The sequence below is a fragment of the Vipera ursinii genome (assembly GCF_947247035.1).
Source record: "Vipera ursinii genome assembly, chromosome: 4".
In the NCBI taxonomy this organism is placed as follows: domain Eukaryota; kingdom Metazoa; phylum Chordata; class Lepidosauria; order Squamata; family Viperidae; genus Vipera; species Vipera ursinii.
In genome coordinates this window covers 49,586,533-49,638,590 of record NC_139514.1, presented here as the reverse complement: position 1 = coordinate 49,638,590, position 52,058 = coordinate 49,586,533, and the positions used below count along the sequence as shown (strand labels likewise).

Here is a 52,058-nt window from a genome sequence, read left to right as displayed (position 1 = left end):
AAATATATACTCATGTATATGGAATTTTTATTTTACTGTATATTGGACAATCTGGGATGCAATGGCTCTGTTCTGTCCCAGCCTACATGAGTCCTTGTTAACTCACAAGGACAAACCCCTCTTCCAACAAGTAGGCTGGAAACGCAGGAAAAACAAACCCCTTTTAATATTATTTACAGATCTGCAAAATGTCCCAGAAACAAAGGCAAACAAAACACGATTCAAATGGAGAATTGTTCACAGGCAAGGCAATCAGAACATGATCCCATGAAACTTTAGTGCTTTGCAAATGGTTGCCTTCAGCAACCAGCACTGCCCACACCTTCCCTTTTTATTATGCAGCCCCAAGACATGGCTTCTCAATGCTTTCTCCTTTGCCCTTGGAGTCACCCCATTGCCTCTCTCTGTCCTGCTCTTGTTGCCTGTCGTGTTTGCGAGCCTCTCTATGATGTCTTCCAGGTGTGAATCCTCAGAGTGTGACTCAGCTTCCCAGCACAGCTGGGTCTCAGCCTGAGCACAAGTGGAAGGGCTAGGCTCTTCATCAGATTGTAAGTCCTGGAGCTCATCAGAGCCTTCCTCCGACTCTGATGGCTCTCCAGGCCCCTCCTCCTCCTCTGATTCCCCAGACTCAACTGCCGGGTCCACTGGCTGGCACGGAATCACAAAAGGCTCAGTGGTTAGAGATGCTGAGCTTGTCAACTGAAAAGCTGACAGTTTGGATTCAAGACCTGAGTGCTGCTTGATGGAATGAGCTCTAATTACTTGCCCCAGTTCCTGCCAACCTAGCAGTCTGAAGGTATGCAAATGTACTATTTTAGTGGGAAGGCAACAGTGTTTCATGATCCTTGGCATAATAGTCATGCTGGTCACATGATCATAGAAGTGTCTTCCAATAACACTGCCTCCCATGGCTGAAAAATGGAGATGAGCACTGCCCCCTAGAGGTGGATACTAGTGGACAGGGAAAGTGTCCCAAGTACTGTACAAGGTTAATAGCAAAAAGGGGGAGTAGCAAAATAGAATTTTCTCATTCAATGGACCATTAGTCAAACATGTGAGAACTCATCTTGTGGTTAGTTAAGGCTATTGTACTGTAATTAGGCTGCTAAAATCCTGACTAGAAATGGTAGCATAGCTTTTTTTAAAAAAAATCCAATAGTGGTCATCAGGATGTACATAAGACAGCCTTGTTTGTGATTCAGGGTCTGGTGAGGTCCAGATAAATTCAGTAACCTGTGGTTAAGTTATCCTGACAACTTGTTGAATTTAGCTTTATGGCAAAATATATAAATATGTTTGGTGTATTAAATAAACTTGGATTTTGAATTTGTAATTCATAAAATTAATAAGATATTATATACGTGCCTTACTGTACATCTAAAGTAAAGGTTAATGGAATGTTTTCAGTCCACTTTCACCCTTGCTTTTTATCATCTGTGTGGAACCCTTGGGTTATGGAATTGAACAACATAAGGAGATCTACAGAGTAGATTCTTTATTTCTAAACCTCAGATTACTACTATCCCAGTGGTGATGTAAAACAGATTACTTTATTAAAATAGCAGGATACTATATTAACTGGTCCAAATTGGAATTGATGCCTATTGATGAAAATTTGGTTTCCCAGCTATTTAAGGATCATCAATTCCATATTTGTTTGATACTGTTAAATATCTGGGTATGTGTTTACCAAAAAATATAATTCACTTTGTAGCAGGTAATATAAATGAAATATAGAGAGAGGTTTCTTCAGATATTGACTTCCCTTTTGGGGAAAGGTGAACACTCTCAAAATGCATATTATTCCCCAATTCATTTATATTTTGAGAGGAATTCCTGTTTTTATATCTGGAAAATACTTTCAAAAATTAAATTCTTTGTTTATAGCAAATTTGGTTCGATTGACAGTATTGGGATACAAATGCATCAAAATTCTGTGGAACCAGTTACATCAGTTGAAAATTTACCTTTTAATGTCTAATAAAGATTGAAACCTTTGGATCAGGAGTCCCTGCCCTCAGTCGTTCAATACACTGGTCATCTCATAACTGACTACTGCAAGGTGCTCTATATGGGGCTACCCTTGAAGAGCATCTAGAAGCTACAACTGTTGCAGAATGTGGCAGCATGGGCAGCCTTTGGGCCCCTAGAATGGCCCATGTTACACCGTAGTTTGTGAGCTGCACTTTCTGGTAGTTTGCCTGTATATTACCCATAAAGCCCTGCATGGCATGGGCCCAGGTTATTTGAAGAACCCTCTCATCCCAATGGGACAGGCTCATCCCATCTGTGCCAGCAGAGCAGGAATGCTGTAGATCCCATCATTTAAGGAATTTCAGCTGGTGTCCAAGAGAAGAGCCTCCTCTGCCATGGCTCCTGTCCTTTGGGACATCTTGCCCATCTGGGGTGAGACCTCTCTCACATTCCTGATCTTCCATAAAGGCCTGAAAAACCTGGCTCTGCCAGTTGAGTTGGGAGCCCAACGGGAGCTGTCATGCTGGAGGTGGTTGATGGACTAATAGCAGATCCCATCTTACCCCATCCAGTCCTTGTTCCCTCCCTCCCCATCTTTTTACTATAATTTACAATTATCTGTCTCTGTCTGTCTGTCTGTCTGTCTGTCTGTCTGTCTGTCTGTCTGTCTATCTATCTATCTATCTATCTATCTATCTATCTATCTATCTATCTATCTATCTATCTAATAAGTAATGGCAATATTTACAGTTACTACATTTGTTAACATTGTTTGGACAGCAGCATTCTCAATTTCTGAGACATCTGAGATGCCAGACTGTTAAATTCTTTGATAAAGTCTTTGTAACTAAAAAAACTGCCTTTAATTTCTATAGATATTTATCAATAAATCAGTTTGATATGGAGATGCTGAGAAATGAATAAATTATAGATTTCTATATTGCCTAGACAATATAGGAGAGTGCTATAACAAGTGTCAATGGAACTCCAAGTACAACTTATAAAAAAATTATTAGAATTTATTCGACACTGTTACATTTACATAAAAAGGCTTATCAAAACCAATTACACTGGAGATATAGTAAGAATGTTTCCCTATACAATGTTTTACCCTTAATAAATTTTGGGAGAAAGTATTGGATTATATAATTGTGCAACAAAATCCAGTATTTTCACATAATATTCTTTTATACTACATACCTAGTACTTGGAATTTGACAACCTGATAATGTAAGTTCTCCTTGACCTTATGGCCAAAAAACCCTGAGAGTGAAGACCTGATGGCAGTTGCCATTTTTTTTTTTAAAAAAAAATAATCCTCTTTGACAATGTATTTTTATCCCTGTGGGGTTTTTTTGAGGGGGGGAAGAGTTGTTGCTTCTGTCATAGTTAAAAATATTAAATGAATAAAAAGTTATCTTAAATAAACCTAGGCAAATACCAATGTTTCGGCTGCAGCTTTTTTTTAATCTGTAGAGAATCATGGATTTACCCACTTGAAGAACGCCTTTTGAGCTTTCTTATAAAAAGAGCACAAATTCTGTTGTTAACACAACATACTGTGTGACCACCAAATACAGGAACAGCCACCCTCAGTGTAAAACGTAATTGGTACCGATTGGTGGTGCATAAGCGCAATCACTCAGAAACGGGGGGGGGGGGGGAGAAGGGAGGAGAAGCAAAACAAGAGCTGGCACAAAATCATCATCATCATCTTAAAAGTGGCAATTTATTAATTAATAACTTTTGTGAATCTTCTGCATAATTGACTTGGGAGCCCGGTGTGTGGTGTAGTTGGTTCACATGGCGTAGTAAGATGGAGGGTTTGTTGTCACTGTGTGTTGGGAGGGGGGTGGGAGCACAAAGGGAGGCTCAGCTAATCTCAATGTACATATAGTTGTACTTTGACAATAAAGGTTCACTTTATTTCGAATAATTAAGAAAGCATCTTGCAAGTATAAACGTAAAAACGTTTCGCTTGGACATCTTTCAGTAAATTCAGTGACTAGTTGGCTGGCTCAGGAATTCTGGGAGTTGAAGTCCACGCGTCATAAAAGAGCCAAGGTTGCCTACCCCTGGTTCATCAACAACTACAACAGGGGTCTTCAAACTTGGTCCTTTTATGACTTATGGACTTCAACTCCCAGAATTCCTCAGTCAGCGTGCCTGGCTGAGGAATTCTGAGAGTTGAAGTCCACAAGACATAAAAGGGCCAAGTTTGAAGACCCCTGGACTACAATAACCCTCGCGCGAGTTCGCCCCGCCCCGAACCACGCGCCATGTACTCTTTGCATCCTTCCCTAGGCTGAGGGAGGCGTACTAAAGGGGAGGAGCCTACGGCCTTTGGCGTCCCTTCCGCCATTACCTTTACTTCCTTTTAACCCGGAAACAGCCTTTCTGCCCCCCCCCCTTTCCTGTACGTTGGAGCAACTCTATTCCCTGTCCTCTGTTTTCCCTTCCCTTTTTTCCCTCGGTTTCAGACGGCGTTGCAGGCGCTAACATGGGAGGCAAGAACAAGCAGCGAACTAAGGGCAACGTACGGGTAAGCGAGTTGATGCCGCTGGGAGGGAATTCAGTATTTCTGGAGAGAGGCCAGGTCCGGTTGTCTTCTCATCGCTTTCGAACTTTAAAGGAGAGGCATGGAGGACAGCTTTGCCTACCTTTTGGCTAAATAAATAAACAGCTTATTCCGCACCAGTATCTAGATACTAGTTTTAAAAATGTTGCTTTAATTGCCACTGGCAAGGAGGTAGTGTTAGTGACTTCTCTAACGAGACTTCGCGGGACCCTCGTTACAACCTGCTTCCTGTAAGGAATACGAATGTGTGCCTAAACTTTCAAGAGGGGAAAAGAACCGGTATGCCTCGGAACTGTTTGAAATGTCAAAAAATGAGTTCAGTTACAAATGATTCCCATATGGTGTTGGCTTTCTTGGTTGTGGACAGTGTCATGTGCACATTTTTAATGCTGTAATCATTACCCCTTTGTGTTAGTTTCAAATATTTAGGGTTACATCCTTGTAGTTTGTGAATCTTGCTGTCTCTGGGGAATGTCTTAATATCATGTCTGAAAATTGTGAAGATAACCTTGTCATTTTTCCCCCCTATGAGCACACTGGCCCATATTAAAAATGAAATTCTGTTGCCTGCTCTCAAAAAAGTATATATCTACCCATACACATATGTACCACACATATACACATGCCATATATATACATAATACACACACACATGTACATTTAGTAGTTATCTTCTCAAAACCTGAGGCACTCTTACTGATTACATGTTTTCAGTGGCAGATACTGTGAATATACCGGGTCTTCTGCTTGTTTGTTTTCTGTAAAATTACATCCTAAATATTTAAGAATGAAAACCCCATAGTATTGTGAAGGCCATCAAGAGATTAGCAGTTCCCATCCTTTTCTATACCCCACACCTCTAGAATGCTTCTGATATTTATTTATTTATTTATTTATTTATTTTATTACATTTATATACCGCCCTTTCCCTGAGGACTCAGGGCGGTTTACAGGGAAAAAACCAGCAATATATTCTCACACCCCTTACAAAAAATATGCTATATACACTATCATTTTGAAACTTTCTAAACCCAGGTTCTCGCACCCCCAGTGGGTGCAAGCACCTCTGATTGGGAACTCCTGCTGTACAGTAACATTTGTTCAAATATGTTTTTTGGAATTCATTCTAAGTGCAGAACTCAAGTTAAATAAAAGTGATGAAAATAGGGAAAAAGTGGTATGTGAAGATAGGAAGAAGAAATGATGGTTAGGAATTAGAATATCAATTTATAGTGTATTTAACTAATGAGAAGTTCATTTGGAAAACCAGCCAATTCTGATATGTAGTTAACTTTTTAAATATAGCACTTTCTTTGGGAATCACATATGTACAATTGCCTTCAGAAGTATGGGAGTTGACAGCATGGGAAAATTTGGTGACAGCGTATTAGTAATAGTTCAGATGTGAAATTCTCACCAGATGTTAAGTTGTCTTATATTTTGTCAGTGAGTAATGAGCTTTCTTAATAAACAAATAATCTGCTGTAACTTAATTTACAAATTGTCCAATTACTTACTATTTTTAACTTTATTGTAAATTAATATTTTTTTAATATTTTGTAAGGTTTAGGTTTTTTTTCTTGGAAATGTAAAACAGTATTATTTGCATATATATATATATATATATATATATATATATATATATATATATATATATATATATATATCGCCTTGAGTTTATAAAAATAATAAAGGTGGTATATAAAAAACTAAAACAAAAATTGCAGCTTCAGACTATGACAATGATTCCCAAGGAAGTTTGTTTAGGATTTTACAATAATTCTCAAACAGCAGTTCTTTCTTCTTTTTCTCTCTTTCAAATATAGCCTTCTAGCAGTGGAAGAACAGCTGAACTTCTAGCTAAAGAACAAGGAACTGTTCCTGGATTTGTTGGCTTTGGCACCACTTCAAGTGACCTGGGATACATTCCTGCAATTCAGGGAGCTGAAGAAATAGATACCCTTATAGATGCTGATTTTCGTATGGTGCTAAGAAAACTTTCCAAAAGAGATGTCACAACCAAGTTAAAAGTAGGCTTGTGATATTATATTTAGAGGGTCATTATGTATTTATTTAAAGGATTAGTTGTTGCTGTAACATAATTTTGGTGGGGTTTTTTTTTTGTTTTTTCCTAACATTTTCCTGCAAGTGCAGAGTCTCTTTTTTCACATCAATTGAGTGTTGATCCATTGGTTGCATCAGGAATTGACCAACTGGCTTACCACCTGAGCCTGACGTGGACTGAGTGAGAGTTACTGGCTCAAAGGCATCCAGCCAATTTTTAAGGCTAAGGTGGGGCTAGAATTCACAGTGTCCTGGTCTCCTGGTGTTTAACCACTAGACCAGGGGTGTCAAACTTGATTTCATTGAAGGCTGCATCAGCATTATGGTTGTCCTTGGTGGGGCTGGGGGGCGTGCCCATCTGTGTGGTTGTAAGCCGACTGGTGAGCATGGCTGGGATGGGTGTGGCCACCTCAATGTCTCTCACAACGGGGGGCTGGGCAGGGTTGGGGGAATCCAGGAGTCTCTGGCGGGTAGGGTGGTGGGTGGGAGGCTCGTCCGGTGAGGTGAGGTGGGGGTGCTGGTGAGGCGAGGCAGGTTGGCTGCTGCCAGACATCATCGCCCCCCATGCACAGAGGGGGTGCGAGCGTGCAGGGACTAATGGTGTCTGTCAGCAGCCATAGCTGGCACACTCTGGAGCTCTGCAGCCCGCTGCCACTACTGGGCTGGCTCTCCAAGGAGCAAGCACTATAGCAGCACCATCAGCAGCAGGCAGAGTGGGGGGATGGGGAGGCATGTTTTGTGGACCTCCAGACGCGCCTACTCTGTCCCATCTGTTTTTGCTTGTGGTTGGAGAGCAGTTTGCCCCTGGTCACTTCCTTCACCCCCTCGTAGGTCTTGCCCTTGGCCCATGCATGGAGCATGTTCCTCTCACGCATCCGATGCACCTCGGTTCCACTGCAGGCTGCTGCCACCGAGGCCGCCCACAGCTCGCGCAGGTCCATTAAGTTGCAGCCGCCTGGAGCTGCAGGCCCACACAGCATGAAGGACGTGAAGCAGCTGGCTACAAAGCCTGAGTAGAGGTGGTAGAGCACGCCCAGGCCCAGCAGGCAAAAGTCGGATCCCCATTGGTGCCATGGCTAGGCCCACCAGGATCATGGGCCTCCCCTCCATCTCTAGCTAAATATGGTCCAATCGTGGGCCTTGTGTTTGACAAGTCTGCACTATACCAAACTGGCTCTCAACTATAACATTTTTTATTTTATAATTTATTTGTAATTTGTTTTTTTTAAAATAATTTTATAATTTATATAAAGTGTAACAATAAAATATCAAAAAACAAAAGCAGAAAATTAACAAAAACATACATTGCATATAAAAATAATTTACCCAACGTTTTAAACACACTTGATTGTTCTACTCTTCCATTACATCAATAGAAAGCAGTTGACAAACAAAGTGAATATTTAGCAATATTTCATGTTTTTAAACCTGGATTAAGTAACCTTTTTTGCTCTCTCCCATGTGAATTTATAACTCCTCATTTATCACTTATAGTGAAAAGTCCCAAATTTTAGATATAAAATTCAATACTGCGTTATATTTTTACAACATTTTTGTCATTCCATTTTAATAAACTTATGGATATTAAATCATGACAATGGGGCAAGGAGCTTCCTATTAGAATTTAAATGATTAATTTAAAAAGTTATAAAATTATTGTATAAACTCAAGTAAAAGTTGACATAGAAAATGCACAGTGTGTTATGTTTATTAAGTCAACATACATTGACAGACATCAATATATATTGAAAAATTCTTTATACTATTTATATAGCTGCTCATTTCACATAGTGACATTCTGCAGAGTAAGAAATCGTGTTTGGGGAGGGTCAGTTGGAGCCTGGAGATGGTTGTATTGGATGCCTTAGAAGAAAGTGGCTGAGGTACCAGGTTTTTCTTTCTTTAATTTTAAAGCCGCTGAGAGTTTTGTTTCTTAAAATTCATGGCCATAGAAGTCTAGTAAACAAATAGATTTTTTTTTAAAAAATCAATACTGTCTTGTACACACAGTATCCATTGGTAAACATTAGCTTTTTTAAGATCACCACCACAATAGAAAACGTAATACTGGATAATCATCAGCTTTGTTTTTTTTTTAAAAAAAAACCAACTTATTTTTAATTTTAGGCTATGCAAGAATTTGGGATAATGTGCAAAGAAAGAGAGACAGAGATTGTCAAAGGAGTTCTACCTTACTGGCCTAGAATCTATTGCAAAATTTCTCTTGTAAGTACTGAAATTTATATTTATGCTTTTAATTAGCTGCAGTAGTGGTCGGAGATAAAGTCAAAGTTCTGTTGTACCTCTTGGAAGGTCGATTTGTTCTGCAGAAAGCTTAGACTGAGATACACCAGTGGTAGTGCTGTAGTGTGGGGTGGAAAGCCATATAGAAAATCAGGGATTAATGTATGTATATTTTTAGCTGTAAGATATGACTCAGTAAAATTTGCTTTAGAGAAATAGGTAATCTGAAATTGTTCATATGTATAGTGAAATTATATCATTATTTTTGTACTTGTCAATGTTTATGATAGGACCATGATCGCAGAGTCCGGGAAGCAACACAGCAAGCTTTTGAACAGCTTATTCTGAAAGTCAGAAAACATTTGGCTCCTCATTTAAAAAACATTATGGGATATTGGCTTATAGCTCAGTGTGATATTTGCTCTCCAGCAGCATCAGCAGCAAAAGAGGCATTCGAAAAGGCCTTTCCACCAAGCAAACAATCTGAAGCCTTAGTGTTTTGTAAAGATGAAATTTTAAATGTAAGTTTTCAAGTTTGTATGCTTTTTAATTTTTGTTAACTATATAATTAAAAATTAACAGAAAAGGATATACTGGGGCTTCTTAAAGAAGCCCAATGGAAACAGTCTTTTGCTTTTACACTACAGTCACTGCCACTTTTTAAAATGATGATGTTTTGCAATTTCAAGTCGGCCATGTGGCCTGGGACTTCCTGGATGAGTTTGTCGGTTTTTTGGCACAGTTCTGCCATTATCTTCTTTCTACCTGGGTACCTGGCTCAAAGGTACCCAGTTGGTTTCACGCTTGAGGGAAAACTGCCACTCAGTCTCCCAGTTTGTAGCCTGAGCCGTAAACTACTACTCTAAATACTAATTAAATCACAATAAATAAATAAAATGATAAATGTATCCACCTAATTAACTTTATCTGAGATCACAATAACTTATTGAACATAATGTCGGTAATTCTTATTACAATTCACATATACAATTAAAGAAAACTGTTCTTTCTAAATTATTTTGAATTTATATTATGTGAAACTAAAATTTAGAAATAATGTTTTCTTCATATATATTCATATATATTACATATGTGTGTGTGTGTGTGTGTGTGTGTGTGTGTGTGTGTGTGTGAGAGAGAGAGAGAGAGAGAGAGAGAGAGAGAGAGAGATATTTCCCACTGTTCATTTATTTGGCTTTTTTGTCTAGGTGGAATGCTTTAGACATAATCATTAGATAACCTTTTTAAACAGAATAAATATGCAAAGTTACACTTCAATTCATACCATAATAATTTTAAATTAAATGAAATGTACATTTAACATTGTAATATTGCATTATTGTACTTTTAAAAAACATCTATAAATTGAGTATTTTTCCATTTAAGGATACCTGACTGTTTTTTGTCCAGGTACTACAAGATCATCTTTTGAAAGAAACTCCTGATACACTAAGTGATCCACAGTATGTATAGTGTATTTTTATTTCTTTGGAAAAATAAATTTAGTTTTAAAAGTATTGAAAAAGATGTTTCTTGAAATAAAGGAAATAAAAGATGTTCAGCCTCTACCGTGTCAGGTGACGTGAAATATATTCTCCCAGTTAGGTTTTCTCTTTGGAGACCTCCTCTAGTCATTTCCATATCTGCATAGTTTCTGTGCAGAGAAACCTCTGGCCATTGGTACTGCTGGTCAGAGCTTCAGTTGTGTTAAGTAAGATGAAGGTTGTTGCCTTTTCGCATTAATGAGAACTGTTGTTTCTGCATAGCAAAAAAACCCTTGTTAACAAAGAAGTCAGGTGACTCACCTATTTTGTTTTCTCCGAATGTGCAGATTTTCTAAATGTGTTAATAAGAAATGATATACATTAGGGAACTCTAGTTGCCATTGACGTGCACTCAGTTCTATGACTTTTAAGGAATTAAACCTGACAAAACAGGGAAATTTTGTGAGTGACTTGCTTCCTATTATTTGCAGTAATAGTAGATCTATGCAGTTGCTGCATTCATGCAGTTAAAATTCTGGTTTTCTGGATATGGGTGTGTTGTCTTTAATGGGATTTAAAATCAGATATGAAAAAATATAGTAAATTTTGTATTTGTAAACCATGCTCTTGTGTTTTTTTATGCAGAACAGTTCCAGAAGAAGAAAGAGAAGCCAAATTTCATCGAATTATAACTTCTTCTTTGTTATCTTTAAAGAAATTGCTTTGTATGATGCCCAATAATGAGATTAAATCTTTGGAAGAGAGGCTTAAGACACTGCTCTCTCAAAACAAATTTTGGAAATATGGGAAACATAACATAGCACAGGTATCTTTATTGTTATTCTGAAACACAACAAAGATAAAATAAGAATTTTATAAATCGTAGGCATTAAGATTGCTTTTTGTTTTCATCACAAGGCATATTTTTTCATATTTACTGGATTTATCTGAAAAAAATTCTTGGAAAAATCCCATTAAAATAACATCTAGCATTATTACTATTTTTGAGCTGGCAATATTGTTTAAAATCCTTTAAAAATGATGGTGAAGATTGTGTTCCAATTTCCTTATGACTGAGTAGTACCTTATATTCCAACTTCTTAAATGTTAGTCCTGGATAAGAACTATTTCTGTGAAGAAGTTTTAAAGCATTAGTTCAAAAGTAATTACAGCTATTTGAATTATTAAAATAGTTCCATATTTTTCTGCTAGATGCTCTCTTGTGTTTTAAAATGTAAGCTTCATTTATTTTAAATCATGAAATTTGGGGAGGTGGGGGGGTAGTCCTGCAGGGAGAGCGCAGATTCCAGAGATTTGGTTCTTAAGTGAAGTGGTTGCTAAGTTAAAATTAAGTGATTGCAAACGCTCATGATTTTACTTCAGCTTGCCTTTGCTTTACAATGTCAGAAGATATAATGGCATGTGGCACTGACTTTGGGAGACAAGGCAAAGGGAACAATCAGATAAAAGGCAGTTTAGCCCACAGCAGGAATATGGGCAGGGTAAGCAGCTCACAAGACACCTTTCCTAGTTTGGTTATAAAGGATGAGGGAGAGATGTCAATTTGTCGGACTTGCAAGATTTTGTTAATGTAATTTTCACTGTAAGGTTGAATTAGCTCATCTAGCTATATTTCCTGCCTGGTCTGCTTTGCAGGCTGACGGAAAGATATAATCCCAAACAATTGGGTGAACCCAAACAACAGGGAAGGTTTTTCATAAACCTTTTCAGCATTGCCGTAACTTTGAATGGTGGCTTAATAGGACCATCATTAACCGAGGTCTACTTATAGTCTAAGCATGTCAACATGAACATATTCAGGTTTCCTCTTGTTCTATTTTAGGTTCGTTCTGCTTTCTTTGAGGTGATTACTACCTTTTGTCAGTACATTCCTGAGTCCATGAATGCAGAAGCATCAAGAGTTTGTCCAGCCGTTCTCCTTAGCATTGATGATAGTGATGCTATTGTATGCCTTGCTCTTTGGGAAGCTGTACTTCATGTTCTTACTACTATTGAGGTAATTCTGGAAGTCATTATGTTTTTACATCATTATACATGAAGCCATTACTTAACTCATGGGCATCTTTCAGATTATATATCTTTATCATTTTTTATTTTATTTAAACCATTAACCATTATTTAAACCATTAAAATGGTTTAAATTGCCGGCGGACGACACCCAGGGATAGGGCCTTCTCAGTGGGGGCGCCTGCCCTTTGGAACCAGCTGCCAGTGGAGCTGAGGACTGCCCCCGACCTCCGTTCATTCCGCCGGGACCTGAAGACCTGGCTCTTCGAGCTCTCTGGCCCAGGCTGAGGATTAACTTTATTTTAACTGGGGTTTTTACTTATACAGGGATAAATTTAATTTTTTTAAAACTTGGTTTTTTAACTTTTGTATTTTGGTTTTTAATTACCCTGTAAACCGCCCTGAGTCCTCCGGGAAAGGGCGGTATATAAATGTAATAAAAATAAATAAATAAATAAATAAATAAATAAATAAATAAATAAATAAATAAATAAATAAATAAAATACAAACAAAAAAAATACAAAAAACAAAATTAGAAAAAAATACACAAAAATATATTAAAAAACCCACATACACTTAAATTGTCTCCGGAATTGAATACTGATAAATATACTTCAAAGATAATAACTCCTCCCCCCTTGCGAAGCAGGCAACCCACAATTTATAAGTTTCTACCACTCTGTTTACCCAACCCAATTATCCTGACATCTATCGACTATATGGAAACATAATTAACAGGTAAAACCAAGAGCTAAATTAAACTTCAAAACCCTCTGTTAGCAGTCTATTTAAGGTATTCCACTCACAGAGAGTCCATAATGGCTTCAGGTCTACCGTAAGTCATCACAACCATTGTCTCTGGTCCATTCAGGATCAAATATCCTCAATTGGTTATTAAAAATAAGGCTTATCCTTAAGATATTAAGTGGGATCTTTCCTAACAGTTGGATTTTATTCCCTAAAGTCTTTGTTGTATATATCTCCATAGCATTTGTTGTATCAAAATGTCTCCTGTAAATTGTAACATAACATCTCTTACATGTTTTCTGACTGGGTATAATAACTTCATTCCCCAATCTCCTTTGATCTTGAAAAACATCACTAGTCATTTCTATCAACTTTGAGTCTTTAAAATTCATATCTTTCTCCGAGTTCTCTAATCAGCTTGTATTTTCCAAGTCAATCTCATCTTTCAGGTATGCCAGCAGCAAATTACACTCTTAATACATCTAGTTGTAAATCTTGTTGTAGTGCTGTTACTTGCATCTGGTTACCGTCTTCAAGTTGATTTAAAATCATTGTTACTGTATCAAGCTTCTTATCCAAAATTTCAACTTAAAAAGTATTCTGTTTTTCCAACTTTCCCAATAAGCTTTGTCTTAATATATTGCCTGCATTTTTACTATAGTTTTATGTATATAGTCCAAAATACTTCAGTAGTTAAACTTTTACAGTCGGAACTTTTATAGTTGTAAACAGCTCCTCTCAAAGACATGAAAAGCACCATAGCAAATTAGCCTCAAAAACATTGAGAAGAAATTTCCCAACCCCCCAAAAAAAGATTTCCATTCAAAATTTTAAAAAACTAAGACCAGAGGGGTTTTTTATTTTATAAAATACAAAATTCCTATAGTGAAAGTTCAGTCCAAATGTAAATCAAATCAAATCTCTTTCACTACCCAAAATTTGCCCGTGTCTTCCATGTGGAAGAAGTGGAAGTTATTTATGGCAGCCAATAAAACAATAAAAAAGAACTTTAAAAAAATCACTTTAAGATTCAGCAGGGGGTTAAATTAGATCAGCATTCAACCAGTCGATCAACATTTGAAAATATAAAAAGAAAAAATATTGAAACATGCTGTTAAAAACCTGGTGTTCTTAAAATAGCAGGCAGCTGGAAGGAAAAATGGAAACACAATTCTCTGACATCTCCCACTGAGAATTTCTACCTTCTAGGTCCTCTTCTCAGGTTCACAGTTGACCAAGGTCATCTTGAGTAATTCCTAGTACCTCCCATTTAAATCAGGAAGCCTACTGCCAAAGAGCCACCTGAAAAAAAATTTTTGAGACTGTTTAATAAATAAGCATAACTCAATTGGATTTTGTTTTTATCTAATGCAGCCAACATATTTGATATTTCACTAATAATTTGGTAGAAGATTTAAATGGGTAGGCTTTATCTTTCATATCAGCACTTTAATTTTTCCCCTTCTGAATCAGTACATAATATTTGAATTAGTTATGGATACCTTAACGCAGACATGTCAAACACAAGGCCTGGGGGCCGGATGCGGCCCGCGAAGTGGTTTCATGTGGCCCGCGAAGCCATCCTGGAAACAGTGAGGGAACGGCCCCCACTGCCTTGGCCCTGGCCCAGAGACCCTCCTTCTGCCAGAGACCCTCAGATCTGTCCGACTCCTGCCCAGGCACCCATAGGCACCCTTGATGCGAACGATGTAGAGCTGGCCATGCCCACCCAGTAGGCCATACGCACTCTAGCCATGCCCACCCAGTAGGCCACGCCCACCCAGGCCATACCCACCCGGCCCCCTGAGGGCAACCGCAATGCTGATTCGGCCCTCAATGAAATTGAGTTTGACAACCCTGCCTTAACGTCTCTGTCTCCAGATAATTTATTTAATATCAAGTCAAGGAACTAGGATGCTTCATTTTCAGTATCAAGAAACAAAGTATTCTGTAATTTACTGCTTCACATTTATTGCTCTGTAGGATTGTTGGAGCCACGTGAATGCAAAAAAAGGAGTTCTACCAAAATTATGGACAGTGCTTCGAGAAGGAGGAAGGGGACTTGCTACTATTATATATCCTAATATCTTACCATTTATTAGCAAGGTGCCTCATAATGTTGCAGATCCAAAGCTGAACTATTCAACAACATTCTTCACTTCTATAATTAACGGGTATGATAATTAGCTCATGCTTTTTTAATCAAATAATGTTTGTGTTTTATGTTTTAAGTGTGTGTGCATGTGTAGATAATATTTTATGTTTTATTTAAAGATGAATAGGAAATAGTTGAATTTGAAAACTGCAATCACTAGGTCTTCTGAGAATTGTAATGAAACTTAAAGTAGTATTTCGATGATGAAAGTTTGTAAGCTTTCCTCTGCGTAGCATTTTTTTGTTTTATGTTTTTAAATTTTAAGTTTCTGGTGCTAATTTTTCAGTTGCTGTTGCTAAAAACACCATATGAATCCAATTATTGATTATAGCATTTTTTAATCCGATGTGAATGTGAAAATTAACTTTAATTGATTGATTGATTGATTCCTGCTTTCGTTATTTTTACAAATAACTCAAGCCGGTGTTCATTCTGTTTCCTTAGGCTGTTCACTGAAAGAGCGATGGTTTGTCGTTCAGAATCTTCAGCCATCATATCAACTTTTATGGAGTGTTTACAGTTTACAGTCCTACAGAATATTGGGGAAGAAGAAGAACAAGTTAAAATACAAGAAATGCTTATAAATATCCAGGTATGTTATCATGGCAAAAATAAAATATTGGATTATCTTTAGAGGTTTTAACTGAGTTTTATATTAATACTAGGTTGGTGAGTTTAATTTGCACCAGTGGTTTGAACAGTTTCCAGTTGAAATATGCTCTTCTGAAGCAACAAAAATGTTATCTGAAAATACATGTTTGTCATAAAATTTGCTTCTGTTTGCTCCTCCTATAAACATTTCCCCTTTACACAGCAATGAGACTTCTATTTTCTCTAATTATATTATTGCTGGTTTGTACACAGCATCGACCTGGACACAAGTAGTCCTCAACTTAACAATCATTCGTTTAGTGACCATTTGAAGTTACAATGGCCTTGAAAAAAGTGACTTATGACCATTTTTCCCATGTTCACATGATCAAAATTGGGATGCTTGGCAATTGGTATATATTTATGACAGTTGCAATGTCCCAGGGTCATGTAATCCCCTTTTGTTACCTTCTGACAAGCAAAATCAATGGGGAAGCAAGATTCACTTAATAACCATTTTAATAACTTAGCAATTGCAGTGATTCACTTAACAACTGTGGCAAGAAAAGTCGTAAACTAGGAAAAAGTTCATTTAACAACAGAAATTTGGGACTCAAATGTGGTTGTAAGTTGAGAACTACCTTCACATACCTATTCCCTCTGTCTCACTTCTGCTCATGAAATGAATCCACATGGGTTTGTAAAAAATAACTAAAAATTAAAAAAATGCTGCTTTGGTTGAAACAGTTTTCACAAAAGGTATTAGTTCAAGTTGGGATTAAAATACATTTGTTTTTTTTTCTTTGCAGTTAATTCCTCTCATTGATACAGTAATTAAAGAGCCCAAGTTACAAAATGGACCTTTGTTTTATGAACTTGCAGACATGCTGAATGTTTGGAAAACAAAAGCAGAAATAACTGATGATGATAGAACAACCCTCACTTTTCAGAGAATGTTATCTAACTTTTGGGATGGCCTTTCAAATATATGTGTGGGACATGTTGCTGTAATGGACGCAGATGAGAAATCGCTGGCTGCCATGTCTTCTTTGTTGCAAATTCTGCAGAACCCAGAAAACAAGATGAAAAAAAATAGAAAAAAAGTTGTAAATGTAAGATTTGCAGAAGACAGAAAAGCTGAAATTAACACCGAACATGAGAATTTTGTTGACATGAGAACTAGCAATGAATCCAGTAATGTTATTCATGAAATTCATGGGAAACATATTTTTCCTCTACAGAATGAATCTTTAGAAGCTTTAGTTTGTAAACTTGCAGTACTAAGTATAGGGTATACCAGTCAACAGACATCTGACCAACACTTAAAGTTCCTCTCTGCTCTGCTCAGCAACTTTGCTTCTCGTAAAGTTTTCCAGGTGCTTGTAGAAGAAAGAAACGATGTTCAATATGAAAATCCATCTATTCAGTTTCTGCATGAAAAGTTAATTGTTTGGCTGAAAGAAGATTGGAGAAAAGAGACAGACTTCTTGGTTGATATTTTATATAGCATTCTCCATTGCTGCAGCAGTCCCATAGAGAGGGAAAATATTCTCAATGATTTAACAAAGGTACAGTTTTCTTATTCAGTAAATTGATTTCATTCAGTTTGTTTTAATACATTCTGTTAGACTAATTAGAATTTGCAGTACTAACATTTGTACTTGCATCTTGGTAGCTATGGCTTACCAAATAATATGCATAAATTTCTTAATATTTAGAATTGGAATTGCATTAAGGTAGTTATAAAAGTACTTTTAATTATCCTTTAAAAGCATCTGTTTTTTATCTGTTACTGATTTTTCTTATTTATCCATTTCATGGTACAGTTTACAATGAGTTTTCAGGCCAACACTGTAAAATAATATCATAAAGTATAGCACAAAATCAGCTGCTGCTTCATACTATCTTCCTAATCAGGGAAGCTGTAAATTGATTAGTATTGAAGTCCCACTGAAATCAGTTTTATATATCAAACTAAATGTATTTCCTAGGTTTTGGAAGGTCAATTAAGAGAGAGGCAACATCTGTCTTCTGAGACATAGTTTCACCCTCTAGGTCACAGGTCGGCAACCCGCGACTCCGGAGCCGCATGCGGCTCTTTGAGCCGTCTCCTGCGGCTCCCAGTCGCCCGGTGCGCGCGCACCTCTTTGAATGGGCAGTGGTGCGCGCGCACCTCTCCAAATGGAGAGTGGCACCGCCCGTTCCGAGAGGTGCGCGCGCACCTTTCCGAAGGGCGGAGGTGCGTGCGCACCTCTCCAAGCCGCCGCAATCCCGTTTGCACAGCTGCCGTGTTCATCAATGTTTGACGAACGCGGCAGGTCTCCGGACGGCGGCGGCTTGGGAGAGGTGCGCGCTCACTCTCCAAACCTTTGGAGAGGTGCGTGCGCAGCTCCGCCCAAACACCCGTGTCGAGACCTGCTGGTTTTCGGGCGGAGGTCGGGCGGCAGTTTGGAGGTCCTGGGGGTGGCTCCGGCGACGCCCGGGCTGAAGGCGGCGCCGCAACCCAGCGCCCGTCACCACGGAGACCCGTCGCTGCTGGCATGCAGGTGTGCACATAAAAAAAAGTGGAAACGCGCACGTGTATCCACGCGCGCGCATGCACAAAAACATTTTGGGCATGCGCAAAAAAATGTTTTGCGCATGCGCAAAACATTTTGTTTTATGCGCATGCACGTGCGTGGATGCACGCGCGGGGCTCCCACTTTTTTTTATGTGTGATGGAACCGGTTCCCAGTGGCTCTTTTGCTTTTTCAGGTTGCTGACCCCTGCTCTAGGTATTGTGAACATTCAGATTTTTGTCTACATTTTCACTAGCCATACTTTCTGATGATGCGACAAATAAAGTACTATGCTTAAGGGGAAAGATTGAATTTTCTTCAAGTACACATTTTCTGAGCTTCTGACTAGGAATACCCAATGAAAATAGATCTCATTTAAATCTAGTCTAGTTTTCATGTTGAATAAAACAGTGAGACGTTATGCATGGGCCATATGTATGTATGTTTCTTTAGAAGATTATATTAAATACAATATTAAATAGAGCTATGTAGCAGTCTAATCTGTACAGTTTAGAGTTTGTAGATGAAAATGTTGCACATGTTAGCGCCTCCTTAGATCAAATAATTGTTTTTCTGTGATTATGCAGGTAATTTCAAAGCCCAGGGAAGAACACAGCTGTTTTAATAAGTGGCCAATAGGTATATCATGTATGGCCATTCATACCCAGATTCACCTTTTCTCCGTTGAATTCATATCTCTTCCTAATATTACATTACTCTGGGAAATTGTTCGGTTTTTATTGTCATGTTTTGATGGTATTTCTTTTTCTTTTCAAGATGGATCTAAAATGGAGTATTCTTCTTCAAATAGTCCAAAAGGTACGTTTAAATCTTTCCCTGCCCCCAATTTTATTCATATTGGTCTGGGATTCAGCAAAGCACCAAGTTGCTTCAGTATGCATAGGGTGTGTGTGTGTGTGTGTGTGTGTAATTTAGTTGTTCCTTCTAGTTATGGCTTGCTGGGACACTGTTCCTTTGAAATGGATGAGCTCATATTGTTTGGCATCAGCTTCCCCTCTTTTGCCTGCCTGCAGGCAATTTCTCATTGCATAAACATTTCTGACTACAAACTATATCCTTTTTATTATGTTTTGGTTATATATCATATAGATAGATGATTTTGAAATAAACATCTAAGGAAATTTAGATGAGAGCAAGCCAAGAGGGTAATGCTTGATTTTTCTTTTCTGCTGAACCTCTGAGAATAGTGAAATGCTTTGGACAGGGAGCAGATCAGTTAAAAAAAGGAAGCGCAGAGAATTCTCTTTTCCATTTCACCTTCAAGACAGACTCGGGGAAGATAGCTGACAATACAGGGTCAATCACTCGCCCCAATCCACCTCACAGGGTTGTTGCTATGGGGAAAATAGGCTGGAAGGAGTACAATGTCTGTAAACTGCCTTGTGTAAACTTATAAAGTTGGGGAAAACGTTAATAAGTGAAAAAGATACAGCATGGCTTTCAGCTGAGCAAAAAACATACCACATGACTTTCTGTCTTTCAAATGAATATGGCTCTGCAGAATGTTTAAAGGAATATTTCACAAAATTTCACAAAAAGTGTTGGCATAAGCAAATATGTTTTTCCAGCAGCTTCTTACCGAGTCCCGTTTGCTTTAAAGTGAAACAGTGGTTTCAGATGGTTTGAACAGAAAGAAAGAAAACTGCCTTTTCTTAGTGATAGCCTGTTTTTCAAGATTGCTTTCAAGATGGAAAATTTTAATTAACTGTGACTTAACCAAGTCTTTAAATTTAATATCTAGTATTTTTGATTAGAAGTATTTCTGTGGGTTAGGATATCACCTTTTATATATAATGCTTTAATGGACCTTACTGATCTGGTACTTTGAAGAACACATTTAAAAAGCATAAAGTGCATGTTTTTAATGTAGATTATTATAACAAGCCAAGAGGTTTACTTGGAGATTAAAAGAGTAAACAACTAATTTGAAAAATATTTGTGTACTTTTTAAACATTAGGCCTGTTCAAGCTCGGAGAAACATTCCTTAAGTTCTACATGGCTAAAAGGAGATGTATTAGGTGAGAAGCTTGTGACTTTGGCCGATGATCTGTGTAACATCAGCTTGAAGATGACAGTAACTTCAGCCGAATCATTTCATTCAGAACAATGGACTCTCCTAAGCTTGGTATTATCTCAGTTAATTAAAAATGGTAAGTGGTTCAGACTTTACTAATGAGTAATAGACTTCTAGAAGAATTAGAACACTAACTTGCCATGGATAGAGCATTTGAGGCACTTGGTATAGGTAAGTCAGACAGTATAGTATTTATCGTGTGCTAATAAAAAGCCAGTTTTTTTTTCAGGACACTAAAAATGAGAATTCTCTGATAATAGTAGAGCTGGTGGTTTTATGATCAATCTCTCTCTTAATCCTTAGAGTCCTTAATTGGTGAAGTTTATGTTAAAAGAATAATTGACAAACTTCAAGCCGCTCTCTCAAAAGCTAAGGATCTTTCAGAAGCTGGAAATACAGAACTGTCAGTGTCTTTGATCTGTGACATAGCTTCTAGTTTTTTCACTTCGGTTAAAGGATGTTTAATGATGCCATCCTCTGAAGATTTGCTATTCACTATTTTCCAGTTATGTGCACAGACCCGGGATATAACACGTTTATCAGGTACAGTTGCTTATGTATGCATGACCAATTCTATATTGGGTTTTTTGGGGTATATTTCTTACCTCCTGTTTGTAACTTTAAAGATTACAAAAATGGTGATTGTGTTTTCAGGTAGAAATATTGGGAGAACAGAATCTTTGCATTTAAGTGCATGTTTGAATGTACCTTACATACATTGTTTAAACATGAACTAAAACCACACCTTTTTCAGTTGAGAAATGTGCAATTTCTTAAAAAAAACACCAATCCTGGCAGAAACAGAAAAAAATTTAATTCTGTAAAACAGAGTAAGGATGGATTAGGCCTGGTATTATTTAGCAAGCAGATGTAGTAATGTGTTTTTCCTGTCTGAGTTAAGCCATTTAATCTGTACTTGAATGTATATTAAGTATAATTGGATAAACTTTTTTATCATTTGTCCATAAATAGTTTCATTGAAAAATAAGGGCATAGATTTCTTGGTTAAGTGATGAAAACATGATTCTGCTCAAAAGCTTTCAGTTTTACAGCATGTGTATCATTCTGTTTAATAATTTACATTTTGATCCATTTTTTTCATGTAGATTTCCTTATAAATAAATTAAAGCATACTTGGATGTGTGGCATCACTTCACTTGTGCATCAGCGTAGCATTCTGCAGAAGGAGAGCAGCTTCCTACAGAAATCTGCATTCTGGGTTAAGAACCAGCTTCAGACATCAGTGTCGGATATAAAAAGGTAGCTCTAGAATGCACTGCATAATTTATTTGCTCAAAGTTAGCCATAACTCAGATTAATAGAGATTTTAAAATATCCTCTAAGTAAAAGTTCGTATTTCATCCTGAGATCAACATTTATTGTGTTTGAAAGCAGGAGCACAATTGGACTGAACGTCCATCACTAAACGATGTGGTCATTAAGTGAATCACCACTTGACCGTGCACAATTTTACCATCTTTTGTGCTATGGTTGTTAAATCATTCAGTTGCTAAGTGAATCTGGCTTTCCCCATTGTCATGGCTGGGAAGGTCGCAGATGGAGAGATCTCATGACCTCAGAAGATGCTACAACCCTTGTAAATGTATATTAGTTGCCAAGTATCCAAATCATGATCATGTGACTGTGGGGATGCTGCACTGGTCATAAATCCAAGGATTGGTTGTATGTCACCTTTTTCAGCCGCTTCATAACTTCAAACTGTTGCTAAATGAACGGTAGTACGTAAATGGAACTTCATTTTCCCCATCCCGTTTTGGTTCTTGTTCCTTTTCCCATAAAAGAGCCTTGGTGGAGCAATGGGCTAATGCCTCCTTAAGTAACACCAGCTGCCTGCAATTAGTGCAGGTTCGCATCCCACCAGGCTCAAGGTTGACTCAGCCTTCCATCCTTCCGAGGTAGGTAAAATGAGGACCCAGATTGTTGGGGGCAATAAGCTGACTTTGTAATAATGCCGCTTGGGGGGGGGGAGCAAAGCCCTAATAAGCAGGCATATACATAGAATGAAGGCTACTGCTAAGCTTGTAAGCCGCCCTGAGTCTTCGGAGAAGGGCGGGATATAAATGGAATTAAAATTAAAATTTAAAAAAAAATTAAAGTAAGCTTTATTGAGATTAAGTGACAGTAATCACTTAATCAATAAACTACCATTCTCAGCTTTTGTTTACCACATGGACTTGTCTTCCGTGGATATTCTGTATGTTGTATTGTGTTGTTAAAATGCGTATGCTGCCAAGTCATCCAGATTTACTTTCCAAATCATTACAGAGATTCTTTTAGTGCTCACTGTATGAGCCTGAGGTTTGCTGAGGCTCATTATACTAAATGATGGTTTCATTATTAGTCTTAGTCCGCTTGCATCTATTTTATTAGATATGTGTTTTCCCCCCCGGTATTTTGCTATTATCTGAATTCTGTATCAAGTAAAGAGTTGGTTGATTTTCAGTTTGCAGGTTTTGATCTCTGTGGTCAATGATTTGTTGACTACATTGCTAGAAGCTGAAGATGTTTCTGCTTGTGTTCTGGAAGATTATATTGAATGGCTTACTCCAAGTCAGACTGAATGGGAAAAGATGCGGGAGTCTCTGTCCAGTGAGGTATGTAGGCCAGACATGTCAAACACAAGGCCCGGGGGCCGGATCTGGCCCACGAAGTGGTTTCACGTGGCCCGCAAAACCATCCTGGAAACAGTGAGGGAACGGCCCCCACTGCCTTGGCCCTGGCCCAGAGACCCTCCTTCTGCCAGAGACCCTCAGATCTGTCCCACTCCTGCCCAGGCCCCCATAGGCACTCTTGATGCGAATGATGTACAGCTGGCCATGCCCACCTAGTAGGCCATATGCACTCTAGCCACGCCTACCCAGTAGGCCACGCCCACCCTGGCCATACCCTGGCCATACCCATACCTACTCGGCCCCTGAGGGCAACCGCAATGCTGATGTGGCCCTCAATGAAATTGAGTTTGACACCCCTGATGTAGGCCATTGCAAAATTGATACATGGTAGAGTATTCGTCAGTGTTCATATATTTACCTGGTAAGATTTTCATCTAAGGATCCTTCATTAATTATTCTAAGTTTAAAATAAATGAAAGGTGTAAGAAAGTTATTGTTATTATAAAATATACATTATAATAATTACTTTCAGCATACTCATTTGAAATATATTTTAAGTATAGCAGTGTTATTTTTTCCATGTATGAAATATACTTTATATAATTATACATTATATTTATATTTATAGTATATTTTATATGTGTGTAAGGTAAATATATCCCTTGACAATTAGTGTCCTATCTAGCTTTAATTATTATCATTAATTAAATGTTACATATTCATGAAATTTTGTATCAGTATGGAATGAAATATTTGAAATTTTGCTTGTCTCAGAAGAATATATATTATACTCTTTCTATATGTCATTACAGTGGTTGAGGAAACCACTTCTGGAAGGAAGACTAAGTATAAATTGTGAATTACCTGGAATAGATAATACATTTTCTATCCCAGCTAAACTTCCAAGCCATCTTTGTACTGCAGCTCTGCTTAGTAGAATGGCATTATTTATACTGGAAAAGGAAGTTGTGTTTGAAAATCCTGAAGTAGAAAGAAGAAACATTGATAATATCAGTAAGTGACAGCCAAAAAAAATTAATTAATACCTGTGTGTGACAATCTATTATATTCTTTTTTTTCCTGTTATTGCCATTTTGCCAAAGAGAAATGTGACATATGTTACATTAAATATATAATAAAATTATATTTAAAACTTTAGGGGTCAATAATGACCTATTTGGATAAATGAATGTCACAAACATATCTTATGATAGGATAGCACCATTTTGCATAATTAATAGGTGCCATCCACAGTGATATTTCCTGGTTCTAGGCCAGCATTTCTCAACTAGAGCTTTTTGAAACCCTAGTGTTCTGCTTCAAGTAACTATGGGTTAACCAAGGGAACAAGATTGAAAAAAAAATCATCTTAAATTATCTACGGTGCCAAATGCTAGTGCTTGTGGCAGGGGAATTTTTGCGCCCTGTGACTTAGCTGTGGGCCTATTGTTTTGCTGTTGGGACATGAAAACAATTCACTTCTAATCTACACAATTCAAAATGTTTACAGCTTGAATTGTGTAGATTAGAAGTGAATAGTTTTGTGCAGTCTTAATATTTTTTCCAATTTTTATACAGGAGTTCCTAAGATCTGAAAATTATTTTAATGCTTCTTCCAAGTTAAAAAGGTTGAGAAAGGCTACTCTATTCCAGAAACCATTCTATATTTGTTGAAATACCACTATTGGTCCTCATTGTTGCCTCTCATTTTCAATTCTTTATTTATTTATTTTTATTTATTTTAATTCCATTTATATCCCGCCCTTCTCCGAAGACTCAGGGCGGCTTACAAGCTTAGCAGTAGCCTTCATTCTATGTATATGCCTGCTTATTAGGGCTTTCGCCCCCCCCCCCCCCAAGTGGCATTATTACAAAGTCAGCTTAATTGCCCCCAACAATCTGGGTCCTCATTTTACCTACCTCGGAAGGATGGAAGGCTGAGTCAACCTTGAGCCTGGTGGGATGCGAACCTGCACTAATTGCAGGCAATTATTATAACAAGTTTACATAATTATTACAACTATTTATATAATTATTATAAAATTATTATAAAGTTTAGAAGAACTACAAGAGTAAAATGTTTTATAAATAATTAAAATAAGCTTTCGTAAGTTTTCTTATTATACATAATTATTTTTATTTAGTAAATTAATAAACCAAATGTAAATCATAAATATATACACTAAATACAGTGTTTTGTTATTTAATAAAACCATAAAGAGTTAAATAATTATATACATCTAACTAGTAACTGTTAAATTTTACAAAAAATACATTTTTGTTTTTCTAGTTGTAGAACAGCTGTATGCCTTACAGTGGATTGAAGAATTAGCAAATCCATCTGATCTGCTACTTGAATTTCTTCATGATACTGAAGTAATGAAAATTTCACATGAAAATTTCTATCTACTCAATAATATTTCCCAACTTTTACAAATATTGTTTAATAGGTAAGTATTGAAGAAAAAATATGTATTTTTCATAAGGCTTTTATTAGAAATTATCTTGATTTTTTTCATTATTAATGTACCAGTACCTTCATACAAACTATTCTTACCTAAAATACTGTAAATACAAATGATTTTATTGTACTCATATATAAATCATGTTAATCTTAGAAACTTTGTATTCTTTGTAGATCAAAAGAGAGTGGACAACTTTGGGCTTTAACAATGGCTAAATTGATAAATACAAAAAACTTTCCACCCTGTGAGATTAAAGCACTTTTTGATTCATCTGAGAGGTATGATACCGTAGATAGTAAACTGGGAGTATGTGGGGATTATAATTTCTTGTCCTACTAATACACTGATTGAATCAAGACAGGAAAAAAGGCTGTACAGAACATCTTCCATTGCAAATAGAGATGATGTTGCCATTACCATTATTGGTCTCAGAAGAAACTTTGTCCTTTTCTGTAGAGCTGTATGTGTTTGTGTTTGTATGTATATATGTATATCCATATACATCTATGTGTATACACATACACATAAGTGTATACACACACATATACATAGGATTGTAATAGTTGTCTATTGCTTCTGAATCTTATATTAACTAATAGCTAACAGTAACACGCACACGCACACATATCTTGAATTCACTAATGGCCTTTTATCCTATATTACTTAAAATTTCTAACCGTAGATCCGTAACTGTTTCAAATAAATGGTGTAGCTGTCCAAAATGTCTGTCTTTCTTGAAGTTAGATAAGTTTTGTTACTCGTAGAGTTCTGCATATAACATATCTGTCATCCTGATTTTGGTATTTTTTTTTTATTAATACAAAAACAATTTTATATTGATATCCTGATTTTCTTTTTCCCATGAACAGCTTTTTCCCATTAACTCAAGGGAACCTGCATACACTTCAGAGTCTGTCTCCGTTTTTACCTGAGGAAGATAAGGAAGAACTTGTCATTAGGTTTACAGCTAAACTGATGACTTGTAATGGAACTGATCTCTTCGGTACTGAGGGTCAGTGTCTTAAATAATTTCTCCAATGCTACATTGAGTTGGAAGAGGTAGGGCGTTTAGTGCACATAATCACCTATTTATTTGCAATTGATAATTGCAAATCTATTTTAATGGATCTTGTTACTTTACTAGAATTGTCAGTATTAAGTTCTGATTACTAAACCCTTTAATTTTTTTTTCTTACTATACTTAAAAACATTTAATAACTTTTATTAAACTGATATTTCACACTATTCAGGAGCATTTGGATATCTTGGCATTTTAAATTCCTGCTTGAATACTCAAGATACTGATTACGGAGAACTAATGGCTGGAATATTGAAGGTCATCGTATCTTGGCGCAGTGATTATGAAGATAGTTTTCTTTTTTGCTGGTAAATTATAATTTGTAAAACAACTAAAACAGCCTTGCTCACATTATAATAGTCGAATTTTATTTATTTCAGTCTATGATTTTTAGTCCAATAGTTGCAAGCTTGTCTTTTTTATCAACTTTGACAAACTGGTCAGCATTTGAATGCATTTTGTTTTAGAAGAGACATCATGTGTATATAACAGGAATAAGAGTGCATCTTAATTCACTCCTATTGTTCACAGATTATAACGAGCATCACACTTTTTTTTATTAGAGTTTTACAAAAACAAAATTTTATAATATATCCCCAAATCCCTCCCACCCCAAACCCACCCACTTCCCCCCCCCCCCCACTTCCCAGAGCTAAATACAGGATTATAGAGCATCACACTTTAAAGAATCAATTATTTAATTTAATTTAATTTATTTAATTTAATTTCATTAAATAATCCGTTTTTTTATTGAAAGCTGCCATTGCGATATAGAAGTACTTAATATTAGTATATACTTTTGTGCTCTGAGTCTGTTGATTTTCACCAAGGAGAAATACCTTAATATACCTCATTATACAAGCTGAACTGTCCATAAATCAGCTATTGTTTTGTGGAGTTCTTGGTGCTCTCTAAGCTTGATCGTTTGCTTGTAGATTTTTCATTAGCCAACTAGGTAAAATCATGTTTTTCTTAGATTGGTTAATGAAACATGTGCAAGCAAACAACTAAGCTTCCATAGTGCAGTGCTGAGTTGCAGATACTCTTTTCTATTGGGAATACTTTTTTGTTGTTTGCATTCTTGTTTGTTTTGAACTTTCTCACCTGAATATTTTCTTTAGTAAATGAAATCTTGACAAGCAAAATTGGGGGTCTTGGTTTTATTATAATACAAACATTTGTCTTGCCCTTTCATTTTAGTTTTAGCTTCTAAACATTTTCTTAATTTTTGCCCCAGCAATCTACAAGAAGCAAATCCACAGCTGCTTAGTTTAAATATAGAAATGATCCGTTTCATTTCTCTGTTGCTGAAGAAGCCTCTCTCTTTATTGGAGAGTGAATGGGATTTTGTCATGTGTTCCATGCTAGCATGGTTGGAGGTAAGTAACAAAATATAAAGAGAATAATATGATTTCTGCATATAAAGAATGCCACATTCCTTGTGGGGGGAAAATCTCATTTTTTGGAAGTCTAAAATATGATGGAAAAGCTTATGTAAACTTCAGTAAGGTGATCATTACATGATCTTTGATTCTGATTATAAAATGTTTAAGACTTTTTTAAACGCTTCTGCTCCATCATGTACTCTGCAAACAGAATCAATTGTTGCATCAATATATGCATGTGCTTAATTAAGGTGATAGTCTCATCTATACTAAATTAAAGTACTATGGATTAAACTATAGAACAGAATTATTAAAATATAAGATTCTAGTAGTTAATAGATCATTCTTTAAACAATATGCACAAATATGCTTTTAACTACTTTATATTTTAATAATCAAATTGTTTTGATTTGTTATAAGTGGCAGATTTTTTAAAATGTACAGCTGAAGAGTTACTTAACAAATATTATTTGATGCGACATGTTTTAAAATTGGTTATGAAAAAATAATTTAATTTAATTATTTGCAGACAACCTGTGAAAACCCGGAAGTCTTTCCTGCCGCACAGGTACAGGTCTTTGCTTCTGTTAGCTGTGACCTGAGTGCTTCTCTAAGTGCGTACTTTCAGGCAGCAACTCCTGAAATGATTGAAGAATTTCCAGAAAATCTCATGTCTGAATGGCAGGACTTCTTTTCAGAAGGCATTCATAGCTTACTTCTGCCTCTGTTGGCAAAAATCACCAGTAAGTCGGTGACGGAGGGTATAAATACACAGACAGGCAATGCAGAGCCATAACATAAAAAATACTTTGACGGGCTATTTAACACTCCCTGTTTTTGTTAGTGAAGAGGTGATTGTAAGATTGGCGGTATAAAATAGGTAGATATTTTATTTATTATTTTTTTATTTATTAATTTAATTTATATACCGCCCTTCTCCCAGGGGACTCAGGGCGGTGAACAGGACAATACATAAAAACTAGTTACAAAAATTAAAATTATTAAAACGTGATTAAACAATGCCCATAAATTAATACAATTTAAAATTGAAGTTCATTTATAAAAATCCCACCCCGTCCCATCAGGCCAGGCCAGCTTGTTTAAAGAGATGGGTTTTAAGATCGCGCCGGAAGGAGCGGAGATCGGGCGCCATCCGGAGCTCAACCGGAAGATGGTTCCATAAATCCGGTGCACCCACAGAGAACGCCCTCCCCCTGGGGGCCACCAGTCGGCATTCTTTGACCGGTGGCACCCTGAGGAGGCCCTCTCTGTGGGAGCGTACTGGGCGGAGGGAAGTTGACGCCGGCTGCAGGTGCTCCCCAAGGTATTCCGGACCCATGCCATGAAGGGCTTTGTAGGTCATTACCAACACCTTGAACCTCACCCGGAAGACAACTGGTAGCCAATGCAGCTCGCGGAGCAAAGGTGTGACATGGGAGTATCGGGAAACTCCCAGTACAACTCTCGCGGCTGCATTCTGTACCAGTTGGAGCCTCCGAGTGGTCTTCAAGGGTAGCCCCATGTAGAGAGCATTGCAGTAATCAAGACGAGAGGTCACGAGCGCATGAGTGACCGTACGTAAGGCATCCCAGTCTAGATAGCGCAACTGGCGCACCAGTTTTGTGGTTTCCGGGATGTTATAAAGAAAAAAAAATCCGCACATAATTGCAAGATACTGCTTTTCCTTCCTAGTTTCCATTCCACCATCTTCTTTCAGAATTGCTTTGAACGCATTTCAGTTTTTCCGTTTCACTGGTGGTGGCATCATGTAAAACTCATTTTGAAAGTGCGACTGAATATTATTTATTTAGTTAGTTGAAAATCATTCTTTATAATTGCTACTTGAATATTTGTTAGAATAAATTCAGGCTGTGAATTATCTTGTACCTTCTGTACAGGAAAAGAACAAGATGCAATGGAAACATCATTTCAAAACTCTTTGGTGAAATCCTTGGGCAAAGCTTTAACATATATATCAAAGGATCAGTTACTGAACCACAGGCTTCCTGCCAGATTTGTGGCTGGTCAGAAAACAAATCTCCCTGACAATCTACAGACCTTGTTAAATACTTTTTCTCCATTACTACTCTTCAGAGCTAGACCTGTTCAAATTACAGTGTACCACATGTTAAACAAGTAAGCTATTTCCCATTTCCTTAGAGCATGCTGTGATATGTTCTAGTTCCATTTAGAATTTTCTCAGTATAAGAAATACTTCAAAGCTAGGGAATGTAGAAGTACTATTCTTTATCACGGTACAAAAATATGATACATTTTCTATATACTAATAGTTTTTTTTAATCAACCTAGGCTTTGCTTTCAGTGGAAGATAACAGAACTAGTGAATATAACTTCAGGCCCATATACGTCAGAATTTTTAAGAGCTGGATAGCTTAGTACAATATAGAGATGTTTACTACTGTAGCCTTTTTTGCTCCCTTTGATAACTTCTTCCATGGATGTGGCATGAATCTGCTGGAGGAGGGAGCATATTAAAATTAAAATAGACTTCTAGTTATCAAGTACTGTGTGGTTCTTTGCAGTATTCTAGATATGTACTGTATGAATATTACAGGCACCAGTGTGACTCAGTTAATCATCCTGGCCATTGGATTTCTTGACCTGCCTGACTTATTTTTCATTCAATAAGAATCTGGCATTCTTCAGAGCCAAACATCAGCCTCTCGTGTAATATGTATCAGCAGATACATCTTTCTGCCTCATAGAAATCCCCTCCCTACCCCTACTCCCCGGGGATGTATAGTATCTAAAATTATTGGTGAGTTGCTGAATTTTATGACTGGTCGTGCCAATCAAGGCAGCTATTAATTAAAAAAAAAACCAAGTCTGTCACCGTAGCCTTTTAATGACTGGGTCTGTCATATACCAGAAATTAATGTTTTAATATGAAATTGTTTTATTGTGATTACTTCTCAAAGCCAGATAAAGATTTATGCTATAAAAATATAAATAGGTTCTTCTCATTTCTTTGTTTCATATTCTAGGTTAATGTCTGATTTACCTAAATTTGACAATGTGGATCTCAGGTCTTACGGTGATGAAGAGGAGGAGCTATTATTGTACGTTTCATTTTATATTTACAATGATTTATAGAGTTGCTTGTCTGAGTGATTTGGGGCCAGTCACTCACTCTTAGCCCATCCCACCTCCTAGGGTTATTGTGAGGAAAATAGGAGAAGGAAGATGTTTCACCTCCTAGGTAAAACAAGTAATATTTGCGAATTTGAGTTTTATATATAGGAAAAATCGTAACATTAAACATTTTGTAATTGAAGATTTTTTCCCCAAATATGTTAAGTTCCTGTTTCCAAATTCCAGCATGGATCATGAACTCAAGTTTCTGAACTTGAATTTAAATCAAACTGAGACTTTTTGAAGACTAATTCTATTTAAGTTTTTGCATTAAAAAGATAAGCAGTAATCAGAGCTTGATCATTTATCTTCTAAGATTCCTAACTCTCTTTTTCTTTAGGTTGGAGGAAATTATGGCCATTAGTCATGGTCCCTAGAGACAAATAGAGGAAAAAAAACTATTTTAGTTAGAAAGAGATATGAGATATAATGTGACTTCCTCATACTAATGCATTTTGGAGCTTCCTGTTGGATTCCTGCACACTAAGAAAAATATGTGCTGTGGAGGAAGATATATGAGCTCTTAAAATGAAAAATGAAAAGCTGTACGTGTGAGAATTATATTACTCTGTAAATGGATGCCATGGATGGCCAAGGAGTGAAAAGAATAAAATACTGTGTCATGAAAGATACTCCTATTATTTCTGTTTTAAGCAATAAGGCTTTTTTAAGAGAGAGGTAGAGGTGTGTATGTAGAAAATAAGATTGTTCTTTTTCTACACACAATATTTCCTCTTTTTATTTTAGATCCCCACCAGCAGCACTTATGACTGTTCTTACCACTCAGGAAGATTTACTAGAAAACATCCTAGAATGCATTCCAGTTGGAGAATTTGCAGAAATTCAGCCAATGAGTGATGAGTTTTGCCTTATTTTAGGATATCTTCTTACCTGGAAATTAATTCTATCTTTCTTCAAAGGAGCTTCTTCCCAGGTAAATTATTTATTTTCTCCCCACCACCCTATGAATCCTTCAGATAGCAAGTCAGTTCAGTTAGAGTGTTCGTCTGTGTACATAAACATTTTACTCTTAGCAATAGAAATAAATTAATTGCAGGTTGGTTTGTCAGGAACATAATAATAATAATAATAATTATAACAACAACAACAATAACAACAACAACAACAATAATAATAATAATAATAATAATAATAAGATGATGATGATGATGATGATGATGATGATGGTGGTGGTGGTGGTGGTGGTGGTGGAAGGGACCTTGAAGGTTATCAACTCCAACCCCCTGCTCAGGCAGGAAACCCTATACCATTTCAGACAAATGGCTGTCCAGTCTCTTCTTAAAAACTTCCACTGTTGGAGCATTCACAGCTTCTGGAGTCAGGTTGTTCCACTGATTAATTCTTCTGTCAGGAAATTTCTCCTTAGTTCTAGGTTGCTTCTCTCTTTGGTTAATTTCCATCTGTTGCTTCTTGTTCTGCCTTCAGGCGCTTTGGAGAATAGCTTGTCTCCCTCTTCTTTGTGGCAAACCCTGAGATATTGGAACACTGTTATCATGTCACCTCTAGCCCATCTCTTCATTAAACTAGCATACCCAATTCCAGCAACGTTCTTTATATGTTTGATCATCTTTGTTGCTCTTCTCTGTACTCTTTCTAGAGTCTCAACATCTTTTTTACATCGTGGTGACCAAAACTGGATGCAGTATTCTAAGTGTGGCCTTACCAAGGCATTATAAAGTGGTATTAACACTTTACATGATCTTGATTCTCTCCCTTAGTTAATGCAGCTGCAGCACACTGCTGGCTTATATTTAAGTGATTGTCCACGTATTCTCATATATCTAGCCATAAGAACATGGGAAAAATTATCTCACCCCTAGCAATAGGAAAGCACTATTGAGCTCCCGTGGGCTATTTTATTATTGCTTGGTTGTTAATAACAAAATATAAACTGTTTGGTAGACAAATAAGATGAAATAAAAATAAATTGTGACTGGTAGATTTTGAAATAAGATTTGATAGGCATTCAGGCTTTTTCGGTAAACACAGTGCATAATCCCAGGTTGTTTAGAAGATGGAAAGGTATGTTGTTATATGGATGTACGGTTTATCCATCAACTGTATCATGCTAGCACCTAACAATTTTATCTGTTGTTATCAGAAATAAAATGCCACCAATGGTCTCTAGTATGATGTAGGGTTTTTTTTGCATGGGCCTTTCTACAGGGGCCAAAAGGGCTCACTAGATGCTAAGAGTAGAAATCAAATCAAATAAAAACATAATTTTAAATGAACCTTTCTCTATTCCATTTACTTCATGGTCTCTGGAAGCAGGGCTTAGAGGCACTTTCCAGTAAGAATTCTTATTTTATTTAAATGTTTCATAATTCATGGGAATTATTTTACATGTTATTTTTCCTCCAGCTTCGAGCTCTTTATTCACAATACCTTCGAAGAACTAAGAGTTTGAATAAACTATTGTATCACTTGTTCAGGCTTATGCCGGAAAACCCAACTTTTCCTGGATCAACATCAGAACTTTTAAATAAAGATATAAAAACATATTTTACTGAAGAGCTTGATTTAGATATCAAAGGCAAGTCAAAATATTCTTAATGTTTCTGTATTTCATTATTTGAGGTTTTTGTGTTTTTTTGGTTAGGGCTTCTTTGGGCTAGTCATTAACCTCTAAAATATTGTCCTATTTTCAGGTGGTTTAATGGCAGAACAAATACCTCCTAAAATATCCTTATTTTTATTGCAGTAATTCACAATCAACACAAAATGGCTGACACTCTGTGCTGAATAGGTCCCAGTTAAAGCTCAGTAAATTTTAGTTATACCAAGATGTGCATTTTTTTTGATTTACCGATCCCTACAGTGTTTTCATAGATTTTTTCCCTTTGAAATTCCAAGCTGAAAGAATATGTGCATGCTTCTATATGGTCAGCATCCCATTTTAAAAGAGAAATCTGGGATGATTACCCACAAGCCTTTTCCTTTTAATGGCCAATGGAGAGAAAAATTGAGATGAATGAGTAGCCAAAACTTGTCTGTGAATGATTGTGAGGCATTTCACTTAATAATTCAAGTAAGAATGTATACTATTTTACTGACATTACTAAGAAATAGAAATATTGTAATTGAAAATATGAAACTCCAGCACTTTTTAAACTGGCTTTATTTCTACTTTTTTCCCATTTGTTCTATAGACACGCTAGCAATGTCCTCACACATTCCACATTTGGCCTGTACTGTCTATTGTATGACCTTAAAAGATTTGCCAGCTATGGTTCGTCTTTGGTGGAACAGCTGCGAGAAGCGAGTCTTCAGCGTTGTAGATAAATTTACAAGCAAATATGTTAGCGGTATACTGTCTTCCCAAGAAATATCTTCTGTGCAGACCAGTATCCAGTTGTTTAATGGCATGGCGGTTTGTATCATTATCTTTTTATTATCTCTGTGTGTGTATTTGTGTGCAGTTCATTGTGTGCTATACATGATGAAATGCAGTGATACAACTATCTCCTGAGAGTTGATTGGAAGCACTGGCACTGAGGTGATCTTAGGGTAGTTCTCAAAAAATGCAGTGAAGTCATCTGCAAGCTAAGCAACCTTCTATGAAGCATTTCTGTTCTAAGAAGTACCTAAGTTGTTTCCATTACTAAATAAATGTTGGCTCTGGGGATGTTTTGTGGAAGACAATTTTTCTCTGATGGGTGGGGGCACAACCTAGATCCTGCGAATACAGTTGTGCTCACCCGCCACTCACCTCCAGCTGTGCAGCCCAGTTCCAAACAGGTCACAGATCAGTGCAGCCCGGGGTTGGGGGCCCTTGCCTTAGAATATATGCAAAAATCTAGCTATTGTTGAATGGTGCCACTCCGTCAAATAATAGTTTATCTTGTAAAAATAAATTCAAGATGACAATAAAATTCCACATTTCCCTACAGTATTTGGGATTATTTGATGTGTGCTCTATTAAATATCTAGATGCAATTAAAACAAAGCAAAAGTAGTTTATTAGTTAGAGCCTACAACAGGGGTAGGCAACTTCGGCTCTTTTATGACTCATGGACTTCAACTCCCAGAATTCCTGAGTCAGCATAGCATAGCTGACTCAGGAATTCTGGGAGTTGAAGTCCATGAGTTATAAAAGAGCCGAGGTTGCCTACCCCTGGCCTACAATTAGCTATAAGAAATATGAAGTTATGATTACCAAGCATATGAAATTATGCTGATTTTTCTTTCAGTTAAGCTCATTCATAACAATATAGAATCCGTGCTTTTTAAAAACCCTCTTCAATATAGCATGTATATAAGTTATCTAAGCAGATCTTCTTTCTTGTGAATGTTAAGAATATTAATTTGTCAGACTTGACCTGTTTTATCATTTGTATAGATTTGTGCTCTAAAGAAAGTCTAAAGTTATACTCAGATTATTAATTAAAATATTGGATTGTGCATATTGTGGAATAGAAAGTACAACTATCTATTAATACTAATTCAGCCTTATTTAACCCAGTTTGAGCATCTTTAGGTGGAAAGAGGTTTTACTGTGCTATACTATTATAAACATGATTTTTATTGTTGCTTAAAACAGAAAGTTTGAAAAAAAAAATCACCCACAGGTTGTCCTCACTTAATAACCATTTCTTCAGCAACTCTTCAAAATTATGACAACACCAAATGAATGGCAATTTTGACTGGTCCTTGGAGTTAGCTATTGCAATGCCGCTTGTGGTCAGTTGGCGGGACACCTTGACCGCAGTGTGCATTTCAACAGTCCTTGCCTATCTCTTCCATCTCTGCCCTTTACACTCCCACCTGCTCCTGCCAAGCTTTGCCCTTTTCTTCTTCCTCCTCCTCCTCCTCCTTCTGCTGATAAGGCATGCCCAGTCAAGGCAAGTGCTGGGTGTTGCATGGCCTCCATGAAACCTTGTAAGGCCCCAGGAAGGCATCACAAGGGTTAACAACTGCCTCAGCTGGGCAGAAGGCAACAGCAGGGGGTAATAGAAGTCAGGGCAATCAAAAGGACAGAGATAGATGAGTGGAGTTGAAGTGGAGGTCAGACAGGCTGGGAAAATGTGAGATCTTTGTCAGCTGGAATTGCCATCATTAAATGGTAGGGTAATGTGATGTTTCACCTAATGACTGGTTCGCTTAGTGATGGAAATTTCGCTTCCAATTCAGTTCGTTAAGCTAGGTCTTAAAACTAAACAGTGGGATCGAAACATTATTGCTATAATAAATGGTTTAATATTTTTATTTTTACAGGTAAAAGCTCGATCTGCTACTCGAGAAGTCATTGCTACTTACTCAGTTGATGATATATTCATTGAACTGATTATACAGCTTCCCCCAAATTATCCCTTGGGCTCCATAGCTGTAGAGAGTGGAAAAAGGGTTGGTGTAGCAGTTCAGCAATGGCGCAATTGGATGCTGCAGCTTAGCACTTATCTCACTCATCAGGTACTTTTTCATATACAGTCTTGAATTAAGATCTGCTCTAAATAACAGATACCTGAAGTACTTGAAAGGAAAAAAAAATTGTCTGGGACTCCTAGCAGTACTTTTGGCCAGTTTATAAAGCAGTTGCATTCTTCCCGGATCACTTAACTGATCTCCAGTGCTGCAACAGTATCCCAGGAAAATATATGGTAGGTCAAACTGATTATCCAACTCATCGCCACTAAATAAAAACCTCACTGTATAATGTTATATACTGCATTGCGAGTTATATTACGTGCATCTACAGGACGTTGTAAAAAATAAAATGGAAAATTGGGATAAAAGTTTCACTGCATGGTGATATTGCACAAAGCTGAAATGCATGGTTTTCCCAACAGAATGGAAGCATTATGGAAGGGCTAGCATTGTGGAAAAACAATGTGGATAAACGATTTGAGGGTGTTGAAGATTGCATGATCTGTTTCTCAGTTATACATGGTTCCAACTACTCCCTTCCCAAAAAAGCTTGCAGAACATGCAAGAAAAAGTTCCATTCAGCCTGTCTGGTAAGTATCTTGACTAATAATATTTCTGAAGGAAAACAAGTCTGAAATTTATATGGCTTTAATGCTACCGGTACTCATATGAACATTAAATAAAAAGCTTAAAATATTTTATTGTTAATTTTGTAAAGGGAACTCTTTAGCAAATTATGGGATCCTTTAAATTGAAATGATTTGCTGTTTTCAGAGGGGCAATGGAAGTTTTTATGTTTCAGGGGTTTTTTTGTGCCTTCGATGTACATCAGAGCTTACGGGAAATTGGCTTGTGAAAGAGTAGCCTTCATGAAATAGCCTAGTATTGTTGGCTACTAGGCTATTCCATGAAAATACTTCATTACAAATAGGCACTGAATATTTAACTTAGATTTAAAGATGCCATAAAGTATTTAATCTCGACTAGCTAGTGTTTGATTGTGAATAGTAAATACTAGACTATTTTTAATATTTGCTTTCTGAATTCCTCTAGTACAAATGGTTTACATCTAGCAACAAATCCACTTGCCCTCTTTGTCGAGAGACTTTCTTCTGATAGGCATTTTTCTGCTTCATGGAGCCTAAAGAAGCAATTGAAAACCATCATACTTGGACTGAGCAGTAAAACCTTAATTTCTTCACCTACAATAAAAAGTTCAAACTGATCGATCATTTATTAGTATTATTTACTATTTTTGCATTAAAATATTCAGATGTGAAATGTAGAAATGGGTGACGTGTAACAGTTTTTGATCTCTGGCTGTGTAGTGTATCTTGTCTTACATAAGAAAGCCCCTGTTAAGGTTGAAAGAATTTTAGCAGCATGCAGAGCAATTTAATAGTTTGCTCAGTTAGAGATCATGATTAGAATTGGTATTAAGGGTTCAAAATGAGAGGGCTATACACACACTTGAGATACTCACATATGCATCTGTGCTACTGATTCTTAAACTGTGTATTAGATTTGAGGTAGCGGGAAACAATATTGCGAGCCAACTAGTGCAGCTTATAGCAATTGCCAGTACTGTAGTAGGGACTAGTGGCGTGCAAAAGATTCTGAATTTATACATTCAAGTTTGAAACAGCTGTTCCAACCATATTTTAACGATTCTGACTAATAATATTCTAAACCTGAAATATTTATTGTGAAATTGTAATAACTATTTCAAACTTGAAATAGTTGTTTTTACTTAAACATTTACCTTTGCAGGTGCTTGTTTTTATTTCTGCCAAGCCAGTGTAGAACACCTATAAGAATTCTAAATTTGAAACATTTTTCGTAAGGTTGAAAAAGCTATTTCAAGCTTGAAACAGCTATTTTTTTACTTAAACTCTGCTTGCCCCTGAGGTCAGAATATGCAACAGAAACAAGAGAATTACTTCAATGCTAAATTCATCATTCAGAATCTCTGAAACTCAAGATGGTAAAAAGAAGCAACCTTAGGACAACAGCCACAATCTCTCTTCTCTTAATTACTTGTAAGATAGGATTGTAAACAATGTAACAATGTTTCCACTTTTATAAATTTATTGTCAGAATTTTGATTTTACACATATGGAAATATTATGCATATTTTTGAATTAAGATAATGTGCTAATGTATACTTGTTGACAGCAGTTAGAATTTAATTGTAATTAAATGTAGTAAAGATGGTATTTTAAAGCAAAGAGTCTACTGTATGAAGATTCCTCCAGGAGCCAGTTTCAGGATTTGTAGAATTTCAGTACTGAAAGATACTCCCTTCCTGCTTGTCTGGAAATTACTTTCTTGCCATTTAAACCACATTCCTGCAATATTTTAATAATTTCATCTGCAATTTAAAATGAGATTATCATTCAGTTTAGAAATAACAACTGACTTTATTGCTAATCTAACACCAGCTGCCTGCAATTAGTGCAGGTTTGCATCCCACCAGGCTCAAGGTTGACTCAGCCTTCCATCCTTCCGAGGTAGGTAAAATGAGGACCCAGATAGTTGGGGGCAATTAAACTGACTTTGTAATAATGCCGCTTGGGGTGTGTGTGAAAGCCCTAATAAGCAGGCATATACATAGAATGAAGGCTACTGCTAAGCTTGTAAGCCGCCCTGAGTCTTCGGAGAAGGGCGGGATATAAATGGAATTTTTAAAAAAAATCTTGGGGGAAAAAATGACAGTACACTGCAGCCATTTCCATGTATTTTATCTCTATATAATAAAAGGAAAGTTAGCCTGTTTCTTAGGATCCCAGTATCCTGTGCTGGCCACAACTCCGTGCATTCAATGCAGGTTAAATAAATAAATCTGCCCAAAGTACGAATAGTAAGAAAAATAGCCCCTGTGCTTCATTTCATTTTCTTTATAAATTGGCCCTACGTTTGAAAAAGCATCTATGTTCTTTTGTTGATGGTATTTAATAGCAACATAATAATACACATAATAAAGCTTAGACCTGCATTTACTACAATCAAATTTGAAATAGAATTTTTACCCAGGACTCAAAAGATTTTACATAGCTATTAAAAAGTATTTTGCATGACAATCAACCACCACAATATTTAAGAAGAAATTGAGGTATGGCTACCTGGATTATTTTCTTTAATTGTAACTAAATAAAACAATCCTCTTGCTGATAGTAAGTCTGACACAAGTGGGAACAGTCTATCCATAACCTCTCTGCCATTTTTACCTCCAGCCCAGGCTGCTTCTATTCCATGAGTTTGTATCTAGAACAAATAAAATATGGAAAATTGAACTGAAAGATTGTCATACAGAAGAAGACTGGGTAGACCTGTTCCAAGTTATTTCAGAAGAAATAACGTGTATTTCTATTGGACATTACACATGCTTAAGAATTGTTCTGCAGTTCTTGTTCTGTGTTTCTTGGGAAGTGCTAGATTCCTCCTTGCTCTGTCAGATGCTGCAATATTGGATTTCTTCATTGGACAGGGAGATAGATTAGGTCATCTCCAAGATACAATCAGTGATTATAGTCTATGCCTCTATGGAATTGGGATTAAGCCACAAATATCAAGAGAAGATGCAGAAACAAGAAAAATGATAAGTGAAAGATGAAATGTTCTATTTATAAGTAACAGCTTAGAAATATAAAAGCTAGGGTGTGAAAAAATCAATTTCCATCTCATTGAATTTTTTTCAATACTAGTAATACTTTACAGAAGCTATAGGTAAAGGTAAAGGTTCCCCCGCACATGCGTGCTAGTCGTTTCCAACTCTAGGGGCCGGTGCTCATCTCCGTTTCAAAGCCGAAGAGCCAGCTCTTGTCCGAGGACGTCTCCGTGGTCATATGGCAGGCATGACTACATGCCAAAGGCGCACGGAACGCTGTTACCTTCCCACCGTAGTGATCCCTATTTTTCTACTTGCATTTTTACGTGCTTTCGAACTGCTAGGTTGGCAGAAGCTGGGACAAGTAACAGGCGCTCACTCTGTTACGCGGCACTCAGGGTTCGACCTGTCAAACTGCCGACCTTCTGATCAACAAGCTCAGTGTCCTAACCCACAGCCACCGCGTCCCTACAGAAGCTATACATTGCTACAATTGGTAAATTGTTAATTGGTATTCTTAAATCTCATATGATCATACCTCAGCAGAAGGGGTTACCACATAAGGTGGGTTAAATAACAGCAAATCAACTTTTCCATGTAATCGTGTGAACAATCCTGTTACCTGAACATAAATAAAAACATTAGCATTTATGTAATACATACAATTATGCAGATCACTACAAAAGATATTGAAAGTTACAGGTTCCTTCTTACAGAAGAAACAAATGAAGAAAGTGAAAAGCAGGTATTAGTGAGAGAGCACCATATTTTGCCAAGAATATAAAATCTAATGCCAGATAATCTTATTCCCACATTACGTCTACCAGTGCTTATTCCAGGAAAACCAGAATACTAAAAATATATTCAATACCTGCTTTCTGGTTTTTGTTTCATATTACAATTAAAATCTATCAGCCTATGAAAATTGGTTTATCATACATTATATAATGGGTAAAGGAGCTTGCATGTTACATTAATAACCTTTGTCTTGCATTCCCATGCTTCATATTACTCTACTGCTAAGATGCTCATCACCAAAACTTTTATATGTTTTTGCTAAGTCACTCATTCTACACGCAAGCTAAAATACACTGAGGTACCAAGTGCCACTAACATTATTCAAACTAACACTTGAAAACAATATCAGAGCAGGGCAGATCACATCTTGTGTCATGAAATCAGCTGACTGGTACACAGGCAAGCAGAAGAGCTCCATCACTTCTAGAGATACTTGTTATAATAGCCATTCTTACCCTAAAATTTAGCATACACAATGTTTGAAAATTAATAACCTTTTAAAATTTGCTGACCAAAACAAATCAATTACAATTTATGTCTTACCAGGTCAGTAATTACTGGCTGAATTTGAACACGATTTTGTCTAGCTGTCTCCGCTGTGCATAGACCAGCCACAGGGTTGATATCAGTACACCTGTATGCACAAAATTACATTTTAATAAACAGAAGCTATCTTTGTTTACCTTAGAAAACAATTGGTCAGATATAATTTAGATATTTGATTGCACTGCCATCTTGATTTTTCTGATGCTTTCCATAGATGACCCTGGTTTCATGAAATATGTAAGTCCTTGGTTAATAACCATTTGTTCAGTGATCATTTTATGACAGCCCTAAACAAATGGAAATTATTACTGATCCTCAAAGTTCCAGTCATCTGGAACTTGTAAATCTTAATGCAGAGTAATGTCGTTTTTGTGCTGTACCTTAAATGTACATGTGACTGCATGTAAGAAAGTGCTACTGTATACATACTGAGGACACATTAAAGCAGATAAATATTGGTTTTGAAAACAATAGTGAAATACAAGCAACAGTTCTGAACTGAGCCATTATCTTGTGGAACTGTCAGTTATACTGTTTAACACCAAATTGTATTTCTTTTATCTAATGTTTTTACTCAGTGAAAAATTATATCTAAATTTACATGTAATAATAGCTCATATTCACATCCCAAAGACTATGCTACATTATTTAACTAACTAGCATCAGAAGCACCCTATTTCTTGCTTACCTTGTATAACTCAAATGGCATATAAATACTTACATGTAAAATGCTTTGGATCCAACAATTGAAGCTAAAAAAGTTGAAACTACTCCAGATCCAGATCCTACTTCAAGGCATATATCAATGCTAAATGAATGCAAAAATAATGGTTTGCAGAGATTAAAATGAGAAATACAATGTTATATAAAAACATACATGGTTTAACGTATACATTTCTGAACTATCCATTTTCAAATTAAAAATTAGATCCATCAATCAATGAGCAATGTCAGTTATTAGTTTAATAAATGTAATCTGTAACTATAAAATAATTGCAAGATCCAATCTGGGCCAGTCATCCTCTGGTCCCAGTGACCGACCCGGATTGGATCTTGCAACATTATCCTGGGACACGTATATTTGCCTTCATTCGTAAAAAAAATACTGCCCTAAGTGTAATTTAAATTAAATAATTATATTTGTATGCTTCCCAAAGCTGTTCATTGTTAGGTGGCATCCAACTTTAATAAATTATTGCTATTATTACTATTCAACTTTGCTGATTTCTGAGACTGATAAATTCTACCTGCAATGCGATTTTACGTATCAATAAGGAAACATTTTATATTTATGGGTAACCTAAGTCTAGAGCAGGGGTGTCAAACTCAATTTCCTTGAGGGCCGCATCAGCATTGCGGTTGCCCTCAAAGGGCTGGGTGGGTATGGCCAGGGTGGGCGGGGCCTACTGGGTAGGCGTGGCTAGAGTGCGTATGGCCTACTGGGTGGGCGTGGCCAGCTCTACATCGTTCGCATCAAGGGTGCCTATGGGGGCCTGGGCAAGAGTGGGACAGATCTGAGGGTCTCTGGCAGAAGGAGGGTCTCTGGGCCAGGGCCAAGGCAGTGGGGGCCATTCCCTCACTGTTTCCAGGATGGCTTCGCGGGCGACATGAAACCACTTTGCAGGCTGGATCTGGCCCCCGGGCCTTGTGTTTGACATGTCTGCTCTAGAGGCTTTATAGATTTTATTCTATTTATGTCTGGTGTTTACTTGTACGTTAATATTCCAGAGATGCTTATTTGCCTTATTCCTCCTCACGGCAGGTGTAATTCTAGCAATATCAAGCGGGCGAGGGGGGGATACACACACGAACACACACACACACACACACACACACACACACAACCTTTCCTTGTAAGATTTATTTGAACTCTTCCCAGCAAAAAAATAATAATATCTTTTCTATCACTTGAATGCAATGATGGCCAAACCATTCTTCCGCAACAGAACAGAATGCAGTACGTGGATGGTATTTGCAGGATGCCTTTTGGAAAACAGATACAGTTAACGGGCCCCAACTTAGTGACCAGAAAGTTCACACATTATGGTGAGTTGTATGATGTTATTTAATAGATTACAAAGAGCTGAGATCTCCGTTGAAGTGAATTTGATTCCTGATTACACGTAGCTTTCTTGACTCTCTTTCTCCAGAAAGTCTTTCCCCACCTCCACTCTTCTGTCAAGCCCTGCCCTCTCCCTGTCAAATATTAACCCTGACAGATCAGACTGGGTGATCAATTTAATCTTTTAATCGTCTCATATACGAGGAGTAGCAGCTTTAATTCTCCCGGACGTTCGTTTCTTAGCTGTATATAAAAAACAAAACAAAACCAGGCTTATCCAATGTGCCCCATGGATCTTCTGCACACCTCGGGACACAACTTCACACATTTCGCTAATCTAGGCCGTATAATTGCAAATGCACCGTAGGTGTTTCCTATAGTGCCGAGCCAAGCCCGCCCGCTCGCTCGCAGTCCCCGAGTTCTTCTCGGGCTTGCGCAGCCCCGCCGATCGGCGCCTCACCCGGCGCTTCTCAGAGCCTCGGCATCCTGCTCGAGGGCGTCGAGCAGCAAGTAAGTGTCTTCGGCGGGCTCATAAACAGCGCTGAAGGGACCCTCTGGACCCACGTGCTGGTGCCGCGGGGTTGGGATCATGGCCGCCGCGGTTCTTATCCCGGCCACGAGGGGACGAGCCTGCAGCAGCCATAGACCTGCCCGATAAACAAACAAGAATTATCTTGATTCACAGCGTCGCTTTTCAGCGCGGGCGAGAGAAACAAGGAAAAGCCGGCCCTTCGCTCCTTTCACGCCTGCGCTCCGTCAGAAGCGCCCAATGATGGAGGCAGAGAAACTAAAGCCCGGCCCCTTTAAAGGAACAGTGGCTTCCGATTCGTCGCTCTTAGAGACGGAAAGGTTGCGTGCGGTTAGTACAGGGGTAGGCAACCTCGGCTCTTTTATGACTCATGGACTTCAACTCCCAGAATTCCTGAGTCAGCTATGCTCTTCCTTGAGTCACAAAAGAGCCGAGGTTGCCTACCCCTGGGTTAGTATCTGCTGCTCAGGCTCAGCTCTTGAGGGAGATTTATTGGCTTTTCTTTGCTTTTCTTTGCTAATATGCCATTTATTATTATTATTATTATTATTATTATTATTATTATTATTATTATTATTATTATTATTATTATTATTATTATTATTATTATTATTATTTTATTTTATTTTATTTTATTTTATTTTATTTTTTTATTATTTTATTATTTTAATTCCATTTATATCCCGCCCTTCTCCGAAGACTCAGGGCGGCTTACAAGCTTAGCAGTAGCCTTCATTCTATGTATATGCCTGCTTATTAGGGCTTTCACACACACACACACACACAAGCGGCATTATTACAAAGTCAGCTTATTGCCCCCAACAATCTGGGTCCTCATTTTACCTACCTCGGAAGGATGGAAGGCTGAGTCAACCTTGAGCCTGGTGGGATGCGAACCTGCACTAATTGCAGGCAGCTGGTGTTACTTAAGGAGGCATTAGCCCACTGCTCCACCATTATTATTATTATTATTATTATTATTATTATTATTATTATTATTATTATTATTATTATTATTATTATATAAATAACTAAAAGTGGCAAACATACCAACAACACGTTGTGATGGGTTGGTCTGAGAGAGAATCCCTGGCAGGTTCCTTCCAAGATACGGTCAGCACAAACTGCTGGCTCAGGAGGACCATGAAAAGTGTGACTATTTCCCCAAGCACCAGGACCAGGATCTTAATGCAACTCTAGTGTGATGATGTGTCTGTTACATTGCTACTGATGTTTATTTAGGATCCTTGACATTTGTGTGTGTGTGTGTGTGTGTGTGTGTGTGTAATGCAGGGGTAGGCAACCTCGGCTCTTTTATGACTCATGGACTTCAATTCCCAGAATTCCTGAGCCAGCCAAGTACTATTGGCTTTTACTATTGTACTTATAGGGACACGGTGGCTCAGTGGGTTAGGACGCTGAGCTTGTCGATCAGAAGGTCGGCAGTTTGGCGGGTCGAATCCCGAGTGCCGCATAACAGAGTGAGCGCCTGTTACGCGTCCCAGCTTTGCCAACCTAGCAGTTTGAAAGCACGTAAAAATGCAAGTAGAAAAATAGGGACCACTACGGTGGGAAGGTAACAGTGTTCCGTGCGCCTTTGGCATCTAATCATGCTGGCCACATGACCACGGAGACGTCCTTGGACAAGCCCTGGCTCTTCGGCTTTGAAACGATGAGCACCGGCCCCTAGAGTCGGAAACAACTAGCACGCATGTGCGGGGGAACCTTTACCTTTACCTTTAAACATAAGAACAGAACAAGGAAATAAATATATTGTAATCCAAATTTATAAACAGCTCTGGTAAAGTCTTGCTCAAATATTGAAAAAGACAGGTTTTTCAGATGATTGCATAATTGTTGGGAATGGTTTTCTTCTAGCCTTATATTAGTTTTTTAATGATAAAAGTGCACAACATCCATTTGCTATCCTTCCAACATGAAATAAATGATACTGCTAGAAAATTTTGATATCCTGTACTATACAGTTGCCAAAAATAAGTTTGAAGTTCAATCTTTCAGATGCTTTCCAGGAAAAAAAAACTTCATCAAAGACATATACGTTAATTTTAAATTAACCCAGTCCTCTGCAGATTATTTGAAAGTTATACTAACCAAGAATAATACCTGTTTTATATTCTTGTGTATGACAACTGTATGACAATGTTTCTCCATTATAATGGAAATAGGTAGATTCTAGATTTATCTGTTCTACTGTTTTATTTTTTCTACTGTTTTGTTTGTCAAATATGTTTGACTGCTCATGTCATCCAAAGTGACTCTGGGTGGAATATAATAAAATCAGGAATTTAAAATCAGGAATTAATTTTACAAACAAAACAATAATCAGCTTGTAGACTCCCTATTATGAGGAGATCCTCAGACTCACCACAATACAAAAAAGATGTTGAAACTCTAGAAAGAGTGCAAAATAGAGCAACAAATACAATTAGGGGACTGAAGGTAAAACATGATGAATAGTTACAAGAACTGGGTATGTCTAATGAAGAGAAAGACTGGGGTGACTTGATGCCAGTCTTTCAGTATTTGAGGGGGTGTCAGAGAGAGGAGGGGGTTGACCTCCAAAGCACTTGAGGGCAAGACAAGAAGTAATGGATGGAAACCTATCAAAGAGAAATTATCAAGGAGAAATTTCCTGACAGCGTGATCAATCAATGGAACAATTTGCTTCCAGAAGTTGTGGATGGTCCATCACTGGAAGTTTTAGGAAGAGATTGGATGACCATCTGTCCAGAATAGTATAGTGTCTCTGAGGGAGTTGGACTAGAAGACCTCCAAGGTCCTTTTCAACTCTTTTATACTGTTAGAGCAGTGTATATAACAATACCAAACAAAGGAGACCTAAGAGCAGACATGTCAAACACAAGGCCCGGGGACCAGATCTGGCCCGTGAAGTGGTTTCATGTGGCCCCCGAAGCCGTTCTGGAAACAGTGAGGGAATGGTTCCCGCTGCTTTGGCCCTGGCCCAGAGACCCTCCTTCTGCGAGAGACCCCCAGATCTGTCCCACTCCTGCCCAGGCCCCCATAGGCACCCTTGATGCCAATGATGTAGAGCTGGCCATGCCCACCCAGTAGGCCATATGCGCTCCAGCTGCGCCCACCCAGTAGGCCGCACCCACCCCGGCCATACCCATCCGGCCCCCCGAGGGCAACCACAATGCTGATGTGGCCTTCAATGAAATTGAGTTTGACACCCCTGCCTAAGAGAGTGTACAATATTCTTCATTTCACATGATGGTAAAATAGTACTTAGGATCATCCCAATGGAAATTAAACTTTATATAGAAAAGGAGATGTCAGCAGCTGTTCAAAAAAAGATGACACATTATTGCTGGATAACTGAGAGAAATACACTGCAGATTAGTACTTTGTAGGATTTATTTTATTTATTTTTATTTTATTTATTAAATTTTATGCCACCCATTTCTCTACCAAATGACTCTGGGCAGCTTACAATTCCACAAATAACAGAATAAATAATTACAGGATTAAAGCATTAAAACAGCAAACATTAAAAAGGAAAACATTAAAATTAATATTAAAGCAGGTAAAAAAACCAGTGTTTGGACAGAGTGGAAGTGAGTTCTTGTATTAGTCTACTAGCCACCTCTAAAATGGGACACATTGAAGTCCCAAGCCAGTTAGCAAAGGTTTTTGGCTCTTTTCAAAGGCCAAAAAGGTGGTGGTGGATCTCACCTCTTGGAGCCTGATATTCCAGAACTACAGCAAAAAAGGTTCTCCTGGACCCTGACAGCCATGTTTTCTTGGCCAATGGAATCCAGGATATAGCTTCTCTGCCAAAATGAGTGGGGCAGCCAATCCCATTGGGATGAGACAGTTCCTCAGGTAACCTGGAAGCATGTTGTATAGGGTTTTAAAGATAATAACCAACACCTTGAATAGTACTCTAAACCAGCAACCAATGCAGTTAGCGCAACAGTGGTGTAACATGGGCTACCCTAGGGGCCCTGAGACTGTGCTTCTGTATTTTGTGCAAGCTGTAGCTTCCAAATGCTCCTTAAGGGCAGCCCCATGTAAAGTGCACTGCAGCAATCCAAGCACAAGATGATCAGGGCATGAGTGACTGAGTGCCTCATGATCTAGGAAAGTGCATAAAAGGCACACAGTCTAAAGTTGTGCAAAGGCTCTCCTAGCCACAACTGTTGCCTGCTTTTCAAGCAGGAGTTGTGAGTCTAGGAGGACCCTCAAATTTGCACAGGGTCTGTCTGGGGCACTGCTAACTCACCCACAACTAAAGATGTTAAACTCTTGGATCCAAATGCTCCATGTACCCAAGAGCCACTCAGGTTAGTAGTGAATTTCTTGGAAAAATTATTCAGATGCCTTGATGTATTTATATTTACAAAAATCAAAATCCTGTAGGTTAACAGTATTATCTATGACGTTGTATGGAAGTAAAAGTTGAATTTAAAGAAACAAGATAGAAGGAATATTGACACTTTTGGAACTTTGTTATGGGAGAAGGCTCCTGAGAATATCAAATTATTTTATTTTGTACACATTTATCAAATTGCATCTGCCTTGAAAAGTCTATAATGCTGGAGAAGAGAAGTGGATGATCAGCAGCAAGATAGATGGACCAATTAGTGTTGATGGGTGTACCTTTTGGAGTCCTGAAGTAGCAGTTGGGAACAGATCATCCTGGAGAAAGTCTATCTGTGTAGTTGCTAACAGTCAACACTCCCAATGTATGCCATCTATATTTTGTATGTCTATAGATATATTGTATATAAAAAGGAGAAATGCAGGATAAAATGAAGCAGTATTTGCCTATAAATAATGCCCATTCATCACTCTAGAACCCTACAGCTAGAATAATGTCCTTAATATGTTTGAGTGATTTTAGCTGAGTTGAATAATAATAAATAATATCCTGTTCTTTCTTCGAAGTCTGTCTTGTAAATTCTTCTAAGTCTATCTTGTAAATTATTTTGAATTTGTTTGGGATATTATAGCTGCAGATTTGACTGTGCAGTGTCAGATGTTCCTCTTAGATAAATGCCTAGGGCAGGGGTAGGCAACCTCGGCTCTTTTATGACTCATGGACTTCAACTCCCAGAATTCCTGAGCCAGCCAAGCTGGCTCAGGAATTCTGGGAGTTGAAGTCCATGAGTCATAAAAGAGCCGAGGTTGCCTACCCCTGGCCTAGGGTATCTCCCTCAATTTCATTGTCAGGAAGCAACTATCTACTGTATATATCATTAAAAATATCCAAATATTTATTTTCCCTACATGTCCCTAAGAATTGAACTAAGTAATATTAAACCCTATTGTACTATTACAGTATTTCATTGTTTGTTAGCAGGAAAAGCTATTTTGCTTCTGATGTAAGGAATGTTAAAGCAGGGCTCAGAAAACTGAATATGAAAATGATTTGGGGAAGTACATTTTCTCAGGAATACCTAATACTTAATTGGATCTTAGGTAAAAGTAAAAAAATGTTTTTGTTAAATGCACAGTCAAGTGGTTTTATATTTCACTTAAGTCTGCATTTGCAGAAAAAACTGTTATGGTTTTTGCCCTTCAGCAAATTATTGTAGTTAGTTTGCACATTTAAAGAGTCCAACAATTTCATTTTGTTGAGTAAAATATTCCAGATGGTGACCATTAGACATTTTAGAGCTTTTTGGACAGAGAAACTCAGTCAGGAAAGCCACAAGAATGTAGTGTATCCCTAGAATGTATATTTATTAAGGATAATTAGTTTTATGAAGTGGCTTTTTTAGGTAATATATATTCAATTGTTCTGTCTTTTTTAAAAAAATCTGCAAATGGACTGTATTTTTAAAATTATATCCAGAGTTCCTACATACTTCTGGTTAAAGTATGAAGTTAAATATAAACTACTGTTCTATATTATGTTATATGAAGTTACCATAACATTGTACTTAAAGGACACAGCTAAAAATGTTTCTTCAGTCAGAATAGAACTGGAAGGGACCTTGGGGATCTTCTAATCCAAACCCCTACTCAAGCAGGAGACCTTATACCATTTCAGACAAGTGACTGTCCAGTCTATTCTTAAAAATCTCCAGTGATGAAGCACCTACAATTTTTTGATGGCAAGCTGTTCCACTGGTTAATTTTTCTCACTGTCAGGAAGTTTCTCCTTAATTCCAGGTTGCTTCTCTCCTTGATATACTGCTATAATGTCACCCCCAGGCCTTCTTTTCTCTAGACTAGTCAAACCTAAGTCTTGCAACCATTATTCATTTGTTTTTGTCTCCAGACATTTAATCATCTTAGTTGCTCTTCTTTGCACTTTTTCCAAAGTCTCAACATCTTTCTTGTAATGTAATGACCAAAACTGGATGCAGTATTCCAGGTGTGGCCTTACTAAGGATTTATAAAGCAATACTAATACTTCACGTGCTTTTGATTCTAAGCCTCTGTTTATATAACCAAGGATTGCATTACTTGTTTGGCTGCTGCCACACACTGCTGGCTCATATTTATCTCCTAAGACTCTAAGGTCCCTCTCACAGTTACAGTTTTTGAACCAGGTTTCGCTTAATCTGTACTTGTGCTTTTGGTTTTTCCTGCCTAAGTGTAATTCATTCAATATACGGTAAATGAATAGAAGGGGAACTCATCAAATTTGCAAATGACACTAAACTGGCAGAAATAGCCAGCATCCCTGAAGACAAGCTTGTCTCTGGCTTAGATACCGTAGATTAACAAGATATGTGTCAGAGAGTTATATGTTACTGATTATTTATCTGTAAAAAAAAAACCAGATAAGAACATTCTAAAATATATTTGTCATCTTGACTTGAATGGTTTTCTGAACTGTTCCCAAAAGGACTAAGTTACCCAAATTATTATCAATAGAATAAGAGATAAACTTAAATTGCACTGACCAAAACTCCCTGTAGTGAAAAGAAGCATTAAGAAGTTGGGCAACAAATGTTGAAAATATGTACAATATAAATACTTTGCCTTTTAAGATAACATTATTTGGCAATTAATTTTGGAAATGTTCCTGTTTTCAAACAAATATTTTACCATTGATAATACTTAAATGCTTTTTTTTAGCTGCTGAATACAAAACTGGGCCATACATACCATGTCTTCTTCTATTTAAATTTATCTTATGTTTAACTGGACTTAAACTTTTCACTAAACTTTCTTACAGTATAATATGCTTTACTAAGAGCTGTTTTCACTCACCCATTGGCAATATATTGTAACATAAATTGTACTAACAAATAGTATGACTGAGAATAGTGATCCCTCTCTATTTTAATTATTTTACAATTCAAAATGTACAAGATTTTTTTAACATTTGTGGATTGGCTCAAATAACTACACCAATTTCATTAGCAGCATTAGCTGAGTGTTCTTTGAACAGCTTAACAAAGTCCATTTTGAAACTAAGGTGAATCTGAAAACAGTTTCAAACGGAGCAGGAAAATTTGCTGCTCAAAAAATTAATTATGAAAACTGTATTTAAATTCTCAGATATATACTACACAATTTTTACTTCAACCAATTTTAGTATAAAACAGCATCATATTTAAAATATCACACTGCATAAATTTCAGATTACACATTGAATTAGATTACAGTTATAATTTGGAAATAATGAAATTTTTGTTGTTAGACCCAGTGATGGGTCAGCTGCCCATTATTCATTGTATTCTTTTAAATAATTCCCAGGTCTGAAAAATGAAAGCTTATCACATGTGAGATGGGAATGCATACTTAAAAATATAAGTGCCCATGACAAGTCATAATGAAATCAAAATAATGACATTATGGTTATAAGACTTGTACCAACCAAGCTATGACAGTTGATGGAAGAACTTAAGTAGCATCATTTGCACAATGTTGGCATTTGCATCTCCTTGCCCTC

General features: G+C 37.3%; 2 protein-coding genes across 3 annotated transcripts; one reads left to right on the top strand and one right to left on the bottom strand.

Moving 5' to 3' along the window:
• Nucleotides 1-4,382: 4,382 nt before the first annotated feature.
• LTN1 (listerin E3 ubiquitin protein ligase 1) lies at nucleotides 4,383-37,854 on the top strand. Its single transcript, XM_083361808.1, has 30 exons — nucleotides 4,383-4,516; nucleotides 6,379-6,582; nucleotides 8,744-8,842; nucleotides 9,151-9,381; nucleotides 10,271-10,323; nucleotides 10,990-11,170; nucleotides 12,188-12,361; nucleotides 15,104-15,294; nucleotides 15,720-15,867; nucleotides 16,676-17,434; nucleotides 19,202-19,243; nucleotides 20,404-20,596; nucleotides 20,824-21,063; nucleotides 21,627-21,780; nucleotides 22,985-23,135; nucleotides 23,966-24,167; nucleotides 25,444-25,603; nucleotides 25,792-25,896; nucleotides 26,488-26,630; nucleotides 26,869-27,004; nucleotides 27,934-28,075; nucleotides 28,611-28,824; nucleotides 29,980-30,217; nucleotides 31,087-31,161; nucleotides 31,982-32,168; nucleotides 33,620-33,791; nucleotides 34,408-34,628; nucleotides 36,473-36,667; nucleotides 37,045-37,212; nucleotides 37,676-37,854. Exons 1-30 carry the CDS (start codon nucleotides 4,475-4,477, stop codon nucleotides 37,736-37,738), a joined length of 5,283 nt encoding a protein of 1,760 aa, XP_083217934.1. The 5' UTR covers nucleotides 4,383-4,474; the 3' UTR covers nucleotides 37,739-37,854.
• A 903-nt stretch (nucleotides 37,855-38,757) lies between these two features.
• Nucleotides 38,758-44,349, bottom strand: HEMK2 (HemK methyltransferase 2, ETF1 glutamine and histone H4 lysine). 2 transcript variants are annotated; one of them, XM_083361835.1, is made up of 6 exons: nucleotides 44,096-44,339; nucleotides 42,295-42,381; nucleotides 41,571-41,661; nucleotides 40,768-40,851; nucleotides 39,745-39,886; nucleotides 38,758-38,993 (listed from the first exon to the last, which is right to left on the bottom strand). In XM_083361835.1, exons 1-6 carry the CDS (start codon nucleotides 44,224-44,226, stop codon nucleotides 38,887-38,889), a joined length of 642 nt encoding a protein of 213 aa, XP_083217961.1. In that variant the 5' UTR covers nucleotides 44,227-44,339; the 3' UTR covers nucleotides 38,758-38,886. The 2 variants fall into 2 exon arrangements, with proteins under 2 accessions (XP_083217961.1, XP_083217962.1); XM_083361836.1 differs by having other exon boundaries at nucleotides 38,864-38,993; nucleotides 39,850-39,886; nucleotides 44,096-44,349.
• Between the last annotated feature and the right edge of the window lie 7,709 nt (nucleotides 44,350-52,058).

Bases quoted from the DNA above. Each gene is read 5' to 3' on its own strand.
- LTN1 (XM_083361808.1), top strand. From the start codon at position 4,475: ATGGGAGGCAAGAACAAGCAGCGAACTAAGGGCAACGTACGG. The intron at 21,064-21,626 runs GTACAGTTGCTT...TTTTTCATGTAG, and splicing joins GGATATAACACGTTTATCAG to ATTTCCTTATAAATAAATTA. The intron at 36,668-37,044 runs GTACTTTTTCAT...TTTTCCCAACAG, and splicing joins GCACTTATCTCACTCATCAG to AATGGAAGCATTATGGAAGG.
- HEMK2 (XM_083361835.1), bottom strand. From the start codon at position 44,226: ATGATCCCAACCCCGCGGCACCAGCACGTGGGTCCAGAGGGTCCCTTC. The intron at 42,382-44,095 runs GTGAGGCGCCGA...GCATTCATTTAG, and splicing joins GAGGCTCTGAGAAGCGCCGG to CATTGATATATGCCTTGAAG. The intron at 41,662-42,294 runs GTAAGTATTTAT...TTGTGCATACAG, and splicing joins GGATCCAAAGCATTTTACAT to GTGTACTGATATCAACCCTG.